The 72,089-nt window shown below is 33.9% G+C and overlaps 1 long non-coding RNA gene and 1 pseudogene across 1 annotated transcript; both read right to left on the bottom strand.

Moving 5' to 3' along the window:
- Positions 1-20,638: 20,638 nt before the first annotated feature.
- On the bottom strand, positions 20,639-47,716 carry LOC122216943. Its single transcript, XR_006201200.1, has 3 exons — positions 47,640-47,716; positions 26,235-26,343; positions 20,639-20,981 (listed from the first exon to the last, which is right to left on the bottom strand). It is a non-coding gene; the product is annotated as an uncharacterized LOC122216943 (long non-coding RNA).
- Positions 47,717-56,267: 8,551 nt separating this feature from the next.
- LOC122216942 lies at positions 56,268-57,683 on the bottom strand (annotated as a pseudogene).
- Positions 57,684-72,089: the final 14,406 nt, after the last annotated feature.

The following is a 72,089-nucleotide window of genomic DNA, read 5'->3' as shown; positions in this document are numbered from 1 at the left end:
CAAATGAAGCTAGCTCCAGTTTTCCCTAGTACTGAAACTTTGTAGCTCACTATGATCCCTTGACTAAGTGTGTGGAAGAGATTTGTGCTGGTCTTTTGGAATAGGGGCCTGCTGCTCTGGTTCTCAATAAGACTTGCCCTATTGGAGATGTGCCTGGAGGGTGCAGGTGGGGGGGGGTGGTGCTTTGTGTAACAGCTCTGTTCTCCACTTAGTGGCAGCTCTCTGATGCCTTCTGGGACTTTTGCCTGCCTGTGAAGAGGGTGTATTGCATCTTCCAAATGCACTCCACGCAGGAGAACCCCTTCTCCTCAACCATACTCCAGCTCCCGGGGATTCACCCTGCCTCCTCACTGGAGCACTGCCAGGCACTGAACTCCAAAACTTCAGACTCTGTGCTCCACTGATTATAAAAAACTGATGGTATTGAAACCCTCTCATATTTTCCCATCAATGGTTTTGGGGAACAGATGTCTTGTTCAGTCTCCTTTGAGTGTTTTCACCCTTCCTCTCTCTCTTTCTCTCCAGTTAATTTCGGGCAGAGTGCTTTTCCTGCATGATCCCAATACACTGCGCTCTCTTCCCCTTTCTCTTTCTCTCTCTGTCCTCTCTCTGCGAAAACAGCTCCCTACCCTTTGCGGCACCACACCTTTTTTCTCCTCCAGTTCACCTCTCTGCACCACATACATGTAAAAATCTCTTGCGCAAATTATGCAGGTTGTTGGGTTAATCCTCAGGTCAATTTCCTAGGTGTTCAAAATGGTTTGGTGTTGATCTAGCTGTGTTTCAGGGGTGAGACAAACTCAGGGTGCCCATACTAGTCTGCCATCTTAACTCCTCTCCCTATTATTATTATTATTTATCTGACAAAAGGGACAAAAAAGATAATGAAGAATTAGGATGCATTGAAATTTATTAGGATGCATTAGGATGCCCTTTTAAAGTGGCATCTAGTGTAAACTCAACAATTTAACAATTAGCTACTTCATGTCCACTACAGTGGCCCAGTTATTGAGGAACTGTGTAAAAATGAGGACAGGTTCCAATACACATGGGTTTCCATTATTATGATATCATGCAAAAGCAAGGATTGCTTTATATTAAAAATATTTGGGATCATATGGCCTTTCTGCTCTATATCTCTCAGTTAGTCAATTATCCTTAAGTTTTCAGGATGCTCCCCAAATCTTTCTTGATAGTGTACATAAACAATTTTGCACTAGTTTTATGAACATTCAGAACATTGATAATACCAATAAGTGAAGCAACTTAAAATATGCTGATTTTATCATTTTCATAGAATCATTCCACACTCTCAACATGTATTATGTCATTTAATGTTTACAGAACTTTTAGAAGTAGTAACTTTTAGTATGCTCATTATACAGTCAAAGGAAAAGTTTTACTTGCTCATATTCACAGTCCTAGTCGCTGGCAAAATAGACACTTGAAACCACGTTTCACTTCAAAAGCTAAATGCCAGAGCCTTTTTATACAGTTATTGTGATTTCCTCCATGTGGGAATTGCCATGGAAAGCATAAAGCATGAATTTTTAAATCACTTTATCCTAAATTGAATCCCACGTTTGAAATTTACTACCCAATCAAAAAAAAAAGCAGTTAAACTTTTTGAGAGAATTGTTTCTCCTAGTGATTCTCTAAGAAAAGCTTCCAGTATAATGCACATTGCAGTCTAATATTCACTTTTCCCCCTCTTACCCTACAATGAAAAAAATGAATTTTTAAGAATACTTGTGGAAATAATAGATTGAAATCTCCATAATTCAGAAGTGGGAAGTAATTATTGAGTTAACAAGTTCTTTCTTAATGTATTTGTATAGTTTGAAGATATAATTTGAGCTAGGCAGCAAAAGTGTCCTACTAGTAGGAAATTTTTAGATATGCTACCAAATCAGCACAATATTTCCATATAGATAAATCACTCACAGATATGAATAACACTTGGATTTAACTTTTATAGTGGAGATGATTAATATTCTACATGTATTATACAGTTGTTTATTATATACTATTCTTCAACAGTCTACAGGTAAAGCATATCTAAGTTCTTTAACTATTTTTAAAAGTACATGAAATTCCAGTACATTACTTTTTCTATAAAAGAAATATAATGTTGATCTCTGTATCTTCAATTCATTAATCCTTCTATGTGCTAAATTGTACACAGGATATAGAAAATATAATGTTTTCATGTTAGAAGCATTTATACTTATGGTGTAGAAATCAATCTTTTGTTAATCAAGTAATTCTGCTTGGTAACAAAGATTATTACTGAATGGTTAATGTATCTCTGGGAACATCACAATGAATTTGAATAGGTTTCTGTATCTCAGATCCTAAGTGGGGAAAATGGTCAATTTTGTGGGAGAAACAGGTATTTTCAAAAAATGTAGTAGATTTATGAGAGTTACAACAGCAAAAAGAATTCTTTAAGGCCCAGAGCAGAGTCATTTCCTTCAGGAAGATCAGATTATTGAGGGATATTTATGTCTATGTTTTAAGCCAAAGACTATGGAACAAGGGGTTCCATCCAGAATTAGATAGTCCCATTGCTGCTGAAGCCTGATGTGGACTCTTAGAATATGAAACAAAAGTATTTGAAAACAATATTTACATTATAATCAAGTAAACTAAATTAATTGTACATAAATGCAGGGGTTATCTCTGGAAGGCATGGCTTGTCACTGCCTCCTGCTGTTTAACGTTTGCAGTTTTTCTCCTGGCAGCTTTTCTTTTTACAATTTTTCTTCACTCTGTGCTGCAGGACGCTTGGTGCTGTTAGCATGCTCCCTTCTTCCTTTGGATTATATTCTAAGTCCTACAATGTACAGTCTTTCTCTTCTTTCTAGATCCCATTTTATCATTTTCCCTATTTCCCATTTCTGACTCCCTATCTCCACTGACTCACTTTGGTCTAGGCAAAGTGTTATGAGCAATAGCTTCTTTTCTAAACTTCCAGTTTCTATTCTAAACCATTTTAGTATCATCATCCATACTTTTTTCCAAAATGTAATTCCATTCACACTGTTTCCTCATTAAAATTGTTCAGTGGCTCGGGGCGCCTGGGTGGCTCAGTCGGTTAAGCGTCCGACTTCAGCCAGGTCACGATCTCGCGGTCCGTGAGTTCGAGCCCCGCGTCAGGCTCTGGGCTGATGGCTCGGAGCCTGGAGCCTGTTTCCGATTCTGTGTCTCCCTCTCTCTCTGCCCCTCCCCCGTTCATGCTCTGTCTCTCTCTGTCCCAAAAATAAATAAAAAACGTTGAAAAAAATTTAAAAAAATAAAAAAAATAAAAAAAATAAATAAAAAAAAATTGTTCAGTGGCTCTTCAGGGCTTTCAGGGATGAAGCTCAAACATCTTTTTTTGTTAATTCCAAACATTCTATGTAACCAATTCCTATTTTAACTCCTCTTTATTTATCTCTTCTATTTTGCTCAATCATTTATGGACAAAACTGGCTCCTTACGCTTCCCTCAGTAAGTGCACTTTTGTGCCTGTGTGGTTTTCTTCAAGTTATTTCTTATGCCTGGACTGACCTCAATCACCTTGCTTTCATTATTCACTTGAATACCTTCTCTTTCAATCTACATCTCAAGTATCTTTTTTTCTAAGAAAGCTTTATCATCCCAAGTCTTATTTGGATGCTTCACACCAGTCTTTGTTATCAGATGCATGAGGCACTGCTGTGACTAAGAATATCCACATGTTACTAAAAGATATGAGACATTTGAAGGTCCATTGTATGTATGTATGTATGTGTGTGTGTGTGTGTGTGTGTGTATGTATGTATGTATTTATTTTTTTAATGTGTATTTCTTCTTGATAAAGGGACAGCTCTCGTGAAGGATAGAGAGGGAAACAAAGGTTCAGAAACAGGCTCTGTGCTGATAGCAGAGGGCCCAATGTGGGGCTAGACTTCATGAACTGTAAGAGATCGTGACTTGATTCCAGGATGGAATGCCCAACCAACTGAGCCACCCAGGTGCCCCATCAACTTCTTTATGATTAACTAATCATTTTACTCTGAAATAACTGAAGATCCACGGGGTGTTGCAAAAATTAATATGGAGAGATCCCATGTACAGTTTTTCAAATACCTTTGATGATAAGTTCTTGCAAATGATAAGAGAATATAAGAATTAGGAAACTGACATTGATCTTGTTCACATTTCTGCAATTTTACAAGTACTTTTCTAAGGGTGTGTGCACAAGAACAGATGTATGTATTTAATTCTGAGTAATTTTATTACATCTTTACATTTGTGTATCCACCACCACAGAAAATAATTCCATCACCATAAAAGATCCCTCATGTTATCTTTTCTTAAGTGCATCCACTTCCTCCCCCATTCCTAGCTCTAGCTCTAGCAATTAAAAACAAATAGGGTGCCTGAGTGGCTCAGTTGGTTAAGTGTCTGACTCTTGATTTTGGTTCAAATCAGATCTCATGGTTTGTGAATTCAAGCTCCGCATCAGTCTATGTGCTGATGGCATGGAACCTGCTTAGGATTTTACGTATATATAATATATATATATATACATATATATTATTATTATATATTATATATATTATATATATTATATTATTATATGTATATATATAATATATATACATATATGTATGTATTTATATATATAATATATATGTATATATAATATATATAAATATGTGTATATATATGTAGAATATAATATATATAAATATATGTATATATGTAGAATATAATATATATATAAATACATGTATATATATTATATTTTCTTTTTTATTTCCATAGTTTTCTCTCTTTTAAATTGAGGTATAATGGACATACAACCTTATATTAGTTTCAGGTACACAAAATAACATTTTGATATTTGAATATATTATGAAATAATCACAATAAGTCTAGTTAACTAGACTTATGCACCATCATAAACAGATAAGAATTTCTTTCTTGTGATGAGAACTTTTCAGATTATATTCTTTGCAACTTTCAGCTATGCAATACTGTATTACCAACTATAGTTGCCAGGCTGTATCTCATATCCCCATGACTTATTTAGTTTATAACTAGAAGCTTGTTCTTTGTGACCCCTTTCACTGATTTTGTTTACTACCACCTCATTGCCCCTGCTGCTGACAACCACTGTTCTCTGTACCTATGAGCTTGTTTTTCTTTTTCCTATTTTAGAATCTATACATAAGTAAGTTCATATGGTAGTTGCCTTTCTCTAACTTATTTACTTAACATACTGCCCTCAAGGTCCCTGCTATCACAAATGGCAAGATTTCATTCCTTTTATGGCTGAATAATATTCCCCTGAATAATATTCCATATATATATACACATATATCCATTGCATATATATGTGTGTGTGTGTGTGTGTGTGTGTGTGTGTGTGTGTGTATACTATATAGTATTCATCCATTTATTCATTGATGAACATTTAGCTTGTTTCCATATATTGGATATTACAAATAATGTTGCAACTACAATAAACATGAGGGTGCATATATCTTCTTGAATTAATGTTTTCATTGTCTTCAGATGAATACCCAGAAGTGAATTGCTAGATCATATGGTAGTTCTATTTTTAATTTTTTGAAGAACATCCATACTGTTTTCCATAGTGGCCATACCAATTTATACTCTCACCAACAGTGCACAAAGGTTCTCTTCTCTTCACATCTTTGCCAATAAATCTTTTGATTTATTTCCTATCAAAAAGATAGTCATTCTAATAGGTGTGAGGTCATATTTCATTGTGGTTTTGATTTGCCTTTTCCGGATGAATGACGATGTTAAACACCTTTTCCTATACCCCTTGGACATTTATATGTCTTCTTTGGAAAATTTCTATTTAGATCTTCTACCCATGTTTTAATCAGATCTTTTTTTTTTTTTCTGGCTACTGAATTGTATGCATTCTTTATACATTTTGAATATTGACCTTTTTTCATATACATGATTTGCAAGTATTTTCTCCCATTCTGTAGGTTGCCTTTTCATTTTACTGATGATTTCCTTTGCTTCTCAAATTTTTAATTTGGTTAAATTAAAACCAAATTATGCTATTTTTAATTTGGTTAAATTAAAACCAAATTAGATGCTGTCGGTTGAGCATCTAACTTTGGCTCAGGTCATGATCCCACTGTTTGTGAGTTCGAGCTCTGCATCAGGCTCTGTGCTGACAGCTCAGAGCCTAGAGTGTGCTTCAGATTCTGTGTCTCCTTCTCTCTCTGCTCCTCCCTGCTCAAAGTCTCTCTCTCAAAAATAAATAAAGATTTTAAAAAATTAAAAAAATTGAAGCAGTCCAACTTTTTCTTTTTTTTAATTTTTGCTTTCAGGGGCAAATTTTTAAAACTTAGGGCCATGAGCAATGTTAAGGATCTTATTGCCTTAGTTGTCTTCAAGGAGTTTTATTGTTTCAGGTCTTACAATTAAGTCTTTAATTCATTTGGAGTTATTATTTAGTTATAGTTTAAGATAATGGTACAGCTTCATTCTTTTGCATATTGAAGCCCAGTTTTTCCAACCCATTTATTGAAGAAACTGTCCTTTTACCATTGTATATTTTTCATTCCTTTGTTATAAATTAATTAACCATACATTTGGGGGTTTATTTCTGGGGTCTCTATTCTATTCTATTGATTTATGTATCTGTTTTTATACCACTGTCATATTGTTTTGATTATTATAGTTTTTTTGGAATTTTTTTAATGTTTATTTATTTTTGAGACAAAGAGAGACAGACTGTAAGCGGGGGAGGGTCAGAGAGAGAGGGAGACACAGAATCCAAAGCAGTATCCAGGCTCTGAACTGTCAGTACAGAGTCCAACACAGGGCTCAAACTCATGAACCATGAGATCATGACCTGAACCAAAGTCAGACGCTTAACTGACTGAGCGACCCAAAAACTTCTGATTACTATAGCTTTTTAATATAGTTTGAGTCATGCACAGAGGCCTGTCTTCTACCTTTTCTGATGTGATTGAGTGGATTGGCCTGTCCAGGTGCTGCTGTTGCTTCTTCCATGGGAAGATTGTGTCACTGCAACCAGAAGCTGTAGAACAAAGAATGATTTTGTCCCCTGAGCTCTGTTGATCACATTGCTGCAGGTAGGTTGGATCTATTGTTTTCACAGAGAATGGGTCTTCTCCCTAAGTTCAGCTGAGATGTACCTTTCCTAGTTCTCTAGCCAGATAAACCATACTCTTTTTTTCTTTTTTCTTTAATTTCTCCATCTCTTTCTCTCTCCCTTCCTCTCTCTCGCTCTCTTTGTCTCTCTCTGTCTGTGTCTCTGTGGATGTGTGTGTGTGTGTGTGTGTGTGTGTGTGTATGTGTGTGTGTGTGTGTGTGTGTGTGTGTGTTGGCATTTCTAAGTTGTACAGCATACGTCCACCCAACCTAGAATTACCCTTGCATTTCTCTTTAAGTCTTGATGTCTCTACCTAGTTCGTCTCCATCTTTTCAACCTTCAGGGTCCTTTTATAGTTGTGTTAGATTATTTCTAGTGTGTTTAATTGTATATAGAGGGGAGGAAAAAGGAAAAATGAATCTCTGCCATCTTTTCTTAGGACCAGAAGTTATTAATTGACTTTAATAAGCTCAAAGTGATAGAGGGTTATTTATTTTTCAAAGGAATTGGCTTCTGGACTGAGTGTCAAAAGAAAAACTATTCAACAGGTGTTCTTACATTTTTACTTTTGATCCTCATCTGGTTAAAAAAAAAGTCTCAGGACAACAAACCATATAGGACTTAATAGTTATGATAGCTTTTGAAGTATTTAATCTTTTTTCTATTTTAAGTTGCACAGTTTTGACAAAAGTGAAATTGTTATAGATAGGATCAGATTGCAAAGCAACATAGAAATAGATACTGTGGAGAAATGGGCACAAAACATGAATAGACACTTCTCTAAAGAAGACATCCAGATGGCCAACAGGCACATGAAACGACGCTCAATGTCGCTCCTCATCAGGGAAATATAAACCAAAACCACACTCAGATATCACCTCATGCCAGTCAGAGTGGCTAAAATGAACAAATCAGGAGACTATAGATGCTGGTGAGGATGTGGAGAAACAGGAACCCTCTTGCACTGTTGGTGGGAATGCAAACTGTTGCAGCCACTCTGGAAAACAGTGTGGAGGTTCCTCAAAAAATGAAAAATAGATCTACCCTATGACCCAGCAATAACACTGCTAGGAATTGACCCAAGGGATACAGGAGTGCTGATGCACAGGGGCTCTTGTACCCCAATGTTTATAGCAACACTTTCAACAATAGCCAAATTATGGAAAGAGCCTAAATGTCCATCAACTGATGAATGGATAAAGAAATTGTGGTTTATATACACAATGGAATACTACCTGGCAATAAGAAAGAATGAAATATGGCCTTTTGTAGCAACATGGATGGAAATGGAGAGTTTTATACTAAGTGAAATAAGTCATACAGAGAAATACAGATACCATATGATTTTACTCCTATGTGGATCCTGAGAAACTTAACAGAAGACCATGGGGGAGGGGAAGGAAAAAAAAAGTTAGGGAGGGAGGGAGCCAAACCATAAAAGACCCTTAAAAACTGAGAACAATCTGAGGGTTGATGGGGAGTGGGAGGGAGGAGAGGGAGGGTGATGGGTATTGAGGAGGGCACCTGTTGGGATGAGCACTGGGTGTTGTATGGAAACCAATTTGACAATAAATATCATATTTAAAAAAAAAAGGAATAGATACTGTGAGACAAGCTCTGTGAACTGTGTTTGTTCCAGATTTTACCAAAATTGAACAAACATAGATACGCATTGATGGTGGATGAACACAGAAGTGGAAAATCTGTTTTTCATGGTAAGGAATTCACTCATTCTGTGGCCACCACTGGAATTTTGAGAGTGGGAATTATGTGATTGAATCTGTTTCTTCTTATAAATGTGATAATGCAGTTAGTATCATCCAGGCAACAAGTGGGCTGTATTATACAAAATAGGTCAATAAATATTTGGTGACCTGCCACATTTATGGAAGAAGTACAGAATATAGAAGACTAGGAGACTAGAAAGTTGTAGTGATCAATATTATGCTGTGATGTTCCTCTGATACCAAAAATACTTTTATGTATTTATATTTCTCCCTATAATTGAACATCACATTAAAAAGTGTTTATTCTTGTCAGAATTTAAGCATGAAGGAAGAATGTATTTATTTAGGTGGAGCTGTGAGTAGTGGCCTGGGTAACATTTTCAGTTTTATTTGTTGTCACTTTGTGCCCTCAATTTATATGGAGTCTTTCATCTTCTCTTGGAAACTTTTTTCCCTTGAATTGTGAGCCAGGTTTTATTGTGCTTGATATAATGTCTGTCTTTCATGCAGACATCATGGAAATTAGTAAAGAAATACAACAGAAAAAATATTCTTTTGACATATGCAAAGTCTTCTGAAGTACAGTGAAAATTTGAATTTTAAAGAATATTAAAATAAGATAAATAAACACAGACAAATTCTAATAGAACTTGAATCAACTAAATTCAACGCAAAATCCTATTTGTAATGCATGTTGAATTAACCCAATCAAAATGTGATTCCTTCTTGTCTTCTGACCCCATTGCAGCAACATGGATGAAACTAGAGTGCATTATGCTGAGCGAAGTTAAGTCAGTGAGAGAAAGACAAATATCGTATGATTTCACTCATAGGTGGAATTTAAGAAACAAAACAGATGAACATAGAAGGAAAACTAAGATAAAAATGGAGAGGGAGGCAAACCATAGGAGACTCTTAAATACAGAGAAAAAACTGAGGGTTGCTGGAGGAGAGGTGGGTGGGGGGTTGGGCTAAATGGTGATGAGCATTAAGGAGGGCACTTGTTGGGAAGGAGCACTGGGTGTTATATGTAAGTGACAAATCACTGGGCTCTACTCCTGAAGCCAATACTATACCGTATGTTAACTAATTTGAATTTAAATAAATGTTTTATTTTAAATGCAATTCCTTCTGAATAGTGTAAAATTAAGTATAGATAAACTATACTGTATGATTTTGAATAAATGTACTTTCCCAGTTTTCAAACAGATAGGTCTTTTTTTTAAGTGTGAATATGTTATTTTTATGTTCCTCCTTTTAAAGGATATTTATTACATTATTTTTACTAGTTACTAGTAGAGTTATTAGTAGCTTTAACAGTGATTTCAGACACTTCTGAAATCAATGATACTCTTAAAATTTGTGTCTTAAAAATGTTACACGTTTTGTGTACAATATTTATATCAAAATTATAGTATATAGCTAAATAAATAACTGACCTATTGTCTAATCTATGCCCTCTATGTGGTCACTCCCCTCAGAGCTTCTCACTCCCACTGTTGTGTACTAGGATTCTATGGAGTTGCCAATTGAGAAATCTTATCATTCTTCCCAGAAGGAAGTGTAAAGGTCTTACCAAATCTGAGACTACTCACCTCTACCAGAGACAACAATCTCTCCCCTTCCAGTTCATAAACCTGGAGTTCAGTCATTCTAGACATTTTGAATAAAAGCAGCTCTTGCTACTAAAGATAGCCAAAGATGTATGCAGGCTGCATACCTACAAAACTTATCATCACACAAGAACATAATGTTTTGATTGACATCATATAGTCACTCAAAATATACCTTCAGTCCTCATACCTGCTCATCTTCCTAATATATTCCAACTCATTTTGGTCTGGATATAAGCTCTGCTCTATCAGTCAATGCTTACATTCTTTTACTCTTCTATTTTTTAATGTTGTTCAGCTAGTTACTAGATTTTTTTGAGGCTATAGTACAATTGAATTGCTAATAAGTTTACTTTCTGCATCAAGCCTGTGCTTTGTTGTTTCTCATTTGAATTAGCTAGAGTCTACCAGACTATATTGCTATACGGTGTATAATGCATTTAGTACTGCTTTTGTGCAAACATCAATTATGAAACTAAATTACTTTTGTTTTTAATTTGGTTTCAAAGAACAGAATATCAATATGTAGATCATGAAATCATTATTTTATGAATATCAATATGTAGATCATAAAATCCTTATTATCCTTTGATTTTAGATGCTTATAATATATTTATTATAATTAAACTTATATTACCCCAATGATATCAAAGCAGAACTTGTTGAAAAACAAAATTTTGATAAATACCTTGTAGGAAGAGAAAGTAACTAATTATACGAAGCAATTTGGATCTATGAATGAAATGCATAATCCCAGAAATCCCCATAGCATCTTCACAATAAAATAAGGAAATTGTAGCCAAAATATATCTACATTAATTCTTGACCAAATGACTAATTAAAATTAATGAAAGTGGGAGGAAATAATTTATTCTTCCTTGTAAGCAAACTCTTTGATATTGTTTCCAAACCAAGCTGGGATATATTCCATCATAACATGTTGTTACTAATAGCTATAAACAGTAAAATAATATTTCAAGATTTTGAGGATCAAAGATGATTCACACAAATATAGTAATGGCTAAAAATTAGTATTAATAAGAACGAATTTATAGTAAGTTAATTTTTAATGCATGCTTTATCAAATAGTTATTAATCATCCATTACCTCATAACAAATTACCCCATAGCTTTGTTGCTTAAAAAAATATACATTTATTATTTCAGAGATTCTGTGAGCCCATAAACTGAGTATAGTTTAGTTAGATGCCCCTAACTCGGTGTCTCTACCATTCACTAAAAGAAAGGGAGAGACATAGAAACAGAGCAGAGACAGGGCAGGAGAGGAGACAAACAAGACGAAGGTTGCAGTCTTTTTGCAGTCTAATCTCAAAGGTGACATTCAATCACTTTTATCATATTTAGTTCCTTAGAAGAGAGATAGGTGGTTAGCTCACAGTCTAACGGAAGGGAATACTGAAGGGCGTGAATACCAGGAGGCAGAGACCCGTGGGGGCCACTTTAGATGCCATCTACCACAACCTATTTGTGTATGTACATGTGCATAATTATCTATCGTTAAAAATTACTATTGAAAAATCTCTCCTTAAAGCCACATGCATTTGGTTGTTTTATATATAGAAAATAACTTCTCAGGATGGATATGGTTTCATTTCACAGTAAAATAATGTTGTGGACAAAATGATCACCTAATAAATGTCCACTAAAGTTAAATTAATTAAATCTCAACTCATACCTAAGGTGACCCAAAATCTTTCAGAAGTTTGCCTAAGTGGCAAAATAGTGTCTTTTTTTTCTCTTCATGCTTTACCAACTGGCTTGACTTTCATAGTCAACCAGGGAAAAACTAACACCACAAGTAATCACTGTGTGTGACTTATTCTTTAATAAAAGGTTTCTATACACACACTTGAAAATTTTTCGAAAAGTTTCTAATTATGCTATTTTGCCACTTATGTTGCCACTTATGTTCCCTTATGGGCAAGAAAAACTTCAGAGTGCCAACTGTGCATATTTAAATGCTCCTACTAACTTACTAAAATGAGAAGCATCCACACTGATGCCCTAAACATGGGAATTTGACCCAGATTGCATCAGTTAGTGTTGAAGTATCTTTTCTGGATATAGTACATGTTTGTCTGGAGTTCGGCCCACATTAAGAAAAAAAAAAAACCCACCAAATTAAAAGAGGCTATTAGTTAAGTAGAATTAAATACTAATCAAAGATCAATGCAGATAGTCTACATAATGTTAAAACTCCATAGAACCTCAAAATTAAAAATAAAATAAATAATAAATATTCTCCCTTCCACTGAAGGACCAGATAGATATTCTGTGGAGATGACAAGCTGGACACACATTTATGACTCCTCCCTCTCATAACTTCCTCTCGTGAATAATAACCATAAAAACATGTGGATGATGCATTGAATCTGAATCTTGACATGTGAGAGTTATTGACTAATCCGAGAGTTCTACATAAGTTAGCATTCAGCTGGTACTGTGAAATATTTTCAGGTTTCACAGTTGGTAACAATCATTATGGTTATTCAGGGAAATGCTTAGAGTCCATTTAACAATTTGTCAGGTGAATTAGAAAAAAGAACCCAGAATTAGGGTAAAAAATGACAAGAAATAGAATCTTCAATCTTGAAATATATAAGTAGGTTGAGGATGACATAACTGAAAATCAATAATGTAAATATTCAGGAAAGCTGTTACAATAGGAATAATATGTAAGACAAAAGAAAATATTAACCTGGATCTAAAATTACCTATAGAGAGGGATGCCTGGGTGGTTCAGTGGGTTAAGCATCCGACTTCCGCTCAGGTTATGGTCTCATACTTCATGAGTTTGAGCCCATTGGGCTCCGTGCTGACAGCTCAGAACCTGGAGTCTGCTTCCAATACCGTGTCTCCCTCTCTCTCTGCCCCTCCCCTGCTCATACTCACTCTCTCTCTCTCTCTCTCTCTCAAAAATAAACAAACATTTAAAAAATTAGCATAGAGATAAAAAAAAAGCTAGAAACAGTTTGGGGAGAAGAAAGAATAATTTCTGAATATTCCAAAGAGTAAACAAGCAAACAAATCTATATTTGTAGAGGCAAGGAATACCATAGATAAGGAGAAAATCATAAAAATTGACTCAAATGTTATTATCTGCAAAGAACTGCACTTAAGCTAATATTTGAATTGTCATCAGCAATGATAGAAAACAGTAGAGTAATTTAATATTAGCTGTTTGAAAAAAAGTAAATTTCAACTTACATTCATGCATTTACTTTTTACTATTCAACTAAATGTTTTTTCCCTTACAAACAAATTTCCATCCAATAAAAAGGACTTAATACAAATAAACCCTTAGTAAGAAAACTACTAAAAGATGTATTTCAGGAAGAAGTTCTGAAATCCAAAAGAAATGATAATATAAGAAGGTTTGATATGCAAGAAAAAAGTGTAAAACAGTTAAATTGATTGCTTAAAATAAAAATGCATTTTAAAAATTTGAATGACTAGTAATCAGCAAAAACAACATTGACCATTTTCAATTTCTCTCATCAGTGTTTTATACTTTTCAGAGCACAGTTCTTTCACCTCTTTGGCTAAGTTCATTCACGGGTATTTTATTCTTTTTGGTGCAATTGTAACTGGAATTGTCTTCTTAATTTCTCTTTCTGCTACTTTAGTATTAGTGTATAGAAATGCTACTGATTTCTGAGTATTAATTTTGTATCCTGTAAGTTCACTAAATTCACTTATTACTTCTAGAGGGTTTTTGGTGGAGTCTTTAGGGTTTTGTTATTTATAGTGTCATGTCATCTGCAAATAGTGACAGTTTAATTTCTTTACCAAAATTGTTATTTCTAATTTCTTTTTCTTACAAAAGTAAAGGTCCATAGATTGGCCTAGAGAATATTATGCTAAATGAAATAAGTGAGACTGAGAAAGACATACACCATATGATTTCACTAATATGTGGAATCTTAAAAAAAAAAAAAAGAAGTCAAAAGAATAAAGAAGCAAAAAGTACAATATAAATACAGAGAACTGGTGGTTCCAGAAGGGCAGGGGATGGGAGATGTGCAAAATGGATGAAGATGAGAAGGAGATACAGGTTTTCAGTTAAGAAATGAGTAAGTCATGGGAATAAAAGGCACAACATAGAGAATGCAGTCAATGATATCGTAAGAGTGTTGTATAGTAACAGATGGTAGCTACACCTGTGGTGAGCACAGCATAACGTATAAACTTGTCAAATCACTCTGTTGTACATCTGAAACTAATGTAACATTGTGTATAAACTTCACTCAAACAAAAAATAATAATTTTAAATGAAAACAAAAAAACCCCATAACATTAACCAAAAATCATCTGAATTAAAAAGAGAATATTGGAAATAAAATTCTCTAAGATTCTAATTTTACAAAAAATGAATAAATATGTTTAAGTTTGTGCTTTTATGATTTTTGTATTTTAAAATTCTCAAAATAATCACTGAAAAGTGGCATTCTAAATAGTAAAAAAAAAAGTGAAGAAAGAATTAATTCATTTAAAGGCAGGAAAAAAGATAAAAGAAAACATTTTTAATTAAGACTAATAGCAGAAAATATACCAGTAGATACAGTGCAAATAATATTTATATTCAGGTTCAATGTTAGCAGAATAAATTTGCCAACTAAAAGACAACAGATGCCAAACTAGATTAAAACCAAATGGTAAACTTTTGAAAAAGGCCCAAGAAAAATTATAGGAACACTAATAAATGACAAGTCAAAGTCGAAAAATATCCCAGTCAATTAATATATCAGATAAAATAATAGCAGACAAGAAGAGAGTATCCATATTTGTTTCCTGTGACTCCACTATAAAATTACCACAAATAAATGATTTTTTTTAAGTTTATTTATTTTGAGAGAGAGAAAGAGAGCACAGAGGCAGTCAGAGAGAGAGAGAGAGAGAGAGAGAGAGAGAAAGAGAGAGAATTCCAAGCAGGCTCCGCACTGTCAGTGCAGAGCCTGATATGGAGCTTGAACTCACAAACCGTGAGATCATGACCTGAGCCGAATCAAAAGACAGATGCTTAACCAACTGAGCCACACAAGTGCCTCCAAATTACCACAGATTTAGTGGCTTAAAATTATAGAAATTCATTATCTCACAGCTCTGGAGGCAAGAAGTCTTTAATGAGTTTGGACTGAAATTAAGGTGACAGCAGGGCCCTCCTCCTGGAAGCTCTAAGGAAGCATCAGTTCCTGGACTCTTTGAGCTCCTGGTGGCCATCAGGATGCTTTGGCTTGTGGCCATGTCACTCCAATCTTCAAGGCCAACATCCTCAAATCTCTCTCTGCTTTGTCTTCACATCACCATTTCCTCTGCATCTTGTCAAATCATCCACTCCCTCCTACCCAAAAGGATCCATCCAGTTACATTTATGGCTCATACAGATAATCTAGGATAATATCCCCATCTCAGTATCTTTAAGTTTATTGCATCTACAAGGATCTTTGTGGGGTGTTGTTGTTGTTGTTGTTAACTTTCATTTTGTTTTCCATATAAGGCAACATTCATAGTTTCTACAGATTGGAACACAGATATTTTTAGAGGATGTCAAAAGCATTTTTCAGGCTAACACAGAATCACTAATTATGAAAAATGAATGCACTTAAAATATAGTCTAAACATGCCTACAAATGACTAGTTGGCTTCAAAATGTCTAAAAGTGCACTTGACAGAATTGCAAAGATGAAAAATCCCCTATAATAGATCTTTATCTAAATACATTGTTCTCAGTAACTGATTAACCTAGCATTCAAAACAAATAAGAAAGTATATACAAGTTTTAATAGCATAATTAACAAGCTTGATTTTACAGAGATAAAGTTTATGCAGATAAATAGGAAAGGAAACACTCTATTTAAACAGAAAATGGAACATTAACCCAGACTTATCATGTATCATGCATAAACCATAGACCACATCTTCAGTCCATAAGATATTTAAGTAAGATATAAATAACAAAAGAACTTTAAAATCTTTTGTACAGATTGGAAAATATGTTATTAATAAAGTGTGTTATGATGTTAAAAGTATTTAACTTGATAAATAAAAAAAACACATTTCAAACCTTGTTGCAATTACAGGAACACAACAGATTTTTGTTTCCTCATTTTATTTTACTTTTCTAAGGCTTATTAAGATAGTTACATATAGTAAAACAGTATACAGTTCTATAGATTTTGACAAATATATGCAATCATATAATCACCACTGAAATCAAAATATAGAAAGTTACCAGTAAACCAAAATGTGAAGCACATCCCTCATAACCCCAGCCATATGTATTTGTTGCCCCTATAGTTTTGCTTTTTAGATCTCGTTTGTCCTTTCTATTATTCTGAGCTCTACCCTGAAATTATCCAGAATGCACATTCTATTTATTAGATCCAGTTCATTATTTAGTCTATAACTGTCATAATACTTTGCATATTTTTTATTAAAAAGTGATTACTGAAATGGGAGATTTATAATCTACACTTGAGCCAGCAAATATTTCTTGTGACTTACATTAATCACTATTTATTAACATTTTATTCACTATGTTATTTTTGTACCCTTCCATGATCACTAATCAATACTCATTCACTCAACAAATCTATGCAGAGCTCTTAGGAGACATAGTTACCTTGATAAACAAAGGAAATTTCCCTCATATATTTAATAGGTTTATGGGAGAAGCTGATGTGATTTTTGAATTACAACAGAAATGAATGCATCAAATAAGGTGTACAGAGTTCTTTGAATGGGAAGTAAGATTAATATTGTTGACCATTGTGTGCCTATTCATTGTACTTGGGTTTTGATGAGCTACTTGCCTCTGTGAGTTGGTTTTCATTAAACTTAGAAAATTTTCCTTTTCTCCCCAATTTTTCCTACACATACTCTCTCTCCTCCTGGGAGTCCAATTACATGTATGTTAGACTGTTTGATATTACCCATCAAATCCTTCATGTTAATTTTGTTTACCTACTTTTAATCCCTCTGCTCTTAAACTTCATGATAGCATCATGAGAAGAACCCCTTCTTGCATTTGAGATATTAGGTGTTATTTGAGGAATGTGCCTGGGAATTTGCTGCTTCTGCTTCTGCTGCTGCTGCTTCTTCTTCTTCTTCTTCTTCTTCTTCTTCTTCTTCTTCTTCTTTTAGCAATTACCAAATGATTTTGTAAATTATCAAAAACTCTGAAATGATTCCTCTTAAATTTACACTACTTATAGCAGATTCAGTTTTTCTGGAGCTAAATATTGATCCGTATATAAAAGTGACTGAACCATAATTACGTGTGTGTGTGTGTGGGTGTGTGTGGGTGTGTGTGCATATGAATGCATGATTATTCTGGAGATCTGACTTTTGACTTAAATATAAAATGCTTTAAGGAGTTAAAGAAATATTTTGCAGGTTGTATGTTTAAAATATGTTCTTCTTTAAAAAAAATATTTGATGTTCATAGTGATTGTTGATAAGACCCAATCAGGCATCATAATATCCAAACACCCCATTAATAATTTTTTTTTCTATATGCTCTTAAAAGGGAGTCATCACAACAGAAAAAATGTACCATTTTTTAAATAAAAATCAGTAATTAAAAAATATGCTTACAATAAAAATGTCTTGCTTTGAAAATTAAATATAAATTCTATCAGGTTGGATTTTATTTTAAACTCTTCTTACTTAAATAGAGTTTTGGTGATAATGCATTAAGTTAGACAAATGTGCAATCTCAACCTTTGAAGTTTAACCATGTGTAAAAAAATATGGTATTGTTGATAATACTCTAACATTGTTTCTGTGGTCTTTAGAAGTAAAAAAAAAAAGGTATTTATAAAATTTCATTAAGCAATGTTTGGTATAACAGAAACATTTTATTATTCACAAATAATTAGGGGAAATTTGAATTTTTCATTTGAAGTATCTCCTTTCAATGGCTAGATGATATATATATATATGTATATATGTATACATATATATGTATGTATGTATGTGTACATATACATGTATACATATATGTATGTATGTATACATATATATACATATATATGTATATATATGTGTATGTATATATATATATATGGGTAGATACATAGATAATGATAACAGATGATAGATAGTTCATACATAAATAGATCACTGGATGGAGCATGGTAAATATTAAAATTGGAGTTAATACTGTATTTAGAATCATACACATTGATGTAATATTTAGTATGTTTGTTTTTTGCAGTATTGGTGATGGAGTTAGTATAAAATAGGGAAAGAAATCACAGTTTTTATTAACATCACTAAGAATGAGATCACTCCACTGACATAACTATAAAATAAAGATTAAAAAAATAAGCATATCTAATTTATACATATATTTCTTGGACAGAGTAATCTTGAATAGATGGGTATTCTCCATATAACTATTAAAGAGTCTTAAAGATTATTTAAGCAATAATAGAAACTTGGATTTATTTTGTTGAATATGATAATGTTTGAAGCCATTTAAAATGATTGACATTGATTTATATATTTATAAGCTACTCTGCTTTGTCACTGTCAGATAATGAGAAAACTAAGCATCAGAAATACTCCAGTACAAACAAAAACACAGGTTTTACAATGAGAATCAGTGAATCTCCAAGTTCTGACCTCCTGCTGCCTTTATGAAAGATTCAAGTGAGGTTAACAAGGGGTAGTCTAAGTAGGCTAATTAATATCACACCCTGCAGAAGGAAACTTAAACAAAGCATTTGCTCGAGAATAGGACTAGACAAAAAGGGATAGTGGCACATTCCTGCAACTAATTCTTCCTTTTTTTCTGTTTGTTTACTAGTTGTAATAAATAAGCCAAGTTGCTATACATCCTCATCTTCAGCATATGAGCTCAGGTTTTCAATTTGGAATTATTACATTTTCTTTACTTCTTATTTCTGACATTTTAAACTTTAATATAAATTAGTATAACTTAAAATTCTTAGTGGTCCTTACTGAAATATAAAGCAAGGAGAAGAGATGGCTCCATTTTAGATTTTCTTTTTTTGTATTTTCAAATTTGTTTATATTAAATTAACAATGCATATGGATTATTCTGGTTATTAAAACAAAATCTTGACAGTTAAATTTCACCATTGATATAACTAAGTACACATACAGAAAATTTCTTACATTTTAATATTAAATATTAATCTGCATTTCCATTTATAATTGATTACTCACAGAGTTATATTTGATTGAAGTAAACAGTTTGAGGGGAACCTGGGTGGCTCAGTCATTTAAGCATCTGACTCTTGGTTTCAGCTCAGGTCATGATCTCATGGTTCATGAGTTCGAGCCCTGCATCGGGCTCTGTGCTGACTGCAGAGCCTACTTTAGAATCTCTCTCTCTCTCTCTCTCTCTCTCTCTCTCTCTCTCTCTCTCTCTCTTCTCTCTCTCTCCTCCCCCCTCCACTACCTGCTCATGCACTCTCTCTTTCAAAATAAATAAACTTCTAAAAAATAAAAAATAAAAGTTTGAATCAATTTCTAAATCTCCTGTAAGATTATTGTCTTCTTGAATATATCTAGACTTCTCAAGACAAGTATTTTTTCCAAGTTTTTATTTAAAGTCCAGCTGGTTAGGGGCGCCTGGGTGGCTCAGTCGGTTAAGCGTCCGACTTCAACTCAGGTCACCATCTCGCAGTCCGTGAGTTCGAGCCCCGCGTCAGGCTCTGGGCTGATGGCTCAGAGCCTGGAGACTGCTTCCGATTCTGTGTCTCCCTCTCTCTCTGCCCCTCCCCCGTTCATGCTCTGTCTCTCTCTGTCTCAAAAATAAATAAATGTTAAAAAAAAATTTAAATTCCAGCTGGTTAACATACAGTGCAACATTAGTTTCAGGTGTAGAATTTAGTGAGTCATCGCTTTGTATGTAAGTTGTATGTAACAACTGGGTGTTGTATGTACACCCGGTGCTCTTCACAAGTACCCTCCTTAATGCCCATCACCTGTTTAACCCATCCCGATACCTACCTCCCCCCAGTAGCCATCAGTTTGTTCTCTATAGTTAAGAGTCTGTTTCAGGACAAGTATTTTAGTCATAACTACGTAATATGATTAGGTTAACAAAGGTGATTTTATGATTATTGACAGAGTAACTGATTAAATCCACCATTTTATGATCCAGGTTTTATTTTTTCCAACACATTTCAGGAAAAAAATTCTCCTTTTGTAATCTTTGGGTTATTTTATGGTATTACATATTGCATCAGTTGGGTAGTAAGCGTTAGTCAACAAAACGAATGATTCTGGATATTCTGAAAAGAGAGCATTTAACTGGATAAAAAAGTGTTGAGATAATTAAGTGGATAAAAAAGAAATGAAGTCACCCAGAGCTTAGTAAAAGCAGGAAAATCGACTCCCCTTTCTTCTGGTGAGTGTCTCACTTGTCGCTGCTCTTCTAATATCATGTGGGATGATTTAATATCAAGGTGAGCAAGGCAGGAACTTGTCAGACATGTGTTCCCTAGAACTGTGATGCAAACACAGAAGAAACATCATTTGAATGATGCTGGAGCAAACAGGGACACACTAATGCCTGGTAAAATGTTTTAAGCTGGGGATGCTAGAACTGACCAGTCTCCTAGACTCCATTGTTGTCCGATGTTGCTGGACAGACACTGCCAGACAATAAATTGAAACAGAAAGAACACTATTTCTCCTTCCTCTTAACTTTCAGCACTCCAAGACTACCTCCCTTAGGCAAAGCTAGCCAGAAGCCAAATGGAAAGAGTGTGTGAATAGAAGATTATAAGGGTTATTGTTTCCATAAATCATACAGTATTAAAGAGAAGAACAGAAATGGGGTTTCTGAATTCACAATCATAAGAAATATCTGCTCAAACATTACACAAAACATTTGGAGAACATGGTGTTTCTTAACAGCTTCACAAACTAGAATTCCAACTGTATACTTTTCCATTTGTTATTGTTACAGAAATCCAAGGCACTTAATACCATTACTTTTTAAAAGTTATAATTTGATTTCTGGCTTGTTATTATACTATTTTTTGAACAATGATGTAATTCTGAAAGCTACTGAAATGTATTTTCTTTGAAAAGTATTTAAATATTGATGGGAAATTAGGAAAATTGCTTTCACAAACATTTTATGAAATCCTACTTCATAATCTATAAAATCCTGCTCTATATGATACTTTGTGACAGGATCTATAAAGACATGCTTTTAACTGTAATGCTTCAGGCTATTACTACCCAAGAAAAATGTAGTAACATTTACAGTAAAACATATTTTATTCTTTTTTACTTGCTCATGAAAAATTAAATGTGTCATTCTTTAAATTATTGATACAAATAATATTGGATATTTTGTACTAATTTATTTATTTCTGCATTCTTAGGAAAAAAAGTACCAAAATACCAGTTGAAATTGAGCAATATTAATAGAATAAATAAACCATAAATTCACTTTAATTTGTATATGTATTGAATGGACTAGATGTTCATGTAAATCTATCTTGTAGGACTATTGTTCTCAGTAAATGTTAGTTACACACAGAACATGAAAACTCTGACGAGCACTGTTTGAAGAATGTTTAATGATGCTGGTCAATAGGGGACCCTTTTTTCAAATATGAGTACATGAAGGAGATGACCTACTCAGTTTTCTAATGTTTTCCTCATTGTTCAACATACAAAACACAGACACAGCACAGTTAGGCTACAGAGATCCAGAAGGCAGTAGCATCATGGGGCTGTGGTCATTAACCAGTAACATGGGCAGCCAGAATTTCAGAATGCATGCTGGAGAGAACAATTTCCTATAGAAGTCAATGAGTGAAAACATTGAGCATCAAGATTCTGTTTGTTATCATTACAAAATATCAGTGACTTCCAGCAATTAGGAAAAAGAGCCAGGCAAAGGGGTACCAAGTAAATATCATTCAAAATAGAAAAAACCCAAGACTTCACTGTAAGAGGATATTTTTCCTGGGCTACTAGGAAAATTCTACTTAGTGTTCCTTAATACAGGAACATTGTAGGAAATACAGATTTGTATCAGAATCAACTGTGTTTTCATTATAGGAACTGATAAAAGAGAATTCACAGTTCTCACGAATGCTACTATTAGATGTAATCCCAAATTAAATAATCATCTAGTTTCCTTACATATGCAGATTTATATTGGCTCTGATATTTTTTTTAACTTGAACTTATTTCTATATAAATGTGTCCAATATATAAATAAAATGGTTAACTTAATTTTTACAGGTATCTACATTTTGTACAGCTTCATGGCAAATGATGGAAACAAAATAGTTTTACTTAACAAATCTTTATCACTTATGCTTAAATTATTCAAGTTTCTGTTGTGTTTTGTATCAACAGTGTTTCTTACTATAAGAATTATAAGGTAAAAATTCAACATGTACTAACAGAGGAGAGATTACAGATGATTTTAAATTAGTATCATTACCAGATATGATTACCCTAATCATACCCAAGTCCTTGAGGGAAGTGAGTCCTTACCTCAACTTAACCTTACCTATTCATAAAATTAAATCCAGTAATATATTCTTTTACAAAAAAATAGACTAAAATGACAATTTTTTGTATCAAACTTATTGAGGAGATGGGGTGAAACATACCAGGAAATGGAAGCAGACACAGGAAGAATAGAGATAATAATAATGTCAGGTGATGAGAGTTTAAATAAAAAACAATAATAAAAATAAAAAGAATATTATATAGCATATTATATATACAATGTATATATAATAAATACAATGATGAGAAAATGTATGATAAAATATATGATAATAAACCACAATGCTCATAGGGTATGAGTTAACACATAAATTAAAAATAATTAGAAATGTAGGGATATCTTGATAAAATATATATTTATGTAAAGTACATGTCACTATATCTCTCTCAAAACTATGCTGATTTCAAAATGATGGCAAACATACTACTACCAATAATTAGGGTGAAAAATAATTGTGCAAAGCATTTAAGAAAGTGATCAAATGACACACAGAGAACCTTACGATATTTGAATTCAGTATAAACTTAGTATCAAAATGAAACAAAATTTTCACATAAAAGGAATGTTTTCTAGTTTTGATATTAAATTTATACTGAATTCAAATATCATTATTGAGTTTTGCTGGCTAAAACTTCAGTTTTTTGCATTGTTTATTCATGGATGTGATTTATTTTTATATAAGAATTTTATTTTTATGTGAAAAAGTTTCTTGATTATATACTAAATGTACACTGATAGGGTTTCAAATATTGTAATGTCTTGTGTATTTTAATGTCTTGTGTAATGTCTTGAGAGGAATGTCTTATTCCTCTCCTAAATGCTTTGTCCTTGGTTGGAAAGACAATATTATAAATACATACATTCTCAGAAAACTTCTATTCATTAAATTAAACTACAGTGAAGATACCCTAAGAGTTTTCATTGTTATTTTTATTTTTCTGAATTCTGTAAAATAATTTTAAATTTCTTCTGAAAGAACTAATTTTTTAAAGTAGTCAAGAAAAGAATGCTAAAATATAACAATGATGGGGGAATAGCTCATCAGAGGAACATTCTATGGACTCACTGTAATTAAATCAATGTAGTGCTGGAATGGCATAGAAGGAGATTAATAATGTAGTAGATACCAATATATAGGAGATTAATTAAAATATGATAAATTGAAGTGAGATATATTATTTAATTAATGTTTCTAGCATATTTTGGTATCCATTTGAGTTTTTAAAAAGAGAGACAGTCACCTATGTAATGAACAAAAGTCAGATAGGATTAGTCTTAAAAAATATGCATACCTTAACGAATATGAATAAAAGTACATATACATTCTAGAATTAGAAGATACATACCTTATAAAGATTTTAAACTCAGGAACTCTAAAAGAAGAGCCATTTATGTTTGAATAGGCACCAAAGACTCCATTCATAAATGTAATTATAAAAAATAATAAAATATTTAGCAGATGTTATTGAAACATATTTCTAATAGGCAAAGATCTCCTATAATAGGTAAGCATAGAAAGAAATCTCTTGCACTTCAATATAAAAATGACTAAAAATTATGGTACATACAAGGCATGTAGAATTTAATAGACATTAAAAAATATGACAAAGAGTATTAATACATATTATGTAGGGATGTCCATCTTATGCTGTTGTGTGAGAATAAAAAATTTCAAGATGCTTGGAATTATGCAAAATGTGTTATTTTTTAAAAGAAATCATAACAGGGGAGCCTGGGTGGCTCAGTTGGTTAAGCGTCCGACTTCAGCTCAGGTCATGATCTCACGGTATATGAGTTCGAGCCCTGAGTCAGACTCTGCTCTGACAGCTCAGAGCCTGGAGCCTGTTTCAGTCCTGTGTTTCCCTCTCTTTCTACCCCTTTCTTGCTCATGCTCTGTCTCTCTTTCAAAAGTAGACATTTAAAAAATTTAAAGTAAATAAAAGAAATCATAACAGAAATTTGTTTCATATATACCTATGCCTGTATACCTATTTATAAGAGTTTATGTATCGGGGCGCCTGGGTGGCTCAGTCGGTTGAGCATCCGACATCGGCTCAGGTCATGATCTCATGGCTGGTGAGTTCCAGCCCTGAGTCGGGCTCTGTGATGATAGCTCAGAGCCTGGAGCCTGCTTCCGATTCTGTGTCTCCCTCTCTCTCTGCCCCTAACCCACTTGCATTCTGTCTCTGTCTCTCTCAAAAATAAATAAAACATTTTAAAAAAAGAGTTTATGTATCTATAGGGTTATTTGAGTATAAAAATAAAATACCAAAAGATATACATTATGTTGTTAGAATAGGTGAGATGCTGTGATATTAAGTAATAATGAGGATGGAGAGGGGCCAAGAGAAAAATGAAAGTGGGGATGTAGAAATAAAAAAAAATCATTAAAAATAAATAACTGTTTAAAGAAAGAATACAATTACACATAGGTAGATTCTTTATGTAAAACTAATTACAATGTAGATCATTGGAAAAAAAGACAAGGAGGCTATGCTTTAAGAGATATGTATATTGATATTCACACTGATATTGATCTGTTTAACTTTGAAAAAAATCGAGACTTGGATGGGAAATGCATGGTGATCATGCCACCGAAATCACCCCTCCACATGCATCATGACTGTCCTCTTCCAGAGAGGTTCTCTGGCCTGCTGAATTCAGAAGTAGCCCCAAATCCTTCTCCGCATAAAGCTTCAGGTAACCATTAACAATCTACAGTTTTCACTCCTCTCAGACCTTTTAGATCCAGGCAGTTCTGCCCCAACTAGCTCAGTTCTCTGAAGCAATCTGATATGATGAGTGTCAAGAGATAAATTGGCACAAAACCTAAGTTTACATCTCAAATCTATGATTTTTATGATTATTGTTAAATTTTAATAAAAATGGTACATCTAACCTTGGAAGCAATATTCCTCTTCCATATACTTTGTTACTCAGATCTGTACTATCTCACTCTGCCTTACAGATGTAAAAGTTAACTATTTGACATAGAATATATGCTTATTTATGGCCATTATCTAAGAGCACATTGCAAATACTCGGTGGGATTCTCATATTTAACTAGAGATCTGTAGCACTTTCTCTACCCTGATCATTTTATTTATGTGACTCATCACATCATCTTTTTCCCTCCTAATAGGCGTATTTGTCTTGTAGCCATTCTGCAAAATTCACTGTATGTTCATTATAGCACTTGATTAAAAGTATACAAACCTCCATTAATCCTACTGAGCCCTGTAGAACTGTGCAGTGTTCTACATCATTAGTTTAGGTCACAATCTCAAATTTTTATGACTCAAGGTAAACTCCAGGCTGTGAGAACCTGATGTGAGGAAGACAGTAAAAATTGAAGCAGCAATATAACAAGGAACATTAAAAGCATTAATGAACAAACATAACCCTAGAAACTTTTAAGAACCAGAAGTAGATCTCCATAAAGCAAAATGAAGAACCATTACAGTTAAAGACAAAGAATTTCCAGTGAATCTAGAATAGTATAAGTACCAGTAAACTCCTCTTTCAAAAGATTATTTGAGATTTTTTTTCAGCCTTAATAACTTCATGATAAAAAAGAAAATTATCTCACTTAATACCTCTTAAGGTCAGAAAGCTTTTTATTGTGGTTCATTTAAGTTTCAATATATGTCGTTTTTGAATCTGGATATCTAGGTACATGTGAAATATTTAACAGAACACATTTTAGTATTTGAATAATTTGATAGATAAAAACCAGAACTGCATTTTTGAGTTCTGACTTGATATTTCTTCAACTATAATGTAAACCATGTAAACAGCAGGCAAAGCAAGTAAATACATAATTGTAATCCTACAAAACTGACTAAATCTTGACTTGCTAAACCTTAAGTTGAAACACAAATAAAATGCAGAAGTCTCCAGGATTGAACACCTATAAAACTAGTATTTTCTGAAGAAAAATCAGAATAAGCATAACTTAAAAATCAGAATCAGCATAACTTACTGAGAAGCTGTTAAATTCAAGAGTTTTTGGAGCTTTGTTTTGTTTTGTTTTGTTTTGTGTTATAAGTAAGATGACCTGGGACATTTTATTTTTTGAAATAATTATTTATTGGTCAAAAATTGGTTTTACTAAATTGGCTAACTTTGCTTCCTTTAGAAATACAGTTTTAAAACATATTCTTCTAAAAGTAAAATGGCATATATCCCATCATTGAAAGCCAAAAAAAATATTTTTTAATTTTGATTATCTGAACATTGAAAAACAACATCAAACAAGAAGTAATATTTGGAACTATTCATATATCTTATCAGATTCTTAACTATCACTAATACTATCACTGGAGTTTTCTAAGAAATATATATACTTTTTCAATATTGCTTAATTTTTATTTTTGTATAAAAATTGCCTGAAATTTTCTTTGAGAATTGTAAGATAAATCTATTAACTTATGAAGTTAATCTATTAATCCTAATTTATTTAATAATTTATTAAGGTTAATATATTAACTACTAAACTATTTTATTTTTAATTGAAAAAACACACTCTTACACTGAGACACCTAGTAGATTAGCAAATTCAACTAACTCAAGGATTTTTGAGAGAGAGAGAGAGAGAGAGAGAGAGAGAATCCTAAACAGCCTCCACACTGTCAGCACAGAGCCTGATGTGGGCTAGATCTCACAAACTGTGAGATCATGAACTGAGCCAAAATCAAGACTTGGATGCTTAAGCAACTGAGCCATCCAAATGCCCCAGATCAAGGATGTTTTAATTATAATTTATTTTATATATTAAAACCTAAATTTATAGGTTTCAGCCCAAGTAATTTCATTACCCCTGTCTTTAGGCTTCCACTGAAGATATCTGACTTTGATATGCATTTTTATAAGCTACATATAATAAAACAAGTTGATTTCTTTTGAATGAGATAATAAAGCAACTTAGGCTTCTGAATTCCATCTCATTCCATTATTACATAGAAATTTAAATACAACTAAAAGTTGAAATTTCTATCAATAGATTCTTCCTACAATTTAAGATATTTCAAAGTACAATTATGAAATTCAAAAGTAAATCTTGAAGATAATTTTGAAGCTCTCATCTTAGTTTTTTTCTTCCATTTCTCCCTTTCTTTTAAAGAAACATAATTCACTTTCAACCTGCTTATGACTTTATTGTCAGTAAATATTGTCTGTTACATATTGTTTCTTGACTACTCTGGTTGATAGCTTTCAACTGACTTTTTTTTAATCACAATAAGTATTAGAAAGCGTATTTACAAAATTATTTTAGAACTTTGTAGAATATTTAAACTTGTTTTTAAAAGTTTAGAATCTTAAGAATCAAAGATTCTAAAATTTTTTAATTCAATTGGTATCAGGCAAGAAAGAACATGACCACAGAGCTTCTATTTCATTGCTATACATCACAGCTTAGATGGATTTTAAATATATATATTTCATACCAGTTTCAAGAGTATATATTTTTTAATTTAGTAAGAATATTGTTTATATCATGATGCTGTGTTCCACTGAAATTTGTTTTCATATTATGATTATAAGCATAAATAATTCATCTTCACTTTTTTAAATTTAGAATTTACTACAATAGTCATTTGATCTATTAAGAAAGTCATATGTTGATGTTTCTTCAGAAAATTTGCATCTTATGATTTCCATATAGTCAATAAAACTACTATGCCCTCAGATTGGGTGTCAAATGAATAGTTTGCACAAGTTACACAATCATATCTCTCACTTACAAAAGCAGAAATTCAATACTCATGTTTCCACTGACATACAATTTATGTATTTTTTGAGCCTATAGCTGTAAAATGTTTCATTTTAATTTTTGTTAATGTTTATTTATTTTTGAGAGAGAGAGAGAGAGAGAGAGAGAGAGAAAAGGGCAGAAAGACAGGGAGACACATAATCTGAAGCAGGCTCTAGGCTATGAGCTGTCAGCACAGAGCCTGATGTGGGCTCGGATTCATAACTACAACATCATGACCTGAGCTGAAGTTGAATGCTCAACTGACTGAGCCACTCAGGACCCCCAGGATGTTCCATTTTAAAATTAAAAAGAAAAAGAACCTCTTGGTTTTGGCTCAGTTCATGGTCTCACGGTTGGTGAGATCGAGTCCCCCATCTGCTCTCAGTGCAGAGTCTGCTTAGGATTCTCTCTCTCCCTCTCAATCTGCCCCTCCTCCACTCATGCTCATGTATGAACATGCACCCTCACTTTCTCTCTTTCTCAAAATAAATAAACATTGGAAAAAAGATTCTCTCTCTCTCCCTCTACCCCTCCCCCACTCACGCTCTCTCAAAAAAAAAGAAAAAGAATATCACAAATGATAAAAATACATTGTATAAATTTATGTGATGCTATAAATTATGCTATTACCATAACGAGAGTATCCAGACCACTCTGTACAATCTAGACTAAGACAACTCATGTTCTATTTCCAATACATGTTTTACATGCACTGGACCTGTAATCTCACCTATTTCCCTCCAACTTCTATATCTGCTGGCCTGGCTTTATATAAGATATGGGTTGTCCTGTGACATGAGCTGTACGACTCAATGGCTGATAGAGCATGTGTCACGCAGAGCAGCATTAAATACTTCCTTGAAAGCGAGATAATTCATTATGTTGCATCTCACAGAATGTGAGTATGCTGAAGTGAAAATGCTGTCACAGCACATGCATCTCAGTCACTGCTAAAGGAGAGTCTGACAGAAGCCAAAGTATAAAAAGGAAGCTTAAGAAGCTCATCCCGGCTTTATTCATGCAAATAAAAATTATAATGATAGAGATAATATGAAAAATCTGGGACTGAATATAAAACAAATGGAATTTAAAGACAACATATGTAAAACATAATTGTTCCAGACTAATAAGAATATGTAATCACCCTGATTATAAGCAATATGCTGATAAACACACGAAACAAAAAGTATATTTCCCAACTCCCAGAAGTATGTATCCTACCTTTGGAAACAGCACACTAACTATACAAACTGACCAAAAAACACATAAAACACATAGCAATTAGAATTAAGAATGTAATTAGTAACACCCATCTAATAGAATACACCAGAGTGAAAATCAACTGTTTTTAGAAATTTCACTATATTAAAATTACTTCAAAAACTATCAAATAATTAATAAAAATGTGATAGTTCAGTATGGAAGAAGTACATTTGATGTAATCTGTATTATTGGTGAGATTTTTACAATTTCACGTGTTTCTAAGCACAAAATAACTGTGTCCTCATGGATGTATTTATCCTCTGCAGTGTTACTGACAAAACAGAGTGGGAATCTTAGCTGCAACCAGAAAATCAGTATCATTTTTATATAGAAACTTAAGTGAAAAAAGTGTCTTTAAAATAAAGTGAATGAAAATGTTAAACCATAATTTGATTGTCATCTAAATATTTTCCCTTTTATTTTGAGCCTGAAAGAATTGAATGGGCTTTCTGAGAAGAGAGCCATATATATTTCAGTGATCTTCAATTCTTCTCCCCTTTAGAGGAAATTTAAGTTAAAAACTGAAAACTAGGTCTAAAGAAAAACCCTATCCGTGTATCATTTTTGTCACTTTTACATTTCCTTTATGTCATTATTTAATTTATATGTAACTGAACTCTTCTCACAGTCAAATTTCCAAGCTATAGTGAGGAGAGTACAATCATTTTCATAAAATATACCTACTGGGTCTTTGAGATCGAATCTTGAATGCACGATAAATACAGGTGTTTACAATTTCATTGGGATTGACATTTTCTACATTGAAACTTAATGAATGGAGGAATTTTTACTTCACAATTGCACACTGGCAATCTTATCCAATGAAGCAATTTAATAGCAAAAATATGTATTGAGATTATATACTGTTAAAGGAATCACACTCTGAATAATACTAAAGCTATGTGATTCTCAATGAGATACTTAATGAGGAGGAAAGATTTATATGCACTAGTTAGAAAAACTATAATAAAAATATTCTGTAGAGACTAGAAATGATGAGTAAAGATAAATTAAGAATAAGATAGTAATATTTATTTTTATTCATTAATTATAGGTTACTTGCTTATAACTTCTAGAAATCTTACTATTTAGGGGAGAAAGAACATGTTTTAAATCACATCCATATAATTCAATTGTCTTAATTTCAAAGCTCTTTGGAAAAGATATTATGTTCTCACTATGGGATAACATCAGTGTTTTATGTCAGTTAGACTCCATACCTCCTCCAACATACATTTTAAGTTAAATTATCTAGGAAATCATAATATGCTACATAAAACAGAATATATGGTAAAATATCATAGTTCCTACAATCTGATAAGAGATCTTCAATGACTACATGAATCCTGAAGTAATAGTGAAATTAAAAAGAATAAACTATTGAAAAAATAAATTCTAAACAATTTTAAAATAACTTTAATAAAGTTGATTCATTTTAATATTCTTGGACTATTTTATTTTGCCCAATAAAAATGAGAACTTTGATCAACTATTAATAAGACACAATCTGTATTTTGTGAAGTAAAGGTGTTGCTACAAGTCAATTTTAAGTCTAAAGCAGGAAAAATAATATACACAGTAAAAAAGATAATAGTTTTTTGAAAATCATATAACCATTACCAAGCTTCTACACTGATTAACTCATGGATAATTATACTTTAACTTCATTCCTACACATTCCTTCTCCTGGATCATTTTGAAGCCTCTTCCAGACATCATATTATTTTATACATAAATAATTTAATATATATCCTTAAAATACAACAGTTCATGTAAAGCAGAAACATACAGCTTTTAAGTCTATAAAAACCTGTAATGAAACTCCTTAATATCATCAAATATATATCAAATTACCCTGATTGATCCTAATTTCTATTTCTGTCCATTTGCTTGAATTATGATCCAAGCAAAATTTACAAATTGCACTCTTAAGTCACTTAATCTCCTCTTTTGCTTTTATTACCCTTTCAACTTTATTGTTCTAGAAATTGGGTCATTTGTCCTATGGTTCTCACAATCTAGATTTTACTCCTGGTATCCCATTTTAACATTTAATATTCCCCTTGGTTTACTGTGCTTTAGAAAGTTGCTAGTTATATCTAGAAGCTTATTCAGGTAGACTGGATTTATCAAAACTCCTATAGGTGACTGCGTGTCTCAGTCAGCTAAGCATTCAGCTCTTGGTTTCGACTCAGGTCATGATTTCACAATTTGTGAGTTTGAGCCCCATGTTGGGGGTCTTTGCTGACAGTGTGGAGCCTGCTTGGGATTCTCTCTACCTCTCTCTCTCTCTGTCTCTCAAATAAATAAATAAACATTAAAAAATTAAAAACAAACTATTATAGATGTTGATTATTATCTAATTATTCTGTGTATGATGTTAATTAACCACTATTTATGATTATTCCATAGATCCACTATGTAATTGGGGCTTTGCAAATTCTGATAGTCTATCATTTATTTATTCATTAGTTTGGATATTTCTATGAGACACTTTTCATTCTCTATTGTTGGTGACACTATGGTACATTTTAAAAAGAAAAGGCAAAAAAAAATCCTGAATGTTTTCCTGTTGAATATTCAACCAATATGCAACCAAAGTGAATTGGTTCTCTAACATCCTCCAAATGTGATAAAAAATGTTTTAAAATTATTATTATTATTAACAATTTGTCTATCTTGACATATTTGGTGTGTGTTGATCCAATAAGGTTGTTCTTTCTGGTGATCAAGCATTTCTTCAAGTTCACTTCTGAATCATTTTGATATGACACATGTAGTCATTGATAGATTTCTTGCCTTTGCATAGAAAAGAATATTCTAAGCTCATTTTACACCAAACCAAGAATGGTCCATTTATCCTGGTTCCTTTTAATGGGAGTTTATTTAGAAACTATGATTGGGATACTAGAGTTACTCATTGTTCCTGGTTATTCATTTTTCTACATTATTTTAGTAGAGAGAAGTAAAAAATTTACACTTATCAGATATTCCAGCAATCATACTCCTTGGAATTTACCCAAATTATTTGAAAATTTGTGTTCACACAAAACCTGTATGTAAATGTTTATAACAACTTTATTCATAATTGCCAAAACATAAAAACAACTAAGATGCCCTTCCATATGTGAATGGATAAACTGTAGTATATCCATACATTAAAATATTATTCATTGATAAAAATAAATGAGCTACTGAGGCGTGGAAAGACCCAGAGGAAACTCAAATGCACATTGTTAAGTGAAAGAAGCCAAACTGAAAAAGGTACATACTGTATGATTTCAACTACATAACATTCTGGAAAGGCAAAGCTATGAAGACAGTAAAAAGATTAGGGGTTGCCAGTGGTTTAAGGGGAAAGAGGATGAGTAGATGAAGCACAGATGATTTTTATGGCAGTGAAACTATTCTGTATGATTCTCTAATGGTAGCTCCATGCATGTCATCATACTTTTGCCAAGAATCATAGCCTGTGCAACAAAGAGTGAACCTTGCTGTGAACTTTTAATGCAAGATGTGAATAGAGCATCTGAGGGGGGTGGGGAACAGGCATGTAGGCATGTGGGAATGCTCTGTATTGTCTGTTGAGTTTTTCTGTAAACCTAAAACTAAAAATAGTGCTTTATTTTAAAATATATGTGTACATACACACACACACACAAATATATTTAATTTTTGTATGATATGGGAATAGATTTGAATTAGTGGTCTGCCTTTATGCCTGGACACTTGGAAGTCTTACATTTTAAAATACATGGGAACTGTATTAGGGCCATCAAAATTAGCTCTCATTAGTAAAATGGTTATATGTAAAGGGTGAGATTAACTATTAAGAATCTTTTAAAGCAAAATGTTAGAGAAAGTCCACATGATGGCATTGTTATATTTCTGTTTTAAAAATAGACCTAAAATACCTGACTATTTCATAAACTAAAAACCTCAGAAATTGAGACCCATGGAAAATAAGTACACTTTTCATCATTTAACACCACTCTCCTGTTTTAAAATTGCAATTAAAGTTAGGCTTTCAGGTTCCAAGTCTAATAAAACTTACCAAATTATAGTTAATAGCACTTCATTGAAATGGTATCAGCCCATGTATACAATCTTACAACAGTTCTCCTATATCACCAATGGAATATCATCTCTAGACTTACTTGTTTTGTTTTAGAAGATTTTATAAACATTGTTCTCCATCAGTTGTAACATTTAAGTAACGAGAACAGCCCTTCTAAAGACTTCTACACATTTCAACTATCTGGAGACTTAAATATATTTTCTGAATCACATCCTTAATGATACTGACTTCTTCATTCAAGAGAGAGCCAAGTCCAGCAGTATCTACCAGTCCATAAATGTAAAGATACATCAGTAGAAATCACTTGAAGCATATATAAATAGAAAAAGAAAGATTTAAAATATAATAAAAGAAATAAAAAACAGAGAAAATAGCATCCAAGATCTTTGAGACTACCTCAAATAGTGCACTACACATATAATTAGATTTCATAACAAAATTCTATATACAGAAATATAGACTGGACATAACACCAATCACAGATCCAAGAGACTCAGAGAATAGCAAAGAGTGTAAGTACTAGAATAAAGTAAGAAAACAGGAGCGTCTGGGTGGCTCAGTCGGTGAAGCGTCTGACTCTTGCTTTCGGCTCAGGTCATTTTCCTACGGTTCCTGAGATCGAGCCCCATGTTGGCAAGTCTGCTTGGGATTCTCTCCTTCCCTTTCTGCCAGGTTTCGCTCTCTCTCTCTCTCTCTCTCTCTCAAAATAAACATTAAAAAATAAGAAAACAATCATATTCTATTAAACTGTTGAAACCAAAACCAAATACGATAGAAAATCTATCAAAAAATCAAAATAAACAAAACACTCTACCTATAAGGGCACAAAAACAAAATTATCAGAAACCATGTGAGCAAGAAAACATTGGACAACATCTTAAAAGTCTTGAAGTGGAAAAGAAGAGGTTAACTCAGAATTCTGTTTCCTATAATCACATCCTTTAAAAATGAAGAGGAAATGGGGTGCCTGGGTGGCTCAGTCGGTTGAGCGTCCAACTTTGGCTCATGTCGTGATCTCATAGTCCATGGGTTCGAGCCCTGCATCTGGCTCTGTGCTGGCAGCTCAGAGCCTGGAGCCTACTTCGGATTCTGTGTCTCCCTCTCTCTCTGCCCCTAACCCACTCACATTCTGTTTCTGTCTCTCTCAAAAATAAACATTAAAAAGAATTTAAATTTAAAAAAATTAAGAGGCAATAACATCTGCTCAGAACAAAAACTTAGGCTCCACACAATGGGATTCTGTACAGTAAAGAACTTAAGCCTAATTCTATCATCTGTAACAACATGGATGAATGATACAGATACTGAGTGATAGAATCCAACAGAAAATAATACTACGATATGATTGCTTACATAGGAAGTTCAAAAAAATCAAAATGAATCTGTGTGTAAAAGTGACAATAGAAGAGGAGCTTACTGGCAGAGGGCATAGGTTAGGCTTCTAGGGTGCTCATCACTTTGTATTTCTTGAATGGGCTTAATTACCCACCAATTGCATGCATGTTCCATACCTTGATTTAATACAGTAACATATATTGTTTTAAACATTTAAAAAATTGTAATAACATTTCAATGTATTTTTTTCCATTTCTGTAATCGGCATTGCTTTCTGTATACCAAAAAGCCTTTCTTTACAAAACATGCGCAGGTATGTGCATGCGTGCTTTGAAGAAATGTATATTTCTATCAATATTTCAGTATGGGTTTTTTTCAGTTGTAAAGTCTTTGGCTGTGGGCATGTCAGGAAAAAGTGCTTTTTATTATTCTTGAATGGATCTTCCTTTGTGCATAAAATAGAATGTTGACTGTCATTTTTTTCACAGTAGTTTCAAGTCCTTATTACGTTCACTTCTGTCTCCTGCAGTTACTAATGAACAATATAATAATAATTGGATTTTCATTCTTGTGAAGGTTACCTGTATTTTCAATCTGGTACCTTTTAAATTACTTTGTACTCTTATTTTTGATGTACTGAAGTTACATTTTAATTTGTTTTGAAATGGAAATAGATATCTTAAAAATAATCCTTTTATTTTCTAGGTGAATTGGTAAATTTATCATTAATTCAGTTTTAAAACTAGTGTTTATTTCATATATAGTATTGTAAAATTTTGCTTACCATGTATTTAACATTTTAGATGGTTTTCTTTAACATCACACATTTGTGTTTTGTTTCATTATTGTAAAATTTCTCAGTGTTTATAATGATTAGATCTTCATATTTTTTAAAATCACATCTATGTAAATTTTTATTTGCAGACTCATTTTCTGGAGGATGTTTGGGAAATTTATGCACTACCCTTCTCCTTTTAAAAAAATTCTCTTTTAGACCATTATGTTTGCACGTATACACACACATCACTTCTGCTTCCGTGTGTGTGTGTGTGTGTGTGTGTGTGTGTGTGTGTTGTCTCATTCATCAGGCGCACACTCTTTAGCAAGAATTGGGGGAAATTAGAAGCTTCCATGTCATGAACATATTTACAACAATACAAAGTCAGACATATAGTCAGCGATTGGCTTAACTGAGTTCTTCATCACTATTAAGAATGTATATACATTCTTCCAACTCACTGGGTAATCAGTTTCTATAAAATACACCTTTAGGTAGAAACTTTGGCTGTTTTTCTCCACCTTCTTTCTTTGAAAGGAAAGGCCCAACACTACTCCTGGTTCCAGTTATCAAACTGGTTCTCCCATGTTGAGTTTAGGAGTTTAATTCCTGTGACTGTTGGAGTCAGACTTATCCCTACAGTTGTCAGTTCTCATAGGTAGGATACTGAAGTGGCTTCAACTGGCTTATCATTTGGTGTTTTAGTACTCTTAAGCATAGACAATTTAATTTTTAGTATAATTCATAAACAACATTTCGTACAAGGAAATACATTGTGTGTTTACACCAATCTTCTCATCTTTACTATTCTAGGCCCCTGGCCAACCAGCAATACTCTACTGTTCCTTAATCTGAATATATTTTTACTTGAGTACTTTTATTTCCAAACAAGCTAGACAGCTAGATGTACTGCCCAAAGCTTTGCTCAGTGTGAGGGTTTCTTGTACTCACTACCTTTTAGGGATATCCCTAAAAGGATATTAGTATTAGTAAGTATATAATCCTGGTTTGTACCAGGATATTTGGGTTTGTACCCAAATATCAAGTCAATCCATCATAGACTAGTCTCTGCTTTTTCGTTCATTCCCTAGTTGGTCAAAAGAGACACCCTTATGTGGTCAAAGGTAAAGTTGAAGGAGAAGTGACAATGGAGCTGATAGTCCTAGTGACATAAGTGCCTGCTTGTGTGTTAACTTAAAAGTACTGTTTCCAAACTACAACAGATTGCTGCCGGAGGTGCCTGAGATCATGACTTGGTGAGTCAGATTGAAATTAATGCTTGATGGACACTTTGGACCACATGATCACTCTTAATATCTTAAAGTCAAATGCTTCATTTCTACTAAGACCTAAAAGTACCAACAGAGCTATTTGTCAAATGGCAATTTATTATTGTAGAAATCAAAGCTTTGCTCCAGGTCTCTAATGTACATTTTTATTTTCCTTGGGAGATTTGCACAAATTTCTCATAATATTCTGCACCATCAAGATACTATGAATCCGTTACAGCTGAAAGACATACAGCCCAAGTGGCAGATATGCTTGCCCACAGACAAGGACACTTTTGTATTATTGGTTTATTTCAAAATCTAAACCTTTCTGTGTCTCTTGGTAAATAGTAACGATCTCTTCAAAAATGTGCAATGTGCTACCTCTACTAATGAAAGTTCACCAAAAGTAGGAGGAAGCAAGAGACGTGGACCACACACCAGGGGAGTAGTGTGTTACCTAGCAAAGTGGATATTGCCTATACTGTGTCTAAGAAAAAGAAGGGCACCAGCCTTCAATAGAAAGGAGGAGCATTTTCATAGGTCAAGGAATATTTCATGGAAATCTGAAGTTTCAAAGTCTTTGAATTTATCCACCCAGATGATTCTTATATGTCTCGATTCTGCTGCTCCCAGTGTCAGCCCTGGCCTTGGCGTAGCAAAATTGTTAAGGTTGGAATTAAAACTTACATGAAATTCATCTACCCTTGATTAATTTTCATCCCTGATCCTGGACTCTGCAGCCTTTCTTGCCCTCTACTGCAGATGAAAATCACTTTATATGTTGCTGAGGCAATCTCTGGTTTTCTCATTTAGCCTCAAGTGGCTGATTAATCACTGTCGGGCTTTATTGTCTTTCCTGAACCCATCAATTGCTCCCGGTAAGGGCCATACAATCTCATAGTCCTTTCTAATTAATTCCTGCTATGACCAGAAAACACACTTGGTATAATTTAATATTTTTAACTATATAATAGAATACCTGAAATAAAATAATTAGCGGATGTGCCTTCAGCAAACTGGATACTACAGAAGAAAAGATTGTTGAATTTGAAACCAAAGTAATAGAAACAGTATTAACTGAAGCATGGAGAAAAAGAACACAGCAGAAAAAAGTGGACAAAATGACAGTAACTAATAGAACAATTATAAGAAGTTTCATAAACTTTGAAATTGAGTTAGAAAGGGATAAGAAAGAGTAATGAATGCAGAAATAAATACTTGTAGACAATAAAAAGACTCATATTCAAATTAAAAAACAAATATAAAGCTACAGATTCAAGAACCACAACTAAAGCCAAATAAGATAAAGACAAAGGAAAACATACCTAGACATATCAGAATTAAATTCCTCACTTCGCAAAATAAAAGTCTAAATAAGAGATGGCAGAAGGCAGCACCAATTTCATATAATAAAATTGTGAGTGGCACTGTTTCCTTTTAGTCCTTGGACATGTATACAGTAATTCTAATTACAGAACATACAATTATACCACAATTGTAACATATTTATAGATCTTTGACTACTAATTCCAATATATGTGTCAGGTCTAGGTCTGTTTATACCGACTTGAGCTTGTCCCCCATGCAAATCACATTTTCCTCCTTCTCATAGTCTGACAAGTTTTGTTTGTTTGCTGATGTTTGGTGCCACATTGTTGAAAGATTAGATTATGTTTTTGAGTTAATGGATTATGTTGGGTTTTTTTTTTTTCCCAAAAGTGTTATGCTATGTTTAACAGGCAGTTAATTTACTGGCTTTTTATTTTGATCCTGTCAAGGTTTAGTTTTACAATTCATAAGCATGGGTCTAGCATAGGCCTGATTGTATGGCCAGTACAGCTCTACTTCGAAGAATTGACCCTAGTGTAGTCTTAACTGAGTTTGATGTTCTGTCCAATCCAAATAATCGGAAATCTAACTGTGGAACCTGAGAAATTTCTATTAAATACATAACTTACTTAGTTTAAGGGCAAATGCTTAAGGAACACCCATCCATATTTCTTTGGCTGTAACTTTCTTACCTTAACTGAGTTTAATTTTAAAGATAGCTATTCAATGTTTTCTAAGTCTGAATTGTAATATGGTATAATTTCTTTTAACTACTCTGTTAAATTCAGGTAAGTAGAAATGATCTTGTGAGGAGCCCAAATTGTAATTGGTAAAATGCAACTATATTTTATTGTCTAGTTGTCCACAATATGAACCACATTTCTACATGTGTGTAATGTGGTATGTGTTCTGTAATGTGGACTCAAACACTCAGATGCTGTGATAGGCTTAAAAATGGTCCCCTAAAAAATTTCATCCCCAATCCCTAGACTTTTAATTGTTACCTAATATGGCAAAGATATTGCAGGTGTGATTGAGTTAGATGCCATCTTGAGATGGCAATATTATCTTGGATGATTTGTTGGTGCTCTAAATGCCATAAAAAATGTCCTTTTAAGAGAGAGGCAGAGAGATATTTGACACAGACAGAAGAGGAGGAGACAATATGAACACAGAAACAGAGATTAGAGTAATGTAGCCACAAGTCAAGGGTTGCCAGCAGCCACCAGAAGTTGGAAAAGTCAACCTGCACAAGTATTCCCTGGAGTCTCTTGAGGGAGCACAGCTCTGCTGACACTTGATTTTGGCCCAGTGATACTGATTTCCTGACTTCTGACTTTCAGAACTGTGAGAGAAAAAGTTTCTGTTGTTTTATTTTTTTAATCATCTGTTTTATTTATTATTTATTTATTTATTTATTTATTTATTTATTTATTTATTTTTATTTTAGAGAGACAAAGAGAGAAAGTGGGAGAGAGGAGCAGAGGGAAAAGAGAAAATCTTTTTTCTCCATACTCAGCACGGAGCCTGACATGGGCTTAATCCAACAACCCTGGGATCATGACAGGAGCTGAAATCAAGAGTCAGATGCTCAATTGACTGAGCTACCCAGGTGCCTCAATTTTTGTTGTTTCGAATCATGAATCTTATCCTCATTTGTTAGAGCAGAGACAGGAAACTAATGCAGACCCTTTCATTTTACACTTGATTTGAAATTTGGTGTCCATAAGGAACATGGGAATGCTGGTAGTGTTCTCTCCTACCATGAGGCCTCTCATTTTCAAGAACTGCAGAAGCAGAATGGCAGCAATGATGTATAAAGCTCATTCCTACCAATATTGGTATCTCCCCAGGATTTTTTCCTAGTAAGGATTTAAATATGTTTTTGATTCCAACCTGCATTATATTTTTCTAACCATATCTTAGGCCTGTTTTTCCCCCTCAACATTTGTGAACTCCCTAAGTCATTTAATTAAAATTTCTACTGTTTCATTAGCCAATGTTAATTTTTGTTGGCAGGCATAGTGATCTATTCATCTCAAGGCCACTGAAGACAAGCCTCATTTGTAAAGTCTCTTCCTTTGGGGCACCTGGTTGGCTCAGTCAGTTAAGCATCTGACTTCGGCTTAGGTCATGATCTCACAGGTCATGGGTTCAAGCCCCACGTGGGGCTCTGTGCTGACTGCTCAGAGCCTGGAGCCTGTTTCAGATTCTGTGTCTCCCTTTCTCTCTGCCCCTCCCCTGTTCATGCTCTGTCTCTGTCTCAAAAATAAATAAACATTAAAAAATAAATACAAGTAAATCGTCTTGCTTATTAAACCTACCAGCTACCAATTTGGAGTGGTCTGCATCTTTGGTCTCTTTTTGCTCTCCTCATAAGGAGGCCAATTTCAGATTATAGGTTGGCAGCTCCCAAGGAGTTTGCAAATCAATAGTGGGGGAAGCAAAGAAAACAGAACATTCAAGAACGATGGGAATGATGCAAAAGATAAAACAAGTGAAACACAGGGAATTTTTTAGGCTGCTGAAATAAGTTACGGTGGATCCAGGACACTGCATTTGCAAAACAAATGGAAATTTATTGCATAAAGAGTGATCCCTAATGTTTGCAATTGAAAAAAAAAATCCTTTAGAAAGTTGTGGGATTCCAGGAGTGAAGGTAGACTGTGACAACAGAATCTAACTTAATTATAATGTGGGAAATAACCTCACTAAAGTGGGTGGGGGAAATGTGTGGACTTAAGTAACTTGGACAATGAATGGTGATCATAGACTAAAGCAAAAGAACTGAACCTAAGTACCATACTCTTGTTGGTAATTTTTTTTTTCTTTTTCATGGAGCTACAGGTTGATAATTCTAAAACTGTTATGCATGAACACTCGAATTGAACAATTAAGTGATCAATGGAGGAGACTAGGGGGGGCCAGATTTTTCACTCTTGGAATGAAAGTTTATATATAAGCAAAAAAGCCTGGTAGAATAGTACATGTTTTAATGGGATAGAGATGGAGGTGTCAATATAAACTCACATTTAGCTTAATATAGACAGAAAGGGATACACAGAGGTATATTTACAGATATGTGTATATACACTGTGTACCATGCATATGTGTATTTGCTTCTATTCTCAGTTTAGAGGACTTAGAAGACAGGTCATCCCAGTAGGAATGAATGTATCTAGAATCCAGATCTTCTAATACCATTCTTCAATATAAGTAACCAAGACTTCTTGGAGAAATAGCTGATTCTAGGAGGAAAGCAGGGGAAAAACAAGATGACCCTGAAGTATCTTATAGAGCTAGAGTGTAAATAAATGCCAATTAAAAACACAACACATATGTCAAAGGGATACAGGAAACAAATGAAAGTTCTTTCAGTGGTGAAAGCTGGAATGATTTGAACATAAAAATAAACAAAGTATCATTGGATTATAACCTAAGGTATAAAATAAGTATCTATGATTCCATGCTGATATAAATAAATGATTGAAAAAAATAAGCAAATAGAACATGATAGAGAACTCTCTCATTTAGGGTATTTCCAAATAATTCATGTAGATTATATGCACTCAAAGAGGGAGGATGTAAATTCCTACTCCTTATGTGCAACTTGTGCACAGTGACTTCTTTCTAAAGAGTAAAATATGAAGAGGAGCATGATAGTAAATTTACAGTAGAGAAATCTAGCAACACTATCTCAGCCAGGTGATCACGGTTAACATCAACAGTGATAAGTCATGTTGATGGTGTGTACTTTTGATATGATATGATGAGAATTGCACTTTGCCTCTGTGATCTTCCTCCCCAAAAATCCATAACTCTTACTCTAATCATAAAAAAAAAAAAAAAAACAACAACACCTCAAACAAATTCAGAAGGGCATCCAACAAAATACCTGGCCAGTACTCCTCAAACAGTCAACATCGTCAATAACAAGGCAAGTGTGGGAAACTGTCACAGCCAAGAGGGGACCAAGGAAACATGTAATGTAATATCATACATAATACGTATGTAATATCATATTCTGGTTGGGATCTTGGAACATTAAAATGGACATTATATAAAAACTAAAGAAATCTGAATAATAGATGAATTTTAGCCAAAGATCATGTATCAGTTCATTAATTGTGATAAGTATACCATTCTAATGTAAGATGTTAATAAAAGGGCAAACTGGTTACGGGGTATATGAGAACTCTCATTACTATTTTAAAGACTTTTATGTAACTCTAAAACTATTCTAAAATGGAGAGCTTACTTAACATTTAAACTACCAGGGGTGCCTGGGTGGCTTAGTTAGTTAAGCATCTGACTCTTGATTTCAACTCAGGTCGTGATCTCATGATATGGGCTCTGTGCTGATAGTGCATAGCCTACCTGGGATTCTCCTTCTCTTTCTCTCTCTGTCCCTGCCCCTCTCTCTTTCTCTCTCTCAAAACAAATAAATAAACTTAAAACAATGAAACTATGTTTAGGTATATTGGAAAAAAATACAATGATCCCAGGACAGCAAATACATTTTTTTTTCATTTAGGTTATTTCAGAAAAAAAAAAAATGACTACAGCATTAAGGATTTAAATAGGAAGAATAAACACTGAAGGCTAAAAGACATAGGTGATACACAGTTATTTCACTTATATAAATAAAGAGAAAATGATTATATATGAATGAATCCCTGATACCTCTGTTGGCAGGAGTTGGTACAGCAGGAGGAAACACATTAATTATCTTATATTTTATATTGTTTGTTCTAATTGTTTTTTCAAATAAATTGTGAGTGGTACCTGTAGGTACACTGAAGTGTCTCAAAGCTAGTTGTTTTTTTAAGTTTATTTATTTATTTTAAGAGAGAAAAAGAGAGAGAGAAAGAGCATGAGCGGGAGAGAGACAGAGAGAGAAGGAAGGAGAGAATCTGTGCCTGCAGCCAGGAGCCCTATGTTGGACTCGATCTCACAAACCACGAGATCATGACCTGAGCCAAAATCAAGAGTCGGATGCTTAATGGATTCAGCCACCTAGCCTCTCAAAGCTACTTTTCTATTCCAATACATTTCTACTTATAAGTAGAGTAATTTAATAATTATAAGAATCACATAGAACTTTAATCTACAGGCTGTAAAACAGAAAATTAAAGTATATTCTCTCTTCCCACTCTTAAAATGCTATCCAGAAAAACAAAATACTTGGTTTGTGTGAACGTTGTGGTTCATAAAAATGAATCTGAATATTGTCAGCAAAATATCTATTCAAAGCACTTTAAAATTATCTAAAAATAGGTAAGACCTGTGAACAACAGGTTTTATGTCAAAATAAGTCATTTTTGATGAAATACATATGAATTAAAGTAAAATAATCTCTTTTGTAACTTAGAGCATTGATAAATATTTTAAAACTAGGTATGTGAGTAAAAAGACATAAAGAAAAATGCATATTCATGTGTTGATTCCATTAATATAAATTGCCAAAAGCTTTTTGGAAATTAATTTTGCAATTCATAGTCAGGACCTTAAATACCTTTTATCAGTCAGAGACTAGCCAATAAAACAGGAACCATACTAATATTTAAAATAATAGATTGATAATAAGGAATTGTTTACAGAGGCAAGAAGTCTAAAAAATAAAAACAAAAAAACACAGAGCCAGAGAATATGAGTGTGGGAAACATTATCAACATAAGGACAGGAAAACAAAAGGGGAGAGGTTGGGTTTCCAGAAATCAGGAGGTTAAAAGGTTGAATAAGGGTTTATTTGCAATTATAATTCAGATATTTGAGGAATGGATCACCTACATATTCTTGTATCTCAGGACTTCAGAAGAGTACTGTGGAATGCTCTTGCTCAGATCTGTCAAGAATGAATAGTTGATGGGGGGTGGGGGAGAGAGGAAAGTGGGTGATGGGCATTGAGGAGGGCACCTGTTGGGATGATCACTGGGTGTTGTATGGAAACCAATTTGACAATAAATTTCATATATGTGTGTGTGTGTATACACACACACACACACACACACACACACACACATATATACACACACACACACATATATACACACACACACACATATATATATATATATATATATATATATATATATATATATGGGTGTCAATGGAACCGCTTCAGGGACTGTCAGAAGAATCTGGCTCAACCTGCTGGTGCTGGGATGAAATTTTAATTCAGCTAGGTGATTCTGGCAAGAATATAGGGAAAGATGTCATTCTCCTTCCTGTCTTCCTAAGTTTCTTCTAGTGTCTCCTAATGGAAAAATGCAATAAGAATCAAACTGACAAGGATGTATGAGTAATATATTTTGCTGAGTGCCAACTTTACATCACAGAGTATAAGAGGTGGATTTGGTGTTTATAGACAATAATTGTACATAAATTTGTATCTAAAGGTTTATTATTAATGGTATATAAACAGGCAAAATGGGGACCTGTATTTATTATGATAGTTATAATGGAAACAACCCAAATGTTCATCCGCCATAACATGCATAGACAAACATAAAAATGTAAGAATAATATAAAACCAAGTTTCCATACATTAAAGGTTTTTTTTTTCTTTAGTTCTCCGGTATTTCCTGTGTGCCATGGTCGTTCCTTCCACAGATCTTTCAGAGTTGGTCTTTTGAAGGGAAACAGAAAGTTGTGTTGAACCCCTTGGAAATAAGATTCCAAATACCATATGAACATATATTACTTAGATTATAAAATGTGTAACACTTGGAAAAGTCAAATATGACTGGGGACAGAATATCTAAGAGACATGCCAAGAGCACAAAATGTCCTAGTAGACAAGATTTATTTATTTATATATTTTAACTGTATTTATTTATTTTGAGAGAGACAGGGACAGCGTGAGTGGAGAGGGGCAGAGAGAGGGAGGCAGAGAATCCTAAGTAGGCTCATGCTGCCAGTGCAGAGCCCGACCTGGGTTTCAGTCTCACGAAACCGCAAGATCATGACCTGAGCAGAAACCAAGAGTCGGATGCTTAACCAACTGCAACACGTAGGCACCTCTATTTATTTTTATTTTTAACACTTGATTATAAGACAGATATGTATAAAAATGTAAATTGATTCTGCGGAAGAGATCAGAGATTTTGGTTTGTAAAGTACTTGATTGGAGGTGAATGTATATCACAAGAGTAGAAAAACATGAACAGAAGGGAGGGAAAAAGTAACACAATCCCTGGGTGCTCTCATATCAAGAAAGAGAAAGTGATGCCAAAATAACATACTCACGAAATATATTGAAACTCGGATGAAGAACTAATCATATACCAAATTACATTCAAGTTAGTAATATCTTTAATTACATCAACAGATTTGGAAATTAATTAAAGTGGAAACCCAAGTATAACAACAAATTATTATGATCAAATTAAAAAAATACTATTGAATAGATAACCACGTAGGCATACTTATCTAAAACTGTAACACATTTCAGTACATAACAAAGGTCTCAAGGAAATGCTCTCTGAAGATAACACAGAGTGATGTTTCAAGACCTTAAAATGTACTGTTTGAAAGTATGGATAACAACATTCACTAGGAACTGCTCTTAGATTTTACTAATTAGCAAGTATTTTGACAGGTATTATGCTACCAAGTGTTTTGGGACACCCTTTGCTTTATGCTTCAGAAATTCTGTTCAGCATGATGAATTTAAATAGTATCCTTAACTTGCATGTTTTTTTCTTTTTCCTTTAAAGTACATCTCATAAATTAAAAGCAGTGGGTGTATTGTAAAATCTAATTAGTTTTCAAGCTTCCTGTCAGCTTTGTTTTTCTACTAGTAGTGAGAAAATATGCCATATATAAGATATTACTTCTCTTCAACTTTTGTAAAGAACATTACAAAACCCCTAGTATTTAAGCTGGAAAATTTAAAAAGTACATGGACTCTTTCAAGTCATTAGGGGAACATTTAGCGCAGCAGAGCAGTAATTCACTGAATTTCAAGCGCTGGTGGCTGAATGCAGTTAGTACAATGTAATTTACACTCAGGGAGTAGCTCATACACCTGGAAGGATCTAAACCATTGACTACTTAATTGACATGATTTTTTAAAGAGAGATGGAGCACCCTAATATTTACGTGAAAGGAAAATTGGAATTAAATTACCTCTTCAAGGTCGGAGAAAAAATTAATTGCTGAAATAAGACTTGAAATTTTGTTTTCATTCTCTATGTTTCACTTAGAAAAAAAATCATTATTGTGGTGTGAACATATGTAATTCTGGACTTTGTTTAGGTTGCACTTTCAAAATATACAGGTTAATATAACATTCAGCCCTAAAATTATACAGTACATTTGTCATTTATAAAAGGGTCAAATAATAAAGTCAGCAAGTTATGCAAATACCACAGTCAAATTACCCTTGAACAAACTCTTTGGAGGTGCTACAAAAGAGACATGTATATTTCCTCTTAAGAATCCAACACCTAATCAGGTTTGATATTAGAAAATATTATTCTTCTCTTGAAAACTAGGTAAAACGCTAGGCTTAATTTTAGGAACTGTGAAAAGTGAATCACTTATAACACTAGACTTATGCTCAGTGTGGTATGTTCAACTTTGAGGATCAAGTTAGGGAAGGGTGATCGGAAGAAAGCCATTCCAACTAGATTCCAAGGAGATGTAGGGCAAATGAAAGGTTTCACTTTTATCAGAGTGGCACCAAACTTTGCCATGAAAACAAAGGGGGAAACAATTGAGGTTTTACACATCTTAAAGCCTGAGTGTGTGCTGCAGTGACAGTATAAACTAGCTGGGAGCCACAGACATATATGGAGCCCACACTCACCCAGCAGCTATTTCCACAAGCCTTGACTGTGGACTCGCAAATCAGGTTAAGGAAAAGGCGAGACACCTGGCTGCCATCCTTTGTGGAACACTGAAACAGAACCCTGTCTACTCCTTAGCTTCTTTTCTCATGTGATCATAAAGCCATATTCTACTGCTGGTGAAACAAGAAACACTCCTGTCCTAGATCACTTACAAAGATACACTGCTGCTGGGGATGGGGGGAGGGTAGAAGCAAAATCCATCTGCTCTTGAAGGAGGGGAAGGAAAGACCCCTACCTCACCACAGGTCTTTCAGCAAATAACCAGCTAGTAAGGCACTTAGCACTTGAGAGGGACAGAAAACTCTATTTCAAGGCAAAGGTTCTCTGAGAAGATTAGAAGAAAAAGCTACCTGACCCAATGAGAGAGGCAGAAAAACCAATCAGAACAATCATCCTGTACTGATATAAATCAGAAGATTGTTGCCACTAGAAAAGGGGCAGGACACTCAATCCCACAAAGGATCTCCACAGACATGAGGCAGATTTAATGTTCCAGGGTTTGAAGGATGTGCAGAAACACTGACAAAGCTCCAAACCAACACACAGGCACACAGGGATTTCCTAAAACTGAGCTGGAGAGGATAATTCAAAAAATTAGAAATATAAGAAAAAAAAAAGTGTGCCGCTGGAGAAAGGACAAATGCATAGAATAGAGAGAAAAGCTCTCTGGGTCGTCAGACCCTACATAATTCAGAAGTAGCACCCAAGGTTAACCGAGTGTTAGACATATCAGAAAAGCTTTTTAACTTATATAGTCATGATTAAGATGCTAAAAAATCCTGTGAAAAAGTTGGAAATAGATGTGGACAGTTGGGAAATTTTAGTGACACACTGGAAATTCTAACAAGGGGTTAAATATGAATGCCAAATTATATACAATCTATTACATAAAGCAGATTTATAGAAGATAGCACAGGTAAAGAATTCTTTCAAAAGGTTTATCAGTAGACTCAAAGGTTTATCAAAATCCTCAGAGTCAAAAAAATAAAATAAAATAAAATAAATCAACAGAGATTAATGGCAAACTTTAAAACAAAGGCACAAAAGAGTACACAAAGGAGAACAAGAAATCCAGGAACAGTGGGGAAATATTACCTATATTTATCTGCCAAATAGAGAAGGAAAGAAAGGAAATATAGAATTATTTGAAGAAATAATGCCTATCAAGTTTCCAAATTTAGTACAGGGCAACAGTGCATGGATAAGAATCTCAAGAACCCCAAGCAATGAATATTTTTATTTTATTTATTTATTTATTTTTCAATATATGAAATTTATTGTCAAATTGGTTTCCATACAACACCCAGTGCTCATCCCAAAAGGTGCCCTCCTCAATACCCATCACCCACCCTCCCCTCCCTCCCACCCCCCATCAACCCTCAGTTTGTTCTCAGTTTTTAAGAGTCTCTTATGCTTTGGCTCTCTCCCACTCTAACCTCTTTTTTTTTTCCTTCCCCTCCCCCATGGGTTTCTCTTAAGTTTCTCAGGATCCACATAAGAGTGAAACCATATGGTATCTGTCTTTCTCTGTATGGCTTATTTCACTTAGCATAACACTCTCCTGTTCCATCCACGTTGCTACAAAGGGCCATATTTCATTCTTTCTCAAGCAATGAATATTTTTTAAAAAATCACACCGGAGTCAAGCTGCTGAAAACTATAAGAAAAAAAAAATAATAAAGCAGTCAAAAGAAAAAAAAGAAACTTTATACACAGAGAAACAGATCTGAGTCAACAGCAATTTTTCATATGAAATTTTGGAAGCCAGAAAACAATGGAAGGATTCCTTTAACATACTAAAAGCAAAAATTATGAACCCAGAATTATATATTCACTTAAAATATCTTTTAAAATCATAGCAAAATATGAGTTTTTTCATAGAAAAAAACTTTGGAAGATCCATTGCCAGCAAACCCATAATTGAAACATTTTAAACAATGTTTATTAGGCAGAAGGAAAATTATATTAGATGGAAATGTGGTTCTACATAAATAAAGAAAGCAAGCTGAAAATTTGAAGAAAATAATGGTAGATATAAAAGAGTCATTTCATTTAGTTCTGATATATTTAAAAGAGAATACACTATCTAACCAAAATGGTATAAACATAAAACAGTTAAAAATCTTAGTAACGTAATGTGGGGGTGACAGCATATGTGAGGATGTGAGAGATGAAATCATGGTATAATGTATTCTACTACAAGTTAAAGGGTATACTACTTTTAGACAGACTGATACATTACGGAGAGTATATTGTAATACCTAGAGTAAACAATTGAAAAAAAAAAAACAACTTTAAATAATGACCCACTAGTGGAGATAAAAGGCAACAAAACAAAGATGTGCAGGAGTAAAGTAAAACAAAGAACAAGATGGTATATGTAATCTCAATCATATTTACAACTAAATTAAATGTTAATAGACTAATTGTCACTATTTGGAGGCAGAAATGGCCAAATTGGATTAAAAAAAAAAAAAAAAAAAACACCTCATTCCTCAAGGAAAACTTTTTAACTATCAAGTTATAGATGAAGTAAAAGAAAAATAAAGGAATATATGTACCATATAAATACTAACCAAAAGAAACCATCATTATTTATATGAGAATAGACCTCCAGACAAGGCATATTATCAGGGTGAATGAGGAATGTAACATATTAATCAAATGGTCAATTTGCCAAGTGTACATAACAATTCCCATTCTTGCTTTAAGCTGATACACCACATTGCTGTGTGTATATTTCACCCTCTACCTATTTCAGTCCCATCTTGTTTCTAACTTGCCATTTCTAATCTATTATATTTCCTATTGTTTTATACATGCACACACACACAAGGTGACAATTTAAACAAAAAATGCTTTCATTTAAAGTAGTATTTCTCAAACTTTTCAGTCATTTTCATACCTGTATCTGCTTTAAGATTCCTCATTGCATGATTGAGGGGTGCCTGGGTGGCTCAGTCAGTTAAGCGTCCGACTCTTGATTTGGGCTCAGATCATGATCTCATGGTTCAAGCCCTGCATCATAGGATCAAGTTCCTGCTTGGGACTCTGTCTCTCACTCTCTCTCTGCCCTTCCTGTGTGTGCTCTCACTCTCTCAAAATAAATCAATAAAAACTTAAAAAAAAAGATTCTTATTATTAATGGCTCATTGTGGCTGTGAATTTTAGTAATGGGAAAAGTTAGAGGACATTTGTGGTTATAATAATTTTCCCTGGGAATGATATCCTTCACTTCTCACTCATTGTTACATACCAAATCCTTAATAAATCACTTGTTAAGTGCTTCTAAATGCTTCTAAAAATTGAGAATGAGTCCTTCCACAATTTGGTTAGTTTTTACTCTAGCTCAGCCCCTTGAACATAGAAACTATTAAATAAATAACCATTTAATAGTAGCTATTAAAAAAACAATAACAAGCAAACGATGAATGCTGTGAAGATGATTATTTTCAAGACTTACTCATAGAAGCACAAGGATTGCCAGGAGAGATATGGCAATGCCTTAAATATTACCTTGGGATTTTGAAGATTATAACTGAAATTATAATTTCAAAGGGATAATAAAATAAAAAAATTAAGCTGGGTATTGAAAACATTATTTCATCATTTCTAATTCAATATTTGATGTAATAAAATTTACTAGACCATTAGAATTTACAACATATCTTTACATATATTAACTCATATCAGTTAATACAAATGCTATGTTATTAATCTTGGCTTATATTCAAAGAACATGAAGTTTAAGATATACATCATAATTCCTAACATCAAACAACAAACTCTGCTGGTGTGATCATAATGCTATTCAGGTAGATATGAGGCCAGTTCTTCATTTTTGTACCTACAACTTGAAAAAAAGGATAGGGCAGTTCTTAAAATATGGGCATGTTAAAATGTTACACATTCTAACACTTTGAAAAGAACATGTGTTTATTAAGACAAAGGCAGCTGTAAGAAGCATGTCAATCATTTGTCTTATGCTCCTTAATCTGTCAGGGTTGTACTTACAAAAAGTTATAAAACCTTTTTCAAAAACAATTTACATTGATAAGTCGTTAAGAGTATAAAATAGAACATCAAAAATGTGCCAAAATGATTTTCCACATATGATGTTTTTATAAGTACTATATTTACAAATATATTGATTATCCTCTCTAAACAGCCCTCTGCCCTGCTTTGGGAAATATCTCCTTTTACACACCCTTCTATTAATGACAGCCTCATAGTTACTACCCACATAAACATAACAATCTTTGCCTCTCGTCAGTTGACTTAACCTTCATATAGATTGTGTATCCTTTTTTTTTCTAGGGTATCTAATTAGACATTCCAGTCCATGACCACATCTTTTAATGATCTTATTCTTCCCACCACCTCAGTACTTAGTGACCTCATGTTTTACCTAAAATGATCTCTGCTTCAATTGTTCTGCTTATCAGAATCCAAAACCACCTCTTCTGTTACGCTCTGAAAATAACAGACTCTCCTAGTTCATTGTAAAACCACTTAGAACGTCATTCTTCACATTCTTCCTTCTATTCATCAACTACTTTCAAATTCCTAACTCATTGCATTCTAGCTTCTGCTTTACTACATTATTGAAATTAATTTTCTCAGGGTACTAATTTATTTCATAATTATCTCTGCATTGTTCATGTCTCAAGGCATTGTGGAAAAAAAATCCAGACAAATGGAATGTCATTCATGAATACAGATCTGAAAAGTGGAGTTATATGAAAGATGGATAATCTTTCATTTAAAAAAAAAGCTCATTTAAAATGTTGTTTCCAAATGTGAAACTATATGTTTAAATTACTATAGACTGAATCTTATTTTTTTTATCTTATTGTTTATGAGGAAAGAAAAAAAAAAGGATGGCAGTGAAGATTCAATGATCATTATTTAAGAGGAGTCAAGATATCCTAATACAACAAGAATAAAAAATGATCAAATGTGTGAAACTTAATTCAGAGGGCAAATAATATAGTAACTTAAGCAAATACAAAGATATTTAGAAATGGTTTGAGTTGGCCCAATTTCACTTGGAGAAAGCTGTGTCAACAGAGGAACTAAAAGCACAGTCCAGTTGTTTCTATAAATGTTTAAATATATAGAATGTATACCACATAGGTTAAAGAATGAAATCTTCCAGGAGAATGAAAGATGAATAATATCAATTTTTAATTATGGCTCCAGCTGGAATAGTGGTTTCACCAAATGTGGTTGCATATCCTGAGGGGTGAAAAAGACAATCAGCCCGTAGAAGTAGGAAAAAATTTATTTAAATTTCTATTTTTTTCTACATGGGAATTTAAAAAAAGAGCAAGTCCACCTTATTATTAGCTGAACAAGATGCCTAAAATATGTATTTATCTATGCCTATATATCCATTTATGTACTGATATTAATATCTATATGTTTATCATCTAACTTTCTAAAAAATAATTCTTCAGTGAATAGTGGTTGTCATTATCATCCTTATTTTCTCATAGATTTCAGAGATATATGAAAACTTATAGTTTATCTATAAGTGGGCACAAGGGATATGTAGATTATATTATATTGTTGTCCATAAATGTAAAAGGATTTTTTCAAGAAATAATAATTAAGAACAGTAAGATTGGAAACACAGCAAGTAAGTGAAGACCTGAGCTTCTGTACTTATATGTACATTCTCTTTGTCAGCTCATGACAAGGGAAAAATTGTGACTATATATTTAACAATAAAGCAATAAAAATTTAATTTTGGAAGAAAGGCTATTTAAAAACTTGCATTCTTCTTAAGAGTGATAAACTCTTCATTAGCGTGTGTTAGCTTAGTAGGGAAATTTCATTATTTTTTATTCTTGTTTTGTAAGATATACGGCATTTCAATATAAGTACAGGCATATGATTTACAGTCCAGGTATTTCACATGTGTTTCTAAACCTGAAGACATTTCACTGATAAGTGAGTGATATAAATATTGGGGGATATTTTCTAAAGGATTATTTTTATGATTGACAAATGTATAAGATTTTCTGAAAAATTCAAAGCAATGGATGAGAAATTTTAACCTTGCTTTTCATTGCTGAAAGAGGCAGCTGGAAACCAATAACTAACGCAGCTACAGATATAATAGATTTGATTAGTAAAAGATATATAAATATAATGGAGATGTTATAGCACAGTCAAGAATTTTTAAATAATTTAGTTGAAATTGAATGCCTGTTGTTTCAAATTTATAGCCTGGCATTTAGGATGCACACTGAACTGAAGGATGGATGATTCATCAATATTGTTTCTGTCTGTAATAAGATATTTAACTTGAATCCTCTGAATTACAGAGCAGTGAGTCCCACATATTAAGCAAACTGTTGTAATCTATAATTGAAGGTAGAGCCATGAAGTCAAAGGAAGCATTCATTAAAAGACAAGGAAATTGTCTTATTGAGAGAAAATCACTTTTTGGTATTGTCAACAAGCTCATATATTTGTTAGCAAAAATTGAAGTATAGCATGACAATTCGTATCCAATATTCCCTCCTTTCTTCCTATTTTTGGTTGGGGAAGCAGTGCTCAGCTAAATAATGATTTACCAAGGTTCCCTGTAGTTAGCGACGTCTATTTTGTTTTAACCAGTGAAATGTAAGTGGAATACTGCCAAGTAACTGGGGGAAATATTTGTAAGATAACTTGGGGTTGAGACAACACTATGGTTCTAAATTAAAGGCAGGAGAGAATAAAAACTATTTTACTGATAATCATATTTTATAAAAGGTTATAGATGTATCTGGTACTGTTCTTATGTTCTTTTTTTCTGTATTTTCTTGGAATAAGAATCTATAGATTTTGGGGTACCTGGGTGGCTCGGTCGGTTAATGGCTGACTTGGGCTCAGGTCATGATCTCATGGCTGGTGAGTTCCAGCCCCGAGTCGGACTCTGTGCTGACAGCTCAGAGCCTGGAACCTGCTTTGGATTCTGTGTCTCCCTGTCTCTCTGCCCCTTCCCCACTCACACTCTGTCTTTCTCTCTCAAAAATAAATAAACATTTTAAAAAATTTAGATAAAAAATAATCTATAGATTTAGCAAACTTCAGTACATTCACAAGACAACACAAATGAAGAATAAAGTCCATATTCTAAGATTGGGAGAATAGAAAGACGGAAATAAACTGGTTTATTAAAAAGATTTTTGACAGCTACCAATTCCAGCTTCCATATATTTATACTGTGATATGAGATACAAAATAAACCTCTTATCACTCTAGTTGACTAAAAGTTTAGCTTCCATTACTTGCAGCTGATTAAATTCATGTATGTAATAAAAATTGGTATCATAGGCACTACATGGGAAATATTTAAATATTCAAAGAATATTTAATTTGGTTTCAGTTCTCCAATTTCTACACATTCCTGTACAACATATGCTCTGAATTGAATTGTCTAACTCTTCTCATTTAATATCTTCTTTCTCACACACAATCTAGGATAAATGTCATATTCAGTATAAATCCGTTCTTGATATTTTCATCCAAGACACAAACATCATTTTTCTTGGTTGATCATTTTTATTGTTGTTATTATTTAATGTTTATTGTGTTGTGTTCTAATTTGGTCCTTTCTTCTGAAGCTCCTGAAAGATAAGGCCTTGTATTTGCATATAACTTTGTTACAAACTCATAGTAGTTGTAAGAAAATGTTAAATGAATAAAAGAATAGCACTTTCATAATCCTTTTTCCAGGGAGAGCTTTTGGTTATTTTTTTTTTCTTAACTGTGAATGTGTTTATTGAAAGAAAGAATTAGAAAAGCATCCAGGAAAAATCTGAGATCAAAAGGACAAAGAACAAAAGAAGTCAATTGCTAAAGGGCTTTTATATCCTCTATAAATTTTTGTTTAACAAACAGTTCCCTAGCAATAATATGACAGATAGTTTTATCAGAGCTTTACAAATATTAACTCATCTGGGGCACCTAGATGGCTCAGTCAGTTGAGCATCTGACTTCAGCTCAGGTCATGATCTCACAGTTTATGAGTTGGAGCCCTGCATTGGGCTCTCTGCGCTCAGCACAGAGCCTGCTTGGGATACTCTGTCCCGCTCTCTTTCTGCCCCTCCCCCGCTGGTTCTCTCTCGCGCGCGCTCGCTCTCGCTCTCGCTCTACCAAAATAAATAAACTTGAAAAAAAAACACAAAAATTAACTCATGTAATGTTTGTAATAACCTTATGATATATGAACTAATTTCACCAATTTTCAGAAGGCAGGATAACGGAACAAGAAAGGGGATACATAATTTTAGATGTGGTGCTTTATCAGCATAAGTTCACATACCAAAAATACTAAATCAATATGTAATTTGTCCAGCTCCTTGTTTGATTAGTTGACTACAAACACTCTAATGGGATTCCCTAATGAAGCTGAGGTATCAAACATCTCAACTCTTCAATCTGCCAGTGTGCCTTGATTTGTCCAAGATGCATGCTAGACTGTAAGACTAAGTAGCAGACTCTTTAGATGCATTTGGTTGGGAGAAATGGAAAAAGCAGATGTTAGGTAAGTCCAGGCAAGCCCCAAAGCTAAGATACATCCTTAAACACTAGAGCAGTCCTTGTCTTTTCAGATCCTCATATGTCTTCTTATTCACAATGTTCCACTGTGAATTCTTCCTCAGTGTCAGGCTGCCATCATTCTAATGCCTTCTTCAGTTTCAGTGTGGCCCACAAGGAGACATCGTCTTCAATCTGTGTCACATCAGCAAAGGGGACAATGTTTGGGATGCCCAAGCACCTCATGCCTTGAGCACGACACCAGTCAGCACGGTGCTGCTAGAAGGCCTCAGGACCTCGGTAGGTGTAATTTCCACAAAACTCGTGGTTGTAGTTTAGACCATGAACCTAATACAACTGGTAGGAAATGGGTTTGCCATGCCAGCCAAGAGGCAGGTTTTGGGAGCTGGAAATGATCTCATTCTCTTTGTCTTCACTTTCATCCTCACTGATATACTTTTCCTTTTTACTTCTCAATCTTCCCCATCTTTGCCTGTTTGTTATGTATGTTTTCATGAATGAGATGTCACTGTTCCCCAACAATCTCTACGTATTTGTAGATCTGGGCTTCTAGGACAGCAGTCTTTGTCCTTCTCAGTATCTCATTTGGTGCCTTTTGACTTGGGATTTTTGCCAAACAGAGGTGTCAAGTGACTCCAAGGGCTTTCGTCTGGTGTGGAATAGCCTCTGGCCATGCTCTTCTTAGGTCCCACCACATTTCAGGCCTAAAGCTTAAAGAGAATGCAGAAAGGTCACAATAGTTTCCAGCATGGGTCAGGGCACGGCTTATCTCTTTTGGCCATTCAGGGAAGGTACCATTCTCTCACTTCTCAAACTTACTCCAAAACTTTGTTCTGATCTTCGAGGGGCTTCACTCAGTCTGTATAATCTTGAAGGTACACAGGCAACATTTCAAAGTATTTCTTATATTCAGTATTCTTCCTTTATTTAGAAATGTCAAACAACTGATCAAAGATTGACAGGTACATGATAATCCAGCTTTTCCGAGGCCTTCAGGTTAATGTCTTTAAGATAACAGTCATGGAGGTCAAGGTAACCACAGCATCCCTTTTCATCTGTGAACTCCACCAACCTTCCTGCTTCTTCACCTGGATTCTCTCCAGCCTTCAGAAGCTCCTCAAACTCCACTGACATTGGCACGCAGATCTCATTTGGGTGTTTCTGGTGAAAATTTTTCATTTGCTTGAGTCTATTATAAAATTTGGCAAATTCATTGGGTCTTGAAATGGCATTGAGTTTCTCCTTTCTTAACCCACCTTGTCATACATTTCCTGCAGGTTCCCACTGACTTCCATATACCTATCTTGCATGGTCCTTGTGTGATGGTCAGAATTCATCTGGTCCTGGACCATGAACTTCTTAGTGAGCATCTGTTTGGCTAGTATGTCCATTAGCTGCTCCTTGTCCTAATAATACCACTACTGCTGCTGCAGAATTGTCTTCATTTTTCATCCAGCCCTGTACCTCCTTTCAGACCACCAACATGGCTCAGACAACTAAACATTACCTATTTTATTTATCATTTTTTTAAGTTTATTTATTTGTTTTGAGAAAGCAAGGCTGAGAGCAAGAGAGAGAGAGAGAGAGAGAGAGAGGGAGAGAATCCCAAGCAGGCTTCACACTGTTAGTGCAGAGCCCCACTTGGGATCCAAACTATGGCCTAAGTCAAAATTAAGAGTAGGAAGCTTAGCTGACTGAGCCATCCAGGGTGTCCCTAAACATTACTTATTCAGAGAAAATGGCTTATACAATGGGAAGGTGGAGGGAATTTATCATGTGATCTTATCATATACCTGTAAATATCTCCTCAAAGACACCTGGACCATGTTATTGAGAAACTTTTGAGGAAAGCACTAGCAATGAAATTTCTACCTACAGAAGACTGAAATAAGGCAGAAGATGCTACCATTTATATCTACTCCTTGACTTTATTAGAAATGGTATGCTATGAGATTGCAAGAAGCCATATAGTAGCATATAATTTCCAGAGATAAATCAGGTCTCAGGTTTAAAAAACAGAGATTTGTGGCTGTGGTTAAGTGATGCTGAGGTATAAATAACCAAAATAATTAGATAATGCACTTAGGGATCATTTCATTTATACAGAGAAAACTAGATGTCTTTCAAACAGATATAGTTTTGTTGCCATAAGAATTAATAATCCATCCTCCAATTCCCGAACATGAGTAAGCACACAGATTCATCACCTTTTTTTTCAATATTTATTTATTTTTGGGAGAGCACAAGCAGTCAAGGGGCAGAGAGAGGAGGACAGAGGATCTGAAGTGAGCTCTTGCTGACAGGTTGATAACAGTGAGCCTAATGTGAGGCTTGAACTCACTAACCTTGAGATCATGACCTGAACTGAAGTCAGATGCTCAACCAACTGAGCCACCCAGGTGCCTCCAGATTCATCACCTCTTAAGAGAAAGTCATATGATCTCCAGAAAAGATTTTCCAATCACACTACAAATATGCACATATTATAAATCTCATTCCTAACCTTTCCTAAAAGGACCAAAGAATCTTTGGGTAACAGGGCTTTAGAGAAAGAGAAATAAACCAATTTTAGAATTTTTTGGATATTGCTCTAAACTGATAATTTTTTTCTCAAATACATAGTGCCACTGAGGTCTGCTGGTTAGTTTTAGAGGTCATGGGGATCAGGTAGTAGGTGTAATTTTTCTCAAGAGTGTCTTAACAGTGATCTCAGTGCATATAAGTTCATCTTACATATGTATTACAGTCAGTGAATTCAGGTTTAGACCAGATATACTTAGAAACTGTCAGAATCATCCAATCTGATACCTAAAACTTTGAAGGAAATTTATTGTGGAAGAAAAGGCCAAGTACATAGACCAAATGTCAGAGAGTTTTAACTTCACACCAAAGTTTAAATCAAAAGTAATACTATATTCGTAACTGAATGGCAAAGTTTAGTACAACCATTAAAAACCTAAAAGATTCTAACCACAGCCCCTTAGAATTTACTTATTTGGCCTTTACAGAGCACAATTTTGTGTGTGTGTGTAAGTGTGTGTGTATGTGTGTGTGTGTGTGTGCGCATGTGCGTATGAAAAAAAGTTTCTGAAAAAAAAAGTTTTCAGATCACTTCATGTAAAATAGAGTACATAAATGTAGTAATTTTAAAAAAACTCCTTTTAAGATTGCCTTTCCAAGAAGCTAAGGAAAAAATTATCAAGGTTTCAAAAATAAAAATATATTCCCAAGAAAGAGTTTTAGTAAGAAAATAGCATAAAGATAATATATAAAAATGATACAACACAGAATGGTTTCGAGGTAAGAAATTAATATAAAATCCTGGGATTCCAGACAGAAAATGGATTTTTCTTTAAGTGAAATATGTATGTTTTATATTAAATACTAAAGATACATCTATTCTCCTTATAGAAAGAAAGTAACTAAAGTTTAATGGGGGAAGTAGATATAATGTAAAAATCTTTGGTTAAATAGCAAATACCACATACATTAAACAAAAAGTTAAAGATAAATTTAAGGTGGTTCTAGCATTCTCACTGTGTATAGCATGCACAAAGGATAAGTTGAAAAGAAATATTTTTTTGAACAGGAGAAACAAATGTTACACTCTACAATGCAGAAACATTATCAATCATTGAAAAGATTTAGTATAAGCAATAGATATTCAAGTAATCATCATGTAAAATAGTGTAAGAAATTCATTTTTCTTAACTTTCAGTCATAAATTTACCTTATGCAGCCAAGGGACAATAGTGTCATGAAATTATTTTGAGATCATTGCTCTCTCAAATATGGTAGATAAAATAATAACTTCTTTTCATTTTATAAAATATAGGATTACAATTGCAAAAAATATGCAAATAATTTTTTAAAAAATCATGAAAAAATATTGCAAGATTCCCTGTATTGCATTTGTTGTTCTCTGACTGACTTACTTCACTTAGCATTATACTCTCTAGCTCTATCCATGTTTCTGCAAAAGGTAATATTTCACTCTTTTTAATGGCTGAATAATATTCCATTGTACATGTGTATCAGATTTCTTTATCCATTCACCTATTGACGGACACTTGAAATGCTTCCATAATTTGGCTATTATAAATAATGCTGCTATAAACATAAGGGTGCATGTATCTCCTTGAATTTCTACTTTTGTGCTTTTTGCATAAATACTCATCAGTGCAATTCTTGAATCATAGGATTATTCTATTTTTAACTTTTTGAGAAACTTCCATACTGTTTTCTGCAGTTGCTGCACCAATTTGCATTCCCACCAACAGTGCAAGAGGATTCCCTTTTCTCCACATCCTTGCCCACACTTGTTTCTTGTCTTTTATTTTAGCCACTGTGACAGGTGTGAGGTGACATGTCATTGTAGTTTTGATTTTCATTTCCCTGAGAATGAGTGATATTGAACATCTTTTAATGTGTCTGTTGGTCATATGCATGTCTTCTTTGGAGAAATGTCTGTTTGTGCCATCTGCCCGTTTTTTAATTGGAGTATTTGGTTTTTGGGTGTTGAGTTGTAACTGTTCTATATATATCGGATATTAACCCTTTATCAAACATGTCACTTGATAATATCTTCTACTCCATAGTTTGCCTTTTAGTTTTGTTGATTATTCCCTTCACTGTGCACTTTTTTTTTTAACGTTTATTTATTTTTGAGACAGAGAGAGACAGAGCATGAATGGGGGAGGGTCAGAGAGAGGGAGACACAGAATCCGAAACAGGCTCCGGGCAGAGCTGTCAGCACAGGGGCCCGATGCGGGGCTTGAACTCACAGACCGCAAGATCGTGACCTGAGCCGAAGTCGGTGCTCAACCGACTGAGCCACCCAGGCGCCCCATGTGCCCTTTTTATTTTGATGTAGTCTGAATAGTTTATTTTGCTTTTATTTCCCTTGCCTTAGGAGACATATCTAGAAAAATGTTGCTATGGCAACGTCAGAGTGATTCTGCCTGTGCGCTCTTCGAGAATTTTTATGGTTTCTGGTCTCACGTGTAAGTCATAATGCATTTTGAGGGTTTTGTGTGTGTGTGTCTGTGTGTGTGTGTGTGTGTGTGTGTGTGTGTATGCTGAAAGAAAGTGGTTCTTTTACATGTATCTGTATAGTTTTCTCGACACCATTTGTTGAAGAGACTATCTTTTTCCCAATGCATATTCATTCCTCATTTGTTGAAAATTAATGACCATATAATTGTTGATTTATTTCTTGATTTTCTGTTCCATTCCATTGATCCATGTGTTATTTTTATGACAGTACCATACTGTTTTAATTAGTATCACTTTGTAATATAACTTGAAATCTGAAATTATGTCTGAAATCTGATACCTCCAGTTTTGTTTTTATTTTTCAAGATTGCTTTGGCTATTCAAGATCTTTTATGGTTCCATATAAATTTGAGGATTGTTTGTTCCAGTTCTGTAAAAAATACTGCTGGTATTTTGATAAAGATTGCATTACATCTGACAGTTGCATTGGGTAGTATTGACATTTTAACAATATTTGTTCTTCCAACCCATGAGCATGGAATGTCTTTCCAATTCTTTGCATCATCTTCAATTTTTTATTCAGTGTTTTATTGTTTTTGGAGGATGAAAAGGAACATTACAAAACAAATATCTGTCAATGACTAACAGCTTCAATAAAGCAAATAATTTTTTTGAAATATAGAAAATATTCAAACTGATGTAAGAAGTAGAAGCCTTAAGGGGAGCCTGGGTGGCTCAGTCGGTTAAGCATCCGACTTTGGCTCAGGTCATGATCTGGAGGTCTGTGAGTTTGAGCATGACCTCCAGCTCTGTGCTGATGGCTGAGAGCCTGGAACCTGCCTAGGAATCTGTGTCTCCCTCTCTTTCTGTCTTTCCCCTGCTCATGCTCTGTCTCCCTCTCTCTCTTAAAAATAAAATAATAAAAAAAATAATAAAAAGAAGTAGAAGTCTTAAAAGATATAAAAATAAAATAATGAAAAAATAATAAAAAGAAGTAGAAGTCTTAAAATATATATATATATATATATATATATATATATATATATATATATATATAATTGAAGTGTTTCTAAATCAAAAGATAGTTTATGTTAAATTATAAGAGGAAACTTTCTTTATGTGGGATGATTATGGAATGATCATTTGAAGACATGACCTTGATGATGAGGAAGGAAACAAAAAAGAAAAGAACATTTTATGTTACAGGGGCAATATGTGTAAAGGTTCCTCTGTAGAAAAATCTTTCTTGACTTTGAAGAATTGAAAGAATTTCAGTGATTTTGGAGTGCAATGCGTAAGAGGCCCAATGAGGTGAGAGGTGATTTCTAGTGGTCAATAGGGCATTATGAAACTCATAGATTAAAAATGCATTTAATAAACTGTTCTCTGTCTTTAATACATTATTTATTACAAATTATAAGTAGGATATATAAATGTAATATTTTGAACCTTCATGTCTTTTTTCAAAAGTCATCTTCTCATCAAAGATCATCCCTGTTGCTATCTGATAATATTTTATTCCCTCAACCTCTGCATTTTGAAACTTCCTATTCATCCTTCTTAGTTGATTTCTCTCCTTTAGATATTAATCTTTATTTTTTTCTTATCTATTCTTCCCTGCTGGAATGTAAACTTCACGAAGACAGTTTGTTAGGACTGTTTCACTTATTGCCCTATTCTCAGTGCTTAGAGAGGTTGCTGGCACAAATAAGCCCTCAATATTTTTTAATGAATAAATGATTAACAGCTAAAACAGTAAATGGTCACTAAATTCAAATGCAAAATTTGTGTATGCCAATTCAAAAAAAGGATACATAATTTCTTATTAACTGAAAGGAAAAAGAATTCAGACCATTCAAGAAGTGAAATTTATTTATCCATGGGATCTTGTGCATGAAAATTCTCATTATGTGCAGTGTGCCTTCAACAATTTTAAGCAAAAGGGAATTTATTTCAAGTATCTTTTTCCCAAGGCATCTGAATGGGATAAATGCTTCATTTCAGGTGCCTAGAGAACATGATCACTTCTTTAATATCAACCCCAATAGCTCACATTATTCAATGCCAATATGCACAGAGGTCAAATTTCTACAGGTAAGTCGTTCCACTTTGAACACTTTGTAATGGACATAAGTAATACTTGTCAAGAACATGTCAAACTCACACACAAAAATAAAGGAAGAATGCATGTAAAATTTCAAAATAAGAACAGCTGTCCCCTTTACATTTAGCTGACATAATGTCTTATGACCTATATAACCAATGACACGTAGGATGAATATTGCTACGTTTGTTATTTGTCCAACCGAGGCATAGGCATATAATTCTGGCAGTTAGACAACTGTGTATTAAAATCTATACCTAAAAGTGGATAGCGTCTAAAGTACATGTTAGGGTGTTTAATGTGAGTGTACACAACAGCAAATTTGACAAATGTAAAATGTTGGAGTCAGTTGTATCCTGACTTAAATATCAGTGTTATCACTTCTTACCTTTGCAAACCTTCTTATTTACTAAGTTTCTCTAAGCTGTGTTCCCTAACTATTGACCAAAAATGCCACAATTCAAATAAGATATTTATGAACAGCGATATAATGTATATACAATGTCAACAGAGTGGCTGGCTTATTATGACCATATGATAATCATTTGTTCTCTATTATGCATCCCCTTTCCAGGCACTGAATTGGAAGATAACACTTGAAAGTGTTACCTTAGTAAATGACAGGGTAAATATTTTCAGTGTGTTAGAGTACCCAGTATGATTGCAATCATAACATAAAATGCTTAAATATTCATTTTAGGATAATACAACATTTAAAAAATACCACAGGTGATTTTATTAATAAGGTTGAATCACAGGTTCTTTTTATTCTAATCTTTTTGTATTGAAGCATTGATAAATATGGTGGCACAAAATTATCCAAAATGGAATATTAACAAATATTAACAAAGCAAATCACCTTAAACATTTCTTATCCATACGATTCATTACGGGAAAATTACTTCTCCATATTTCTGACAAAAAATTCTCCTAACCAAAAGAGTAATTTCATATCATGTGTTTCCTGTGGAAATAACTCATACCATTTTTCGGAAAATAAAAAAGCTGGTTATGCCTTTTTCAAAAATTGAATCTCATCTATGTGAGATGATGATGATTATAAATGCTTATTCAGAAGAAATCTCAGAGAAAAGTGCACCAATTGGATTCAGGTAACATGATCCCCACCAAAATTATCACCTTTAGAGATATACAATTTTAGGTTAATAAATAGCTATCTATATTGTAAAGTATATGTATTTTAAGAAGAATACTATAGATAGTTAAATTTTGCTTAATCTGTAAGTGAAAAATAAGGGCTCATATGAGTGAGGGAAACTCTTTTTACCTATCATTAAAGCGAAGACTAAAATAGGCAACTGCACCTCACTCTGCAAATGTATTCTGAATCATAAAGATGTATTCTATATGGAGTATCATTTGTAATGAGAATTGTGGTAATTACCTCATATTTTTCCACCTTACATAAATGATCTTAGAGTTAATTATCTAATAGCATTCTTCTCTTCCTGGGAGGTATTTGCCAAAATGTTATTTCTAATAGGTAAAGGTAGCGTTTCAAAAGAGTGTAGAATAAATCATAGAAAGGTGATATAGCAAATTAAAGATTTAGTGGAATACAATAAACCATAGATGCTATTAGATGGTTTCATACATCCTTTTATTATTTACTCATTCATTAAATACATATTTGGGCACTTATTTGCAAGGTAAATATTCACTGATGCCAGAGATGCATAAATATATAACCACTTTTATTTTAAAGGAAAAGTCTCCAATAGATATAACCCATTTTCTTCAGAGAATAATATACCTTACTTCAGTTAAGTAATTTCAGAAAATAAATGGAATAAAATGTTATAACAAGGGGACTGAAAATATCCTTTAAGCTATTTGAACACTTAAAACATTAATTTACATTAATTTTAGGGGCACCTTGGTGGCTCAGTCCGTTAAGTGTCTGACTTCTGGCAGATCAGGTCATGATCTCCCAGTTTGTATCCGAGCCCTGTATCAGGCTCCTGCTGACAGCTCACAGCCTGGAGCCTGCTTCAGATTCTGTCTCTCTCTTTCTCTCTGCCCCTTCCCTGCTCACTCTCTGTCTCTGTCTCTGTCTCTCTCTCTCTCAAAAATAAATATTAAAAATGAATTTTAATTAAAAAACATAAAAGACAATAATTTCCATAATTTTCTATCAGTGTGGCATGAAACTTAAATTGGTTTCTCCACTTGCATGATTCTTTCATTTTTTTTTAAAGTTTCTTTTTATTTATTTTTGAGAAAAACAGAGACAGCATGAGTAAAGGAGGGACAGAGAGAGAGGGAAACAGAGAATTCCAAGCAGGCCCTGTGCTGCCAGGGCGGAGCCCAGCATGGGGCTTGAACCCATGAAACACAAGATCATGACCTAAGCCAAAACCAAGAGTTGGAGGCGTAACTGACCGAGTCACACAAGCGCCCCTTCGCTTGTGTGATTCTGAAGGTTAGAAGTATTTTTTCAGTGAATTTTGGTAATTCGATTTTATTCATTAGTTTCTTATATTAGTTTGCATGAAGATGTTTTTATTCGATTTTTTGAATTTTTGGCAGCTTACTTTAGTAGGACTACTCATCATGACAAAAGCATAAATGTCAGCTCTGAAGCTTGTTGCTCCAGTTAGCTTCAACAAGAATGTCAGAAGAAGTGACAAGGCACAGAGCGATTCAGAGTGATGACATTCCTGTTGATGATGGATTGGCTTCCGTGTATGCCATAGCAGCTTTGATCTCTGAAACCTCTCATTTCTTAAAAAAAAAAAAAAAAAAAAGAGAGAACTCCACTAGTCTGTGGCGGGAAATTTTAATCTTTCTACCAAACATTGTCAGAATTATCTCCAGATGATTTAAATGTCACATTCATTTTATTTGTTGGGTTATTATTATTATTTTTTTTTCTAATATGAGTACAGACAGATTAATTATCTTGTATAGATTTGGGAATTATAGCCAACATTTACTTCTGAATATAATCTGTGGTGTGCAAATAGCAAGTATTCATGACTAGTATGGTATTTTGAACCAAAATGTCATGGAGACAGAAGAGAAACATTTTGTGAATATGCCACAGATTATTTATACATCATAGTGTTGGCTTTCTTGTGCATGACAAGAACAGCTCAGCACTATCCATTTGTGTACAAACGTCTCTTCATTGACTTTTATGATGCAATTTAAAAGAAAGTAAAGGTCATCACTTAAAGCTTGTAGAAATTGCCTTGTCAGTTTTATCAGCATAATATTAATTTAATAAAAAATTTAAAAAACTTAACTAGTTCTTTCAAATTCTAATATTAGAGTCAGTCTTTATAACCTATTATGCTTGAAATATTTTTTCATGGATTTAGCAATTAAAGAATTACTTAAACCTCAAAGAAAATATATTCAATAGCTAGGTTCGACTGTATTTTATAGGTTGTGACAATTTCTTATATGTATTATGTTTATGAGAGTTCAGAATATGATTTAGAGATACAAACTCTAAGAAATATTTATAGCAAATGGACTGCAATATATCAAGTAGATCAATATATCAACCCTATACCAACAGAAGAAATGAGATTAAAAATCTAAAATTATGTGGGAGTACATGGAAATACCTATACTAGTAAACAAGACAGAGCTTGTGTCTCCAGGAAACTTACTGTTAATAAACAACAAATATTACTCTGTTCTTGAAACTCTTAACTTAGTATGACACTCAAAAATAAGATGAAACTCAGGAACTGTACAACCATATTACATAAGTCATTTATTTTTATCTAACTCTTTATCTTTATACTCAATCTTAGGTGAATACCTATCATACAAAGATGATCTCCTCTGTTCTCTAAGAAGAGTAAATCCAAACTCTCATTGGGCAACATACCCAAGACAATGTGATGCACAAACTCTCCCCATAAGGTCTAAATTATGTAGTTGAGTATCACACATTAAGGAAAGGAAAGGGCAAAAATAAAATTTTGATTAATATACAAGTAATATGAATACACCTAGCTGCTATAGTTCTTATATCTGTGCTGGCCATGAAGGTGTAGTGGCATTTATTAGATTTTATCTAACTCTTTGTACATAGCCAGTTCCTAAGCTGGCCAGGTTTCTCGACCTTAAGGTTATTCAAACCTTCATTTTGAAGGATCTGAGGTTTCAGTAGTCTTTGATTTATTGGGTTGTTGGATATTCCTAGTAAACTTGGTCATGGAAGTGCTAATTTTTAGCAAAAAACTACTGCTGTAGATCAATTTTATGGTTCAAGGGATTAAATTTCACTCTATTCATGATTTCAGTTCAGATCTCATAGCCTTTGGGTATACCACAGCTATGTGTTTGGTCTTTATCAGGGCCTAGGAGAAAGACAAGAGTTGCCCTTCAAGAAGAGAATAGTTATCATTAGAGGAGGGCATCGTTTTGCTGCAAAATCCTCAGAATATGTGCTATAATTATTATTTAAAACATTTTTTTAATGTTTATTTTTTTGACAGAAAGAGAGTGTGGGGGGGGGGAGGGGATGAAAGAGAGAGGGAGACACAGAACCCAAAGGAGGCTCCAGGTTCTGAGCTGACAGCAAAGAGCCCAAAGCGGGGCTTGAAGCCACGGACTGTGAGATCATAATGGGAGCTGAAGTTGGTCGCTTAACAACTGAGCTACCCAGGTGCCCCTGTTCTATAATTATTGTACTGGGACTAACCAGATAAGGATGGTTGAAGCATCCTTTACTTATGATTGGCAGTGACAGCACCATTGTATCTGCTGGCTTATGAGGCATAATTTTCTGGAGACTTTTATTTCAGGCAAACCTGCTACATGTAGAGCTATATTTTTCTCTTGACTCCACTCAAAAAATTTCAGCTAAATGAGTTAATTAAAATGAGTTGGGGCAGGCAGACCAATGTGGTTCATGTTGCCTCTAAAATCTGAAGAGACCCAAGATGAAATTTGCCACTTTCTGTGTTAGTGCAACCTGTCTCTCAATTTAGAGGAGTTTCCCAACATTTTCAAAATGCTGGGCCTCTAGAAACTTTAGTAATTTGACAGAACCCAGAATTTTCATTGGCTTACCTTTTATCACTAACATGCATATATTTCACTAGAGTATCTGATTAGTAGCTATATTCTGCTTGCCATATCCCATCATTTGGAGTTACCAAAAATGGGACAGAATGACATTCTGCAGAATATTCAGGTAATTGATTTCCTTTAAAACTCTTTTAAGACAGAGATCATGAGAGCTGATATAGCCCTGAGATAAGATAGTCAAGATATACATACTGCTATTCCTCCCCAATGAAAGTGAAGTGCTTCTCCTCATCTCTGGTGATTGCTTTGGAAAAAAATATACCTTGCACTACTTTTCAGGGAGTGAATTGTGAGTTGGATCTAATCAAAGTACAATATGTTAACCAGCAACTGGATTTAGATAACATCTGCTTAAGTTTTAAATAGCAACCAATCCATGTGGGTTCTGCACCAAACAACACATCAGTTAAACGGAAATTTGAAAGAAACCACTACTCTTACACTTTTCATGTCTTAGATATTGCTAGTAAGTTCTGAAATTCCTCCAGGAATGAGGAGGCATTGCTTACATTTTGCTAATTTCTTAAGAAGGGGCAGTTCTGGGGTCTTCTACCTAATTCTTCCTTTTCTTTCATAGCACCTTAGTTACCAGGGAGCCAAATGCAGGCATTCTGCAGTTTACTAATTAGATCTATTCAAACAATACAATGTAATTATGAGAATTACTGTCCTACAGAACTTGGACAAAAGTTTACTTGTCACTTAGCATCCATAAACATATATGGTGGCTCTTCCTTAACTAGATGTGTGTCAGTTTACTGGCTTAATGTAGGAACTATTTTAGCAACTATGATTTCCTATTAGAGCAATCAAATCAAACATCTATGCACTATCCAGGATTTATTTTTAATAAATAAAGTATGATTTTAAAATAATATTTTAGAAGTGTTTGGGTGGCTCAGTTGGTTGAACATCAGACGTCATTCAGCTCAGGTCATGATCTCACAGTTTATAGGTTTGAGCCCTGCATCAGGCTCTGTGCTGACAGCTCAGAGCCTAGAGCCTGCTCCAGATTCTGTGTCTCTGTTTCTCTCTCTGCCCCTTCCCTGATCATACTTTGTCTGTCTCTCTCTCTCTCTCTCTCTCTCTCTCTCAAAAATAAATAAACATTAAAAAAATTAAAAATAAATAAATAAATAATTTTATTGCACTGTCATCTATTTATTCTTAAAGGTGAAGTTGATTAACAACTACAGATTTTTGCATGTCAAACCAATAATTACCATTCCATTCATGTTTCTGATCATGTCATTTCACCTACATTGTCTCTGATATTTAATCACAGTGACCTAACCTCTGTCACTCCAGTATGCTATTATTCCTATTGAAGAGGGACCGCATTTCAATAGTGATATTTCCTATTCTTATTCCCAACCTGAATTTCCCAGGAATACTGGTGTTCCTATCACTAATACATTTTTCAATGTCTTGGAGAAAGGACTATCCTCATGGTCCCTTAAGTGAACACTAATTGGTGGAAGGCACGTGAACTTTTTACATAACAAATACAACACATCATTTGTGCCTTCACATTTTTCTTCTCTAAAATAGACCAAGTGAGCCCAGGAATCTTAACATCACTTGATGTAGAAAACAACACTGTTAACCCCAGGCTTCATGCATTGAATCAAACAAAGTGTTAAAGCTACTTCCAGCTGCCAAAGCTACTACATTAAATCCTTAAATACGATGAGCTATCTGCATATAGATAATTTCAGCCAAATTCAAACTTATCCTCCAGCCTAATACCCCTAAATACATTCTCATAAGATTCTTGCTATTAAAACTTGCAAAATCTTTTAATTCCTTTAGTGTATAGGCCATGGTTTTCTGCTCAAGATTTTATAATTCTCCTCTTGGGATCGAACTTACTTCATGGGCTTGAAGGCCATAAGAGATGAGTGATTTGTGTTTTCAAAGGTCTCCAATTCATCTAAATCTACATTAATATCCTCAAACCAAGTCTAAGTTACTTCATCATACTGTACTAATGCCACAACCTTAGTTTGGAAATTTGGCAGGCTTGCATATTAAACTTGATTTATAACTTCAACACTGACCACAATCAGATTGAGGCTCGATGCTCAGATATTGTCCTTATCTATTCCAGATCTGTTCCAGAAAATAGCATATATTGGGTAGCTTATAAATAACATGATTTTATTTCTCACAGGTTTGAATGATGGAAGTCCAAGATTAGAGCACAAGCATGGTCAGATTAGGACCCTCTTTCAGGAAACAGACTTTTGGTTGTATTCTCATGTGGCAGAAGGAATGAAGGATCTCTCTATGGCATTAATCTCATGCATGAGGACTCTAACCTCATAGCCTAAGCACACCCAAAAGGTTCATCTCCTAACACCATCACACTGGATACTAAGATTTGAAAAGAAACAAATAGCCTATTAGGAGGTATATATGTCCTGAACTTAGAATAAAATATTGCTTTAATATCTCTAAAAGTCCTGTGTCTCCAGCCAATCTTTTACCTGAGAATTCAAAGTCCTGAGATTATCATTTAATTGCTTAAGAGCTCTCCAATGTCTTCAAGCAGCCAGACCAGTCTACAAACTTGTAACCACAATTTGTGCAGTATCAGTTGTATGCAGCTGATATTGACATTGACTTGATATCCTTAATTCTCACCTACAAACACCACTTCACCCATGTGACAGGAAGTGGTAATTGTACTAATGTATCAGTCATTTCCATCATTTTTCCCCCCACAAAGTAGTCATTAAAATGTTCAGACCCAAAGAGGTGAGTAACCTACCATCAAAATTCTGTTATGCTTTGTTTTTTGGGATCACTCATTGTAACAAGAAAGGTAGGAGTCACAAAAACATTCTGAATGCTTACAACACGTTGAAGAGACAAAGTATAGTTATAGTGTTTCTGTATTCAGAATGTGGGTCACTTGGTGGAAGGTTGCGTCATGGTAGGTCTTTCTGATGGGACCTGAGGAATATAGAGTAAGGCATAATAGATCCTGCATATTCTCCTAGAGGCAGAAAAGCAGATGAAAAACACACAGGCTTCTTTTTAGCTACCCTGCTAATGGTTTCAACTGTTTTCAAACCCAGATAAGAGCCAACTTGCATTGGAATAAAGGAAGCTAGAATATGTTACCCAAAAACGTGTCTCTTTGACATATTATTTTGAGCTAAAGGCACTTAAGAAATTGCAGGTACATGAAGATATTCTGAGCTTCCTTTTTATTCCTGAAAGCAGGAGATAAAACTCCCATGTGAAAGTTACTCTTCCTGTACTGGAAGGAAATAAAACATTTTTATCACCACAGATGGGGAATTTGGAGCTGATAAATCTGTGCAAACAAACCTTGTTAAACTAACCTTTATCCTTCTGGTTACTTCTTCACCACTTACAACTCCCAGCCCTAACCCCTTTGTCTTGTTTGTTCTCCAAAATTGTTCTTATCTTTGTCTAAAAGGAATGAAAGCTTCCTGCTCTGGTAACTTCTTTGGATCTATATTCTCTTATGAATGAAATATATAAATATTAAACAAAATGTATATCCTTTTCTTCTGTTAATCTGTTTTATGTCAGGTTACTTCTGAGGCCCAGCCAGACACCCTTAAAGGATAGTGGAAAATTTCTTCCTTCTCTACAGGATTCATAGTGTGGCATAAACTTTCCTTCTGATACACAGTAAGTTAAC

Source organism: Panthera leo, chromosome B1 (assembly GCF_018350215.1).
Source record: "Panthera leo isolate Ple1 chromosome B1, P.leo_Ple1_pat1.1, whole genome shotgun sequence".
Lineage (NCBI taxonomy): Eukaryota > Metazoa > Chordata > Mammalia > Carnivora > Felidae > Panthera > Panthera leo.
This window is presented reverse-complemented; position numbering and strand designations above follow the sequence as displayed.